Source organism: Globicephala melas, chromosome 14 (assembly GCF_963455315.2).
Source record: "Globicephala melas chromosome 14, mGloMel1.2, whole genome shotgun sequence".
NCBI classification, from domain to species: Eukaryota; Metazoa; Chordata; class Mammalia; order Artiodactyla; family Delphinidae; genus Globicephala; species Globicephala melas.
Genome location: NC_083327.1, coordinates 26,696,526 through 26,768,614, shown reverse-complemented (window position 1 = coordinate 26,768,614; position 72,089 = coordinate 26,696,526). Strand labels below are relative to the sequence as shown.

The 72,089-nt window shown below is 33.2% G+C and overlaps 1 pseudogene; it reads left to right on the top strand.

Moving 5' to 3' along the window:
• The first annotated feature begins 19,740 nt into the window (after positions 1–19,740).
• Positions 19,741–33,227, top strand: LOC115854741 (nuclear receptor coactivator 7 pseudogene; annotated as a pseudogene).
• The last annotated feature ends 38,862 nt before the right edge of the window (positions 33,228–72,089 follow it).

The window sequence follows — 72,089 nt, the reverse complement described above, 5'->3', positions numbered from 1 at the left end:
TCTCAGTATCTATGTACTTTAATGTATAATTTAGTATTTGTTTGCTTAGATGGAAGATATCTTCCTTCAATTATACCAGATTCTGTACTTCCCTAAGCATTACATGTCATGTTACTACTCGAGTTTATGAATATAGTTTAATCATGCCTGAGGTATTTCATAAGAAAGTAAATAATGACCATTTGTGATAATTTTATTACACGGTGGAAACTTCTCTCTTCCGTAGGTTAAATTTAGGCGTTTTAAAATAAAATACTCCAGATGAATAGCTCATCCTAGGTTATGAATTTTTCTTTTGCATTTATCTTTTGAACACAAAATTTGTTTCTCTGTAATCAGGAACAGATATTTAAATTACTTTTGTGGGACCAATTAGATATGAACAAATACAGGTATCTTTAAGCATAATTAAGTAATATTTTTCATTATATAGTTCTATAAAATTTAAGGTTTAGTTTGGGGAGTTTTCACAGCAGCAAGAAAGGAGGAGTACAGTTTTCCTGCATATCTTATTTTTCCATATCAAAATTATATCTCCTAATAGGTTGCTTTTCAAAGGACATAAATGAATCCCTTAGTGTCTGTTATATAATTAACCTTTATTTGCTCAACTTCTTGACTTTCCAAAGCTATGTTACTCCTCTATATCTCAGAAAAATCAAAAGTACAACTCTGACCAGAATTATCTACAAAGGGGAACAGTTTACAGTAATGAATAGACACAGTAGGGGGTATTAACAACCAGGTGCTATACTCAGAAACTTAAGACAATTTCTTAATAAAAACTTTTAAAACACTCTAAAATAAAGTTAGGGATAGAGAAAATTAACTGACATTGCATACTTGGTTGCTTTAATCTGCTCAACCTTATGTTTTACACACCCTTAAGTTGTTACTTCTTTTAAATTTTTGGTTCTTTTTTTGTTCTCTGTACCATAGATGTCTCATTCTACTATTTCCCTTACTTCCAACCGATGAGTTTATTTAAATTATTTGTTATTTTAACTGACCATTTGCAAGATATTGAACATACATACAAACATTAATATATATGTATACATAACACTTCTAATATTAAATCCTTATGTACATACATATAAAATTTTACTTTTGTCATAGGTATATACAAAGAATGAATTATGAGAAAGAATACTAGTAAAATGTTATTATATACCTTTAAAATGTGAAAAACACAGCTAATATTTTAAATGCATTTCTCTATGAGTATTTGAGATTAAAAGTAAATTACTTTTGGGCTTCCCTGGTGGCGCAGTGGTTGAGAGTCCGCCTGCCCATGCAGGGGACATGGGTTCGTGCCCCGTTCCGGGAAGTTCCCACATGCCGCAGAGCGGCTAGGCCCGTGAGCCATGGCCGCTGAGCCTGTGCATCCGGAGCCTGTGCTCCGCAATGGGAGAGGCCACAACAGTGAGAGGCCCACGTACCAGAAAAAAAAAAAAAAAAAGTAAATTACTTTTTTACAGTGTCACACTTGTTTGAACAAATCAAATGCACACAAAATTTAGAAGCAGGAAATGCTAAGCTTGTTGATTAAAGTCTTTAAGTGTTGTAAGAAACTCAAATTTAATTTCAGAGCAAGTGTTTGTATAGTTACTATATACTGACGATCATTAGGTTTGGGATGTTATTTTCTAATAATTCTGCATTAGGCACTTGATTACAAATTTGACTTTTTATATAAAAGCACAAGTAATTTTTGGTACTTAATTTCTAATATATGTAATAAAAACTATAAATACATTATTTTTTATATTTGCATAGCATAGCTATGAAGTATGCATTAAACTATTGAACCACATTATCTTGGATGTTTCGATTACCAATGATTTTTAGTTTATTTTTCTGTATTTTCCAAATGTTATATAATTAAGCATATGTGACTTTAATAATCAGAATAGAATTTTTTTCTCTAAAGAGAAAAAAAATTAAATATAAAAAGGTTTTGTTTTTTTTTGTAAAGACTGCCCTCTCATACAGTGTCTTGCTGGGAACCCCTGAATGGTAGTATGGGAGCTGCTTGCCCCTGCCTTCATGTTGATCACTCCAGCATATGTTCCACTGTCACTCTTGGCCCGAGTATAGATTATGTATTTGGAGTGATTTTGTGTCAGTGTGCACAACAACCCAATTTCTAATTAGATTAGTGAACAAGAAAATGACATATAAAGACATTCTAGACAAAATGAAGAGAACTACAAACATGCAGACTATGTAGGTTATCAAGGGTGTATTGTTCTCTAACTCAAAGTTCTATTACCTTATAAATAAGAATATCATTGACTACATTTGTTAATCTGAGGCTCAAGTTTCTTATTATTTTCTATCTGTAAACAAAATAATAAGCCCAATTTTGCATTGTGATAAAGTTTTGCTAACGTTACATATATTTGTGGAATTATTATTCTAAGTAATCTGTAACAGGAAACTTTGGGGTTGCACTTGGCCACTCATCATGCAAATTTAAATGTAAATCTTGTTAGAAACAACCCGAAACAAACTTCCTCATAATTCTCTTCTCCAAAATAGAATAAATTGCCTAGTTTGTGAATCACCTAATCTGACTAAAAATTATTTAAATATTCCTTTAGCTATTTTGAGTTTATACCATACAAAGAGTAAATTGTTTTCAATCCCTCTTACTTGTATTCTTATCCCTAGTGTTGAAGTGCATTTATTCACAGCCTTTGGATTATACTTTCTGTTTTAAGTAAAACATCTGTGTGTTACTGCCTGCCTACTACCACCTCTGCAAAACCATGGATTCTGGCAAGCTAGCAACAACAAACCGACACACCAGATATACATAGCTGTAGATAGCCAAGTTCTTCCATCTGTGGTGCATGCCACTTATGGTCATTCGACAAAGGTTATATAGGTTGGAATAACATATGCAAGGCAAAATTCAATAAAATTAAAAATCTAACTTTATGATATTGAAATCTTTTCCTCCTTTTATCTTTTGATTATATTGTTAAATAAAGATAAAATAAATCTTGATAATGTGCTACAAAATCATTTTTCATACAACTTCACCAAATATCATTGTTGCAACTTCAGTAACAGAATTATGATTATTTCATTTATTTAAAATAATATGGCATTCTTTAGAGGGGTTAAGATATTCCCTTCTATTTTTTGAAACTTTCCTATCAATATGATAAAATTTAACGTGTTAACTTCTAACTATGAGCTTTAAAATTTTTACCTTAGCATATTTTAACCATACAGGAATCTCTCCATATAGAGCACTGGTTCAGGCATCCCAGATTGCTATCAGGATGGTTTCTTTTTGACGGGGATGACCTAAAGCCTGTCAATTAATTATAATGTTATTCCAATTATAAGAAGTCTTATTTTAAAGAGGCTTTCAGTGCATAATAGGAAATTAATCACTTTCATCTGTATAAATGACAAAGCCCTCCTAAGCGATATTATATAATTTCAAATATTTATTTCTGTCATTCATTTTCAAGAAATGTTTTCAATTAAATGATATTTATTTTTCTAATTTTATGTATAAGTGATTAAAATGTGTAAATTAAATTCATTGCCTTGTTTTCTTACATTTATAAGGTAGAACTATTCCTCATTTTTGAAAAAAATTTTATAATACAAAAGTAATTTAAAATATAAGAAGCTAAGCCTAATGTCTGTATATACATTTTCAACAAATCATGAGAGAATTTTCTTTTCTCTGGCAATCTGCAGCAACATGAACATCTCAGTCAGATCCCATTAGAATCAAATTCAATTTGATTGAGGTATAATTTGCACTAAAAAAATTCATATATTTTAACTGAACAATGTGATGATTTTAACAAATGTATATCTCCATGTAATTACCACCACAACAGTCAAGATATAGAATATTTCTATCACCACAAACCATTGCCTCATGTAACTTTGATGTCAATTACTTCCTCACTTCTCCGTATCTCTGGCCCAACTAACAGTGAACTGCCCAACTATTTTCTGGCAACGTACGTTACTTGTACCTCATCTAGAATTTCATATAAATATGTATGTGGTTTTGTTGTTTGGTTTGTTTTGTTATGCTTTTTGCCATAGCATTTTAGAAATATATTTTGTATTTATATGTTTATATTTTCATGTATATTGTACATATTATGGATGTACTTTCAATGGGTATTTTTATAGGTATCAACCATTTGTTTCTAAAAATGTGCTGAATAATATTCCATTGTATGGCTATAAAGCAATTTATTCAGTTTTTGTTGAACATTTTTTCCAGTTTTATTATGAATAAGATTATTGTGAATATGACTTGTGTACACTTCTTCTTGTAGATCCATGTTTTCGTTTCTTTTGGGTAACTACCTAGGAGTAAAATTGTTAGGTTATATAATGTATGTGTTTAACTTATTTTTTTTTTTAAGTGATAAATGGTTTTCAAAAGTGTGTGCAACATTTTCTCCTACTACCAGCAATAGATGAGTGTTCCAGTTGCTCCCAGTCCTCACCGACACCTTGTGGTGTTCATCCTTTTACTTGTAGCCATTAGAGGGTCTTAAGTGGATCTTTTGTGGTTCTGATTTCCATTTTGTTGATAACTAGAATTTTAAGTATGTTTTCATGTGATTATAAGGTATGTACATTGATATGTCATTTGTAAAGTGTCCATTCATATCTATTGCCCATTTTAATACATTTGTATCATATTAGCTAATTATAAAAGTTTTTTTTTAATATCTTCAAGATTGCAAATCTTTGTCTTTATACATTCTGGATTGTAGTCCTTTGTACTCTGGATATTTGTTTTCATTTTTTCAAGTTCAATTTACTGTTTATTCTATAGTTAGCATTCTTTTATGGCTTGTCAAAGAAATATTTGCCTATACCAAGCTCACAAAGATCTTTCTTTTGCTTTCATCTATATATTTTATATTTGGGGCTTTTACCTTTGCAGTAATTTTTGTTTATGCTGAGAAGTAAAGGTTGAAGTGTTTACTTCCAGCTTTCAAGTGTAGATTTGGTTGGACTAGTACCATTTGTCGAAAAAAAGCAATCTTTTCCTTTTAATTTAATCTTGAATTTCATTGAAAATTAATTAACCTTGTACAGGTCTTTTTAAAGGATCTCTATTCTCTTTCATTGATATATATGTCTACCTTAACATCTTTTTTCACATTATCTTGATTCCAGTGATTTTATAGTGACACTGAAAAAAGTAAATCCTCCAAATTTTTTCATCATTTTCAAAAAAATTTTGGTTACTATAAGTTCTTTGGATTTCCATGTGTATTTTAGAGTCGTCTCTATTTCTGGGGAAAACTTCTGAGAATGCGATTGGAATTATATTGAATCTACAAGTAAATTTGGAAACAATCAACATGTAAACAATACTGATTCTTCAAACTCATGAATATTTTGTTTTCAGAATATATATCTTGCTCATATTTAAATTGGTTCTTACAATTCATACTGTTGATGCTTTTGTAAATGGTACTTTTTAAAAATTAATTTTCAATTGTTTATTGCTAAGGTATAGACATATAACTGTATTTTATAGTGACATGATGTCTGTGTCCTTGCTACACAGGGTCATTCCCACAATAAAAACAGCCCTTTAAGACCATGGTAGATAACTGTTTCTCCTAAATTCATACAGTAAGAGAAATAAGAAAAAGTGAAAAATAGAACTATTCCCAATTAAAGGAACAAGAGAAATCTCCTGAAAGAACAATAATATGGACCTCTCCAGTATACGAGACCCTGAGTTCAAAAAGGAGGTAATAAACATGCTGAAGGAATTAAGAAAGAATATAGAAATATGGATCATTGACACAAGGAACTAGAAATAATAAACAGGAGCCAGTCAAAATTAGACAACTCAACTGCCAAGATGAAAACTGAGCTAAGGGCAATAAATAGCAAACTAAATAATGCAGAAGAATGAATAAGTGACCTGGAAGTCAGAATAACAAAAATCACCCAATCAGAACATCAGACAGAAAAACAAATGAAAAAATGATGGCAAAAGATGAGATCTATGGGAAGACAAAGGAGGACACTATATCATGATAAAAGGATTAATAAGAGAATATCACACCCATTAACATATATGCACCCAATTTAGTAGCACCTAAATACATAAAACAAATATGATAAACATAAAGGGAGAAATTAAGGGGAATACAGTAATACTAGGAGACTTTAACACCTCACTGACATCAGTGGACAGATGTTCCAGACAGAAAATGAATAAGGCAGCAGAGATCCTGAATGATACAATAGACTTAACTGATATCTACAGGACCCTACATCCAAAAAAAAAAAAAAAAAAATGAATACACGTTTTTTTCAAGTGCACATGAAACATTCTCTAAGATATACTGTATATAGGACACAAAACAAGCCTCAACAAATTTAAGAGGATAGAAATTATTTTAAGCATCTTTTCTGAACACAATGCATGAAACTAGAAATTAAGCACAGAAAGAGAAACGAGAAAAAGATCATATGGAGACTACACAACATGCTACTGAAAAACAGTGAGTCAATAATGAAATCTAAGAGGAAATTTAAGATAACCTTGAGGCAAATGACAATGAAAACACAACCATACAAAATCCATGGGATGCAGCAAAAGCAGTCCTTAGAGAGAAGTTCATAGCAATACAGGCCTTTCTCAAAATATAAGAAAAATCCTAACTAAACAACCTAAACTACCACATAAAAAAACTAGAAAAAAAGAACAAACAAAACCTAAAGTCAGCAGAAGCAAGGAAATAATAAATATCAGTGAGAAAATAAATAAAATAGGGATTAAAAAAAGAAAATAAAATCAATAAATACAAGAGCTGGATTTTTGAAAAGATAAACAAAATTGACAAACATCTGGCTAGGCTCACCAAGAAGTAAAGATAGAGGACCAAAATAAACAAAATAAGCAATGAAAGAGGAGAAATAACAACTGATAACACAGAAATAAATAATACCTTAAGAAAATATTATGAACAGTTATATGTTAACAAAATGGACAACCTAGAAGAAATGAACAAGTTCCTAGAACCATACAGTCTGCCAAAACTGAATCAAGAAGAAACAGATAATTTGAACATACTGATAACTAGAAGTGAAATAAAATTCGTAAAAAAAAAAAAAAAAAAATCTCCCTGCAAACAAAAGTCTAGGACCAGATTGCTTCACTGGGGAATTCTGTCAAATGTGCAAAGAAGAATTTATACCTATCCTTCTCAAACTCCAAAATATTGAAGAGGAGGGAATATTCCAAAGTCATTCTGTGAAGCCCCATCTCCCTGATACAAAAACCAAAGACTCTACCAGAAAAGGAAATTACATGCTGTTATTCTTGATGAATATATATGAAAATATCCTCAAAAAATATTAGCAAACCAAATCCAATAACACATAAAAAAGATCATACACCATGATCAAGTTGGATTCATTCCAGGGTCACAAAGATGTTTCAACATATACAAATCAAACAATGTGATATACCACAGCATCAAAAGAAAAGACAAAAACCACATGATCATCACAGTAGATGCAGAAAAAGCATTTGATAAAATTCAACATTCATTCATGATAAAACTCTTGCCAAAGTGTGTATAGAGTGAACATATCTCAACATAATAAAAGCCATTTATGGGCTTCCCTGGTGGCGCAGTGGTTGAGAGTCTGCCTGCCGATGCAAGGGACACGGGTTTGTGCCCCAGTCCGGGAAGATCCCACATGCTGCGGAGCGGCTGGGCCCGTGAGCCATGGCCGCTGAGCCTGCGCATCCGGAGCCTGTGCTCTGCAACGGGAGAGGCCACAAGCCACAACAGTGAGAGGCCCGCGTACAGCAAAAAAAAAAAAAAGCCATTTATGACAAACCCACAACCAAAACAATACTAAATGGTAAAAAGCTGAAAGCCTTCCTGCTAAAATCTGGAACAAGACAAGGATGCCCACTCCTGCTATTCTAATTCTATTTGACATAGCTTTGGAAGTCTTAGGCACAGCAAGAAGACAAGAAAGAGAAATAAAAGTTATCCAAATCAGAAGGGAAGAAATAAAATTGTCATTATATGCAGATGACAAGATATTCTATATAGAAAACCCTGAAGACTCCACACAAAAACTATCAGAACTGATAAATTCAGCAAGGTAGCAGGATACAAGATTAATATACAGAAATCTGTTGCATTTCTTTACATGAATTAAATATCAGAAAGAGAAAGTAAAACAAAACAAAAAAATCCTGTTTAACGTTGCATCAAAAAAAAAAAAAAAAAAAAACAAACCTGGGAATAAACCTAAAGAAGGAGGTGAAAGACAACTCTGAGAATTATAAAATATTGATAAAGGAAATAGAAGATGATTCAAGGAAGTGGAATGATACCGCATGCTCCTGAATTGGAAGAATTAATATAGTTAAAATGGCTATACATACCAAAGCAATCTACAGATTGAATATGATCCCTATCAAATTACCCCTAACATGTTTCATAGAACTAGAACAAATAATCTTAAAATTTATATGGAACCACAAAAGACCCAGAATTGCCAAAGAAATCCTGAGGAAAAATAACAAAGCTGGAGATATAACCCTCCTAGACTTCAGACATTACGGCAAAACTACAGTAATAAAAACAGCATGGTGTTGGCACAAAAACAAGTATGTTCAAGATCACTTGAACAGAATAGAGCCTAGAAATAAATCCACACACCTCTGGTCAATTAATCTTTTTATTTAATTAAAAAAAATTTTTTTAATTTTATTTATTTTTGGCTGTGTTAGGTCTTCATCACTGCACACGGGCTTTCTTTAGTTGTGGCAAGTGGGGGCTACTCTTCATTGCAGTGAGTTGGCTTCCCATTTGGTGGCCTCTCTTGTTGTGGAGCACAGGCTCTAGGCACATGGGCTCAGTAGTTGAGGCATGTGCATGGGCTTCAATAGTTGCGGTGTGTGGGCTCAGTGGTTGTGGCACGTGGGCTCTAGGGTGCACGGGCTTCAGTAGTTGTGGTTCATGGGCTCAGTAGTTGTGGCTAGCAGGCTCTAGAGCCAGGCTCAGTAGTTGTGGCACACAGGCTTAGTTGCTCTGTTGCATGTGGGATCTTCCTAGAACAGGGATCGAACCCAGGTACCCTTCATTGGCAGGCACATTCTTAACCACTGTGCCACCAGGGAAGTCCCCTGGTCAATTAATCTTAAATGAAGGAGCCAAGAATATACATTAGAGAAAAGACAGTTTCTTCAGCAACTGGTACTGGGAGAGCAGGACAGCAGCATGTAAATCAGTGAAGTTAGAACATTCCCTCACACCATTCACAAAAATAAACTCAAAATAGCTTAAAGACTTAAACATAAGACAAGATACCATAAAACTCCTAGAAGAGAACATAGGCAAAACATTCTCTGACATAAATCTTAGCAATATTTCTTAGGTCAGTCTCCCAAGGCAAAAGAAATAAAAGCAAAAATAAACAAATGGGACCTAATCAAACTAATAAGGTTTTACACAGCAAAGGAAAGTATAAACAAAACAAAAAGACAACCTAAAGACTGGGAGAAAATATTTGCAAACAATGCAACCATCAAGGGCTTAATTTCCAAAATATACAAGCAGGTCATAAAACTCAAAAACAAACAACCCAATCAAAAAATGGGCAGAACACCTAAATAGACATTTCTCCAAAGAAGACATACAGATGGTCCACAGGCACATGAAAAGATGCTCCACATTGCTAATTATTAGAGAACTGCAAATCAAAACTACAATGAGGTATCACCTCACACCGGGCAGAATGGACATCATCAAGAAGTCTACAGGGCTTCCCTAGTGGCACAGTGGTTGAGAGTCCACCTGCCGATGCAGGGGACACGGGTTTGTGCCCCAGTCCGGGAATATCCCACATGCCGTGGAGCGGCTGGGAGCGTGAGCCATGGACACTCAGCCTGCACATCCAGAGCCTTTGCTCCGCAATGGGAGAGGCCACAATAGTGAGAGGCCCGCATACTGCAAAAAAAAGAAAAAAAGAAGTCTACAGATAAGAAATGCTGGAGAAGGTGTGGAAAAAAGGAAACCCCCCCCTACACTGTTGGTGAGAGTGTATATTGGTTCAGCCACTACAGAGAACAGTATCAAAGTTCCCTAAAAAGAATAACAGCAACAACAAAAAAATTAGAATTACCATATGATCCAGCAAATATCTGGAAAGGAAACAATCTCTAATTTTAAAAGTTACATGCATCCCAATGTTCATGGCAGCACTATTTACAATAGCCAAGACATGGAAGTAACATAAATGCCCATCAACAGATGAGTGGATAAAGAAAATGTGGAATATATGTGTGTAATATTACTCAGCCATAAAAAAGAATGAAATAATGCCATTTGCAGCAACATGGATGGACCTAGATATTATCATACTGAGTGAAATAAGTCAGAGAAAGACAAATATCATATGATATCACTTATATGTGGAATCTAAAAAAATAGTACAACTGAACTAATTTACAAAACAGAAAGACTCACAGACATGGAAAATAGACTTATGGTTACCAAAGCTAAGGGAGCTGGAGGCATAAATTAGGAGTATGGGATTAACAGATGGTCACCACTGTATACACAATGGATAAAACACGATTTACTGTATAGTACAGGGATCACTATGCTGTACGCTTGAAACTCATACAATATTGTAAATCAATCACACTTCAATAAAAATTTAGATCTATTTTTAATCTCCAGTTTTTCTTAACATTTTCTTTTTTTCCTACTTATTACATTCATATTTTCTTTAATTCTTTCAACATATTTAAAATCAGCGTTTTGAAATCTTTCTCACTTTCAAGTTTGTTTCTATTGACTGGTTGTCCTCCTTATTATGGGTCATATTTATTTATTCTCTCTTTTTCTCTTCCTCTCTCACATGCCTCATACTTTTGATTAGATGCCAGAAACTGTGATTGTTACATTGTTGAGTGTCCTTCAGACTTTGCCTACTCACTATGTTGGGTTTGGCGTGGACTCAAGATTACCTCCATCTTCTTCCCACCACAAATAACACTGATGAGACTCTTAAACATATTCCCTCATGAACCACTGTGAAGATTTATCTGGAAAATATTCCCAGGAATGTTATTTCTGGGTTATAAGTAGTTTTATCCTCAGTTCCTCTAAGTAGAACCAAATTGCTCTCTGGAAAGACTTCCTCAACAACCATCCCCTAGCAATGCTAGGGATTCATTCTCCCCCCCAAATTATACTTTTATCATCTAACTCTGTAATTTTTGTCATTCTTATAGGCATGTAATGATATCTTATCCATGTAATTTGCATTTCTGTGATTGCTAATGATTTTGACATCTGTTTCTTTCTGAGCATCGTCACTTATTGGATGATATCTCCTGTAAATATCCTTTTTATATTATTTGTCCATTTCTCTCTTTGATTTATAGGTGTACACAGATCATTCTGCAGGTGTTAGGCCATATTTAGAAGAGAAATTTAAGCACCCACAAACAGGCTGAAATTTCTTATTAGTATACTCATGTTTCTGCAAGCTTGGATATGTATTCAGTTTGGGAAAAATGACTTGAGGATAGGAAGAACAGATCAAAATACATAAGGTAGCAATGATAGAATTGAGAATAATTTTAAAGAAGAAAAAACCCATGTAAATAAGAACAGAGCATGATTCTTCTTGTCCAGAATTAGTCTGATGTCCACAACCCCCCATGACATGACATTTAAATTTAAATGAGATTGAATTCTATAGAGTTAAAAATGATTAGTCAAAGACAACAGGGGATAAAAATTAAAGGAGTATATAGTCTGAAAAAAAACACAACACAGAATTAATTTGTAGGAAACTGATTTTTTATAGTGGTTGATATATGTGGTCTGTACTTGTTTATATTGTAAAAATTTTGAAGTCTAAGCTCTTTGATAACAAGCTCTGTTTGTCTCATTTAACACTCTCCAGATGCTGCAGCTTTTATTTTTTCCATTCCTTATTCTTTTAAAAAAAATAAGAATGATCAAATCAGTTGTGCTTAATATATTCAAAAGTACTGCTTACAAGAACTAACTTTTTCTAAGATTTAGGAAAACAAGGAATAAGAAAACAGATCATAATTTTAGTTAATCTTCCTTATTACATTTAAATTTGAGGATTTGACTCATACATGACAGAATGGGAAATTATAAGGAATTTCAGTATATTTACAGTAAAATATATTCTATATTCTACTGATCCATCAAACTTCCTTGAATCCTCTTAAAGTCACAATAAAACAACCAGTTATTCCATTATCTCTCCTAAGCTCAGTATCTAAACCCTGAAAAATTCTTCCTATCCATTTTTGTTCTTTTAAAATAAACAGTCATGTCTGGGACTTCCCTGGCAGTCCAGTGGTTAAGACTCCACGCTACCATTGCAGGGGGCGCGGGTTCAATCCCTGGTTGGGAAACTAAGATCCCACATACCATGTGGCATGGTCAAAATAAATAAATAAAAATAAATAGACAGTCATACCTTATTGTCTAATAAGGGAACTCTTTCAAGAGCTATCGCATTATATTACTGCTGCCTTTCTTTACCAAAATCTATAATTTTCAAACTGCTAGATTATTCCATATCAAAAAATTCACTAGGATATTTATTTTTTCAAACATGTTCAAAATCCAATATTTTCCACCAACACTATTGCATTTGATGAGAAAAAAATAACCTTTCAAAGTTTTAGGTAGGGATTTGTATAGACGAAGATAGTGAGGCTTTAGAAAATATATTTTCTTGAATTTGTTTGCCCTGTACTTATTGGAAAAAAACTTAAAACTTGAATTTAAATTTCAAGATAAATTTCACTGTCTTAATAACAATATACTCTACATATTTCATTTTTTTTTATCTTTCCCTTTTGTGACACCCTACAACAGAACTCTGACTTAATGACAGTGATGTTCTCAATTGTTTATTCTTCACCATTATGCTTTGGTTCATGAAAAATTTCTTATTCTCCCTTTTTTTTCTCTTCCAGCACCAATTTCCTTCCTTTTCTTCCAGATGTGCAAAAATCCCTTCTGGAATTCAAGACCAAAATCAATACCACTATTCTATGAAGCTTTATTATAATTGTATAAATAACACTCACAAGTATAATTGCATTTTATTTATGTAATTGATTTATTTATATTTTATTTTATATACACAGATTTTTTTTAAAAGGTACGTTCTTCTTCACAAGCCCCATCCCACCATATTGGACTGAGTTTCTAGAAAAAAGAACCAATTTTAATTTTTGGCTTTATGTAATCTGGTAATAAATACCTTATGCATATCTTATTAATTAATACAATACATAACCTATTTGTCAATGTTCACCCTTTCTGGGATTATAGCATCATTTCAGCTATTTCTTTCATAAAGACTAGTTTTTGATTATCTAATCTACTGGTAATCTAGTGTTTTGGTTTCTTCCGAGGAAACCATATCACTAGGGATATGAACTGATACAAATTTATTTGGCTAATACTAGATGAGATGAGTTAATCTACCTATATTTTATGCTAGTTTGCATTTTTCAGCATCCAACAAAGCATTTTACATTTATAATTTGTAGTTTTTTTCTTTTGTGTTGAAAAGTTCAAGCTTTGATAATCAAGTGATACTATCTAAGCAGAAAAGATGTAGATTCCAAACTTTCTTACTTCTGCTTTTGGCCAGAATGGAAGAAATGGCACTGAAATTAACCACTCATAATAGATAACTGAGAAAAACATACTAAACAACTGTTCAGATATTGGATAACAAGCACTGCCAAAGAGACAGAGAGAAGCATTTAGGGAGTTTAGCACCTGGAATTTGTGAAGGAGATTATTGGAGAGGAGAAAGCTACCCCTCCCCCAAAAAAGAGCCCCATGTTTCTAAGTAGGAGTAATCTTGATTCTTTGAGTAAATACTTAGGGATATAAGTATATGATCCATAAGACATGTTAAAGAAGAAATTCAGGGGAAAAACAACCAGGAAAATTTACATTGAAAAGTTCTTCAATAGCAGAGGGAAGAACACTCCCAAACTCATTCTACGAGGCCACCATCACCCTGATACCAAAACCAGACAAAGATGTCACAAACACACACAAAAAAAACAACTACAGGCCAATATCACTGATGAACATAGATGCAAAAATTCTCAACAAAATACTAGCAAACAGAATCCAGCAGCACATTAAAAGGATCATACACCATGATCAAGTGGGGCTTATCCCAGGAATGCAAAGATTCTTCAATATATACAAATCAATGTGATATACCATATTAACAAACTGAAGGAGAAAAACCATATGATCATCTCAATAGATGCAGAAAAAGCTTTCGACAAAATTCAATACCAATTTACGTTAAAAACTTTCCAGAAAGTAGGCAAAGAGGGAACTTGCCCCAACATAATAAAGGCCATATATCACAAACCCACAGTCAACATCGTTCTCAATGGTGAAAAAATGAAACCATTTCCACTAAGATCAGGAACAAGACAAGGTTGCCCACTCTCACCACTATCATTAAACATAGTTTTGGAAGTTTTAGCCACAGCAATCAGAGAAGAAAAAGAAATAAAAGGAATCCAACTCAGAAAAGAAGAAGTAAAACTGTCACTGTTTGCTGACGACATGATACTATACATAGAGAATCCTAAAGGTGCTACCATAAAACTACTAGAGCTAATCAATGAATTTGGTAAAGTAGCAGGATACAAAATTAATGCACAGAAATCACTTGCATTCCTATAAACTAATGATGAAAAATCTGAAAGAGAAATTAAGGAAACACTCTCATTTACTAATGCAACAAAAAGAATAAAATATCTAGGAATAAATCTACCTAAGGAGACAAAAGACCTGTATGCAGAAAACTATAAGACACTGATGAAAGAAATTAAATGTGATACAGATAGAGAGATATACCATGTTCTTGGATTGGAAGATTCAATACTGTGAAAATGACTATACTACCCAAAGCAATCCACAGATTCAATGCAATCCCTATCAAACTATGAATGGCATTTTTCATAGAACTAGAACAAAGAATTTCACAATTTATATGGAAACACAAAAGACCCCAAATAGCCAAAGCAATCTTGAGAAAGAAAAATGGAGCTGGAGGAATCAGGCTCCCTGACTTCAGACTATACTACAAAGCTGCACTAATCAAGATAGTATGGTACTGGCACAAAAACAGAAATATATATCAGTGGAACAGGATAGAAAGCCCAGAGATAAACCCATGCACATATGGTCACCTTATCTTTGATAAAGGAAGCAAGACTATACATTGGAGAAAAGACAGCCTCTTCAATAATTGGTACTGGGAAAACTGGACAGCTACATATAAAAGAATGAAATTAGAACACTCCCTAACACCATACACAAAAGTAAACTCAAAATGGATTAAAGAACTAAATGTAAGGCCAGACACTATAAAACTCTTAGAGGAAAACATAGGCAGGACACTCTATGACATAAATCACAGCAAGATCCTTTTTGACCCACCTCCTAGAGAAATGGAAATAAAAACAAAAATAAGCAAATGGGACCTAATGAGACTTAAAAGCTTTTGCACAGCAAAGGAAACATAAACAAGACGAAAAGACATCCCTCAGAATGGGAAAAAATATTTGCAAACGAAGCAACTGACAAAGGGTTAATCTCCAAAATATACAAGCAGCTCATGCAGCTCAATATAAAAAAATCAAACAACCCCAAAATGGGCAGAAGACCTAAACAGACATTTCTCCAAAGACGATATACAGATTGCCAACAAACACATGAAAGGATACTCAACATCACTAATCATTAGAGAAAGGCAAATCAAAACTACAATGAGGTATCACCTCGCACCAGTCAGAATGGCCATCTTCAAAATACCTACAATTAATGCTGGAGAGGGTGTGGAGAAAAGGAAACACTCTTGCACTGTTGGTGGGAATGTAATCTGATATAGCCACTATGGAGAACAGTATGGAGGTTCCTTAAAAAAGTAAAAATAGAACTACCATATTACCCAGCAGTCCCACTACTGGGCATACACCTTGAGAAAACCATAATTCAAAAAGAGTCATGTACCACAGTGCTCACTGCAGCACTATTTACATAAGCCAGGACATGGAAGCAACCTAAGTGTCCATCAACAGATGAATGTATAAAGAAGATGTGGCCCATATATACAATGGAATATTACTCAACCATAAAAAGAAATGAAATTGAGTTATTTGTAGTGAGGTGAATGGACCTATATTGTCTGTTATACAGAGTGATGTAAGTCAGAAAGACAAAAACAAATACTGTATGGTAACACATATATATGGACTCTTAAAAAAAAAGTTCTGATGAACCTAGGGGCAGGACAGGAGTAAAGACGCAGATGTAGAGAATGGACTTGAGGACATGGGGAGGGGGAAGGGCAAGCTGGGAAGAAGTAGAGAGTGGCATGGACATATATACACCACCAGATGTAAAATAGATAGCTAGTGGGAAGCAGCCGCATAGCACAGGGAGATCAGCTCGGTGCTTTTTTTTTTTTTTTTTCAGCTCAGTGCTTTGAGACCACTTAGAGGGGTGGGATAGAGAGGGTGGGAGGGAGGGGATATGAGGATATATGTATACGTATAGCTGATTCACTTTGTTATACAGTAGAAACTACCACAACAATGTAAAGCAATTATACCCCATAAAGATGTTAAAAAAAAAAAGTTCTTCAGATTCAAACAGAGTAGAAGATATTCAAGATCCAACCAGCCAGATCAGAAAGAATTAACTGAACACCTATGATATTCAGTAGACAGCCTAGAAGGGCCTCAGCTTGTAGTAAGTCTTAACTAGTTAGGGTAAAGTCTAGGCTAGCCTACCCTAACAAAATTTTAAAGTCTCAAACTGATCCCAAAGTAGCTTAACTACCCCCCAAAGTAAAACTCATTCCACTTTAAAGGATGCCTCTCTTAGGAGCATTACAGTAAAATATCACCTACGTCCAAAAATGGATCTTAAAATCATAGTGCTCAGTGAACCAAGCAATAAGTTTTATAACATTATACAGTAGTACATTGTTATAAGAACATGTAGAAGCAAACAACAACAAAAAAAGATAGTATAGAAAGATTGTAGCAGAGTAGAGATGGGTAGGGAGGTGAGAGGAATATGTGAATGAAAAGGAATAAATGAAATAAGAGAAGAGAGTGACACTAATAAAAGTGTATTATTAACACAACCCTCTCCAAATGAGGTTAAAAATAAACAGCCTGATAATATCGTATTCACAAGGGTGTCTGTTATATAAGGCCCATAAAACCTAAGCAAAACATGTTGTGAACAATATTTAATTTGGTTAATGTAAAACATCTGTGTGTGTCACTTCCCTTTCAGATTGACTTGTTTTTAATTTACCTGAATAATCTGTACAGTCACTTTATTTTCTCATGGTTCCATTTCAGCTTACTAGCTGACACATTCTTTAGATGACTTTTTCCTATCAGTTAAATGGCCACAAGTAAAACTGCACAATCTAGAGAGTGAAGAGAGCAGAGAAGGAGAATAAAAGGGAAAATGAAAAACTAGAGTAAGGAAAAATGAGACATGAAAGAGGCAATTGAAAGCAGCAGCAAGAGAAAAGTGGAAAACAAGCTGGACATTGTAAATCCACCCCTCTTAGGGCTCTCTTTTTCTTTTTCTCTGTTTCTCCTTCTGTAAATAAGGACTGTTTTACTAATTATATCCTCCCTGAATATAAAACCTTATTTTGTTTCCACTAAAAGAAATTGTATAGAGGAGTTCTAATTCAGCTAGATGGTGAAGACCAAGAAGCAGGTAGCTAAGGAAGGGCTTTAGTGCCTTTTTCTCCCCCTCACATCAGGGTCTTATCTTCTGTCAACCCACGCCTCTCCATAAGCAGCAACACAACTGCTGATGGTATGAAGCTCAAAGAATCTACACACACCACCTTTTAAAGATTGACAATAAACGTTTGTGACTATAGGTAATTTGGGGTGTAGTAAATAATATAACACATGGACAGAGATCAGTAAAAGAAAAAATATGTAGGTGAAGAAAAACAAATACTTTTAATCTCTCTGCTGCCAAACTGAACAAATGCCATTGGGCTTGAAGGGATCAAAGAGGAGATGATGTAATTTTTACAAAGATCTGTATCTTTCATACTTGTCTAATTTTTTCCCCTTTCTATTTTATTATATTTTAATATGTCTATCTTTACTGAGAAACAAAAATGCAGTAATACACTGTACATAAAAGCAAATTCTGTGGAAGAGAAAGGAATTGATGGGCCTAGGGGAAGATGGTAAAGGCAAGAGACTGACAGTAACAAAACAAAACAAAAAGCCCCACAGTCTTTTCCTTCTTTGGTGATAGATAATATATATGTGTGTGTGTGTGTGTGTGTGTGTGTGTGTGTGTGTGTATGTATATGTATATTATATATACACAAATATAAGGTTTTTTGTTTAAAAGACTGGAAAAGTTTTAATTCGGTATCAATTTTCATGAACATATATGCCATCTGGTTTGGACATTTTGATGTTACCTGCTGGGACATTTTCCCACCATCCTTCTCCAAGTTAATATGGCAATGTTAAGTGAAAATATAGAAAATACAATTAGGTTTGTTGATCTACTTAAGCTTTAAAACCATAAATCTATCTATTCATTATTATATTTTAAAGCATTATTTTTATTGAAAATAGTACAAAGTCATAAAATTAGAATAATCTGATATTTAACTTATATATATATTTTTTTTCACCACTAACTTTTAAATATCTACAGTTTTTCTTTTCTTTAGCACTCTTCTCTTAATAAATGGCCACTCCAGCAGCTGCATTCCCTGTGAGTTCTACAACAAACATCACTGAAAATTACTTGTGTTAAGCATAATGTTTTCACAGCTGCAAGCAGGATTTTTAAATAGCAAAGGTGCACTGAAGCTATCCTCAGCAATTAATAAATACAATACTAACAATATTTGTACTTGTGACATTTTTACTCTGAGCATACCAAAGCACTTTACAAATAAACATGTGTTATTAACCTAATTTTTCACAGATGGGGGAAAACCCACTAGATTAGGTTAAGGTGACATAAGTGACTTTGCCAAAGATTGCCCAGCAAATCAGATGCATGACCTTGAACAGAACCCAGGACTCCAATAGGGTCTCTGCTTTGCTTTGTGAAACTCCAGCACCTATTAGAATTTGAAGTTTAAATGAGAACCACTTAATGAATTTTGCACATCACCATATTTGTAATAACATTTGCCATAAAAACCACTGTGCCGGGCTTCCCTGGTGGCTCAGTGGTTGAGAATCTGCCTGCTAATGCAGGGGACATGGGTTCGAGCCCTGGTCTGGGAGGATCCCACATGCTGCAGAGCAACTAGGCCCGTGAGCCACACTACTGAGCCTGCGCATCTGGAGCCTGTGCTCCGCAACAAGAGACGCCGTGATAGTGAGAGGCCCGTGCACCGCGATGAAGAGTGGCCCCCGCTTGCCACAACTAGAGAAAGCCCTCGCACAGAAACGAAGACCCAACACAGAAAAAACAAATTAATTAATTAATAAAAAACCACTGTGCCAGTTATGTTTCCATTATCTTTTCCATAAAAAAAACAAACGTTAAATTTTAGAGAGATTTTTTACAGAGAAAAAAACCTGCAATCAAACCACTCGGGCACTCAGTGATGCGTCTCCTCAGGAGTCCTGTCAGTGAAACGCACAGGAGCAATGGAGGGACAGTTGGTGGATATAAAGGAAATAATAGTCAGGCTTTGGATGACGTTCAGAGGATGAAAGGCAGGAAGAGGCTAACGGAAAGCCCAGGATGTTTGTTCAAAAGGTGTGTTCCTAGCCAGCTATCAAAGCTCATAAGCCTTTTGTCAACGTAGATTAGATATTTTTAATAGTATACTGTAAGTTCTCAACTAATTCTTAAAGATTAAATTGTCCACTGGTTAATAAGAGATGGCCTACTTTCAACCAGTCTATGAACTCTGCATATTCATCAATTTTGTGCTACATACGTATATCCATAGTTCCTTATTGTTTAAAAGACTGTAAAAGTCATTCTTAATTCAGTATCTTACCTTTATGAACATATATGCCTTCTGGTTTGGACATGTTGATGCTAACACAGATGGTTGCTACCTGCCAGGGCATTCTGCCACAATTCTTTTCAATCAATATGGCAATGTTAAATGAAAATATAAAAAATAAAGTCAGATTTGTTATTTTCAAAACGGTAAATCTATCTACTCATCATTATGATATTTTAAAGCATTATTTTTATTTATTTATTTTTGGCTGTGCTGGGTCTTCGTTGCTGCACACGGGCTTTTGCTAGTTGCTGCGAGCGGGGGCTACTCTTCGTTGCAGTGCACGGGCTTCTCATTGTGGTGGCTTCTCTTGTTGAGCATGGGCTCTAGGCGCATGAGCTTTGGTAGTTATGGCATGTGGGCTCAGTAGTTGTGGCTTGTGGGCTCTAGAGGGCAGGGTCCATAGTTGTGGCTCACGGGCTTAGTTGCTCCATGGCATGTGGGATCATCCTGGAACAGGGATCGAACCCATGTCCCCTGCATTTGCAGGTGTATTCTTAACCACAGCGCTACTAGGGATGTCCCTAAAGCATTATTTTTTATTAAAAACAGTACATGAAAAGGCATAAAAATTAGAATAGTCTGATAATTAACTGAAATATAGCTGTTTCCTATTAAGACTATGCAAAGGACATTCTTCCATATGTTGTTTCAAAAGCTAATATATTATTGTTTTTAAGAGTAAAAGAGTAACTGAAACACAAGTAAAATGATATGCTTCAAGCAGAATTTCTCTGGCTGTAAATAATTTTTCAAAATAAGTAAGAGTTAAATGATTATAAAAAAAGAATCATGTTTACCTCATAAATATGTATATTACAAAAGCACACTATCTGATATGTAAAAAATCCTGTGCTTAAGTGTTGTCCTGTGGGATTCACAAACAAAATATAATTATAACTTTTTTATAGTATGCTATAGATTACAAATCTCTAATCATGCACATCATATTTGTTTTATATTTTGAAATAGGATTACTTAAAAAATCTCCTTTTGCTTTTTTCCTTAACTATTTTATAATTTATGAAAATAAATCTGCTTAAAAAATAAAACAAAATAATATATATACATAAGAGTATAACATTCTCCTTGCTTCTTCACAATCCTCCAGTTATACATCTGAGTTAAACAAATTAACACAGAAACACACATATTTTATAAAGACTATAAAATATTAATATGTGCATAATCTTATAGCCTTTATGTATATAAATGGAAAATATTATTCATATCCTCCAAAAACTTGCTTTAAAATAGAATTTTGAGGAATTTATAAACCAATACAATTAGATGCACCTCATTCTATTCAAGGTATGCTTAATATTTAAACAACCCTCAGCTGATAAACATTTCAACTTTTTCCAGGTTTATTTCAATTTCAAGTAATGCTACAAAGACTAATGAACATATAATTACTGCACACTTTTTTGAACATATCTCTATAAATTTTCTTAGGTTAAATTATTTGGACAGCAAATATGTAACATTTAGAACATAATAGATATCATCAAATTGCCCTCTAAAAGTTTCAACTAATTTATGATTACTCTAACAGATTATAAGAAGACTGGGGCAAATGTATTTTTCTCTGATTAAATAAGTAATACATCTAATTCAAAATAATATGGCTAAAAGCTGAAAATATTGTCTATACAAAATTTTCAGTAAGATAACCATAAACACATTGGTGTACTCTCCAAACTAGACTCAGACAATTGAATGCCTGAATTGTGGATGTACCAACACTTATTAAAGACAGATGGAGCCAGATTTTTTTCAAGTATATTTAAGCTTCAACTCTTTGCCTAAAACACCCATTTAAAAATATAATATAGAATATACCTAAAAAAATGTTACAAGAATTATGCAGTTCCCTACACCATCTGTTTTCTGTGTTAGAGAATCAGAGCATGTAACAATCAGAAAACTGGACAACTTTCAACCCGCCTCTTAGGATTTTGTTCTGGGGCCTCTGTGAGCCATCAGTACTTCTTGGATATCATCTTTTAATGGCTTTTTAGAGTGAGAAATAACAGGATATATTTATGCATAAAGAAAGGAATAGGGAGGAAGTGCTAAAAATGAATTGAGGGAAACCATTGATTCTATTGTTGGAGGAATAGTTTATCAAATACACCACTGGAGAAAGAGTTGAAGACAAAAGCATACTATTAATTATGCATTCTGGAGAACTTTAGTTTACACATTATTTAAAATTATGAAGAGAACCAAGTAGAGGAGTACAAGGAAGTTTCTGGAGAAAGTCAATAAATATCTAAAGCATGATATGGTAAACATATCAACTTGAACTGTAGCTTCACATATAAGAAAAGGATTTCTTTTTTTTTTTTGCGGTATGCGGGCCTCTCACTGTTGTGGCCTATCACGTTGCAGAGCACAGGCTCTGGACGCGCAGGCCCAGCAGCCATGGCTCAAGGGGCCAGCCGCTCCGCGGCATGTGGGATCTTCCCGGACCGGGGCACGAACCCGCGTCCCCTGCATCGGCAGGCAGACTCTCAACCACTGCGCCACCAGGGAAGCCCCAGGATTTCTTTTTAATTGTCAAAAATAATACTTTCAAGAGGACATAAGTACATAACCATAAATTATAAGCCAAAACCACCTTATTAAGTAAAAAAATCTGAAAATATATCCACTAAAAATATAGCAGAAGGGAAAGTGAATACCACAAGTGGCTACATCTGAAATAAAGACATAATTTAGGGTCCTCACTTTTCAAATTTCAGAAAAAAAGTTTGTCACTGTCTTGAGCATAAAAAAGACACATTCTTCATGAAATAAGAACACAAGAAAATATCATCAGTAAAAAACAGTCCAAAAGTGAAAAAGGGTGAGATGAGATGGCAGTAGAATGAAATATGAATAAGAAAAAAAAACATAAGAGTGCATCTACTAAATCACAATAGTGTAATCAAATAGTTAAACCCTTAACTAAGAAGCCAATTTGACATTAAAGAAAATCAAATCAATGAGGTAGAAACAGATTTGAAAACATCCAAAAATGCAAATAAATTCAAGAGAGTTGAAAAAAAAAACTTTGAGGAAAGTTTATATGCGTAATTCAGGAAATGGATATACAGTAAATTGTTAATTGATATTCCTGAAGAATAAACGAAGGCAAGTAAAAGAAATGTAACAAAGTAAAAGTAGAATGATAAACCAGAAAAACTCCAAATGATATTCTAAAAAAATGTACACTTCCATGCATACTATGATTCTACTATAAAGATAAAGAAAGAGCGTACTGAACGCAAATATATATGTAAAGAAACAAAACTCAGAAATGACCAAAACATGTTTTACAAATTTAAATAAAAATTGTTAGCAAGACAACATATATACTGCAATGAACAAATGTGTATCACAGACTATTTTTATACCCAGCTATTTTCATTACAAATGTCACAGAAAGAACATCAGATAAGTAAGATTTCAAAAAACATTTGATGTATTTATTCTTCTAAAAATTATTTGAGGGTGGTTTCCAAGTAACATAGAAAACTTGAATATTAATAACCAAAAAAGGGTATCATTTTATGATGAGACCCATTGTAAGGATTACAAATTAAATACACAAAAAGTGGTCTCTTTAGCAAGTAGTGTTAGGAATGCTGGATAACCACATGTAATTCAATGAAGTTAGAACATTCCCTCACACCATTCACAAAAATAACTCAAAATGGCTTAAAGACTTAAGACATGACAACCATAAAACTCCTAGAAGAGAACATAGGCAAAACATTCTCTGATATAAATCTTAGCAACATTTTTTAGGTCAGTCCCCTAAAGCAATATAAATAAAAGCAAAAATAAACAAATGGGACCTAATCAAACTTATAAGGTTTTGCACAACAAAGGAAACCATAAATAAAATGAAAAGACAATCTAAGGACTGGGAGGAAATATTTGCAAACGATGGGACTAATAAGGGCTTAATCTCCAAAATATACAAACAGCTCATACAACTCAATAACAACAAAAAAACCAAACAACCCAATCAAAAAATAGGCAGAACACCTAAATAGACATTTCTCCAAAGAAGACATACAGATGACCAACAGGTACGTGAAAAGATGCACCACATCACTAATTATTAGAGAAATGCAAACCAAAACTACAATGAGGTATTACCACACACAGGTCAGAATGGCCATCATCAAAAAATCTACAAATAAATGCTGGAGAGGGTGTGGAGAAAAGGGAACCTTCCTACACTACTGGTGGGAATGTAAATTGGTGAAACCACTATGGAGAACAGTACGGATGTTCCTTAAAAAACTAAAAATAGAGTTACCCTATGATCCAGCGATCCCATTCCTGAGCATATACCCAGAAAAGATAAAAGCTCTGATTTGAAAAGATACATGCACAACAAAGTTCGAGGCGGCACTATTTATAATCGCCAAAATATGGAAGCAACCTAAGTGACCATCAAATAGATGAATGGATAAAGATGCAGTATTATGTATATTACTCAACTATAAAAAGAATGAAATAATGCCATTTGCAGCAACATGGATGGAGCTAGAGTTTATCATACTAAGTGAAGTCAGACAGAGAAAGACAAATTTCATATAATATCACTTACATGTGGAATCTAAAAAATAATGCAAGTGAAGTTATTTATAAAACAGAAACAGACTCAGACATAGAAAACAAACTTATGGTTACCAAAGGGGAAGGGAGAGGGAGGGATAACTGGGACTATGGGATTAACAGATAAACACTATTAAATTAAAAAAAAAGTAGAATAATTTCTGACCATATTATTAGCAAATGCAATATAAGTTTTTTTGAAAGGAGAAAGTACGTATAAATGTGAAGTCTAGCTTTTAAAGGCCAGATAATATCAACAATTACTGAAAACTGAAGGAAATTGGGGGAGAGCTAAGAAAGAGCTTATTTAAGCTTTGCTTTAAATGGAGGGCTTCAGTCTTTAAAGATACTGTTAAATCTTTACTTTGACAACTAGAAAAAGCACACTAAATATATAATAATACAACCAAAAATAAAAGCAAGAAATCTAAGAGGGTAAGAAATATAAAAATTTTAACAAGATGACATTATAAACAAATATAGCTCATAAAAACAAATTAAATGCATTAAAATTTCTTGCTAAAAATGTATTTCCTAAGTTTTCAAACATGCAATATAGCCTATGCTGTAGATATAGGGTATACCTCAAGAAAAATATACAAAAAATATTAAAAACAAAAGGTTGATCAAAGGCATGTCTAACTAATGTAAATAAAAAGAGCCCTCCAAATCCATAGTAATACTGCATAAAATAGAACTCAAGATAATGAACATTAAATTATACCTTGGATGAAAGGGTGAAATTCATGATCAAAATATAATTGTAATGAAAATTTTTGCAAAGTCATAAAAATACTTTGTGTAAAACTGTTAGGAAATGCAAATATAAGTAGACAGAAGTAAAAAAGCAATTATTACATTTTGATGTTCTTTCCCATCTTTAGCAGATCAAGTGGGCAAAACCTATACAAAGATAGTGTTTATTTAATGATATAATATGGTTAATTTATTGAAGGGATAATACACTTTCTATTATCTTTTTCACCTTCTTTATAACTACATTTTTTACACCAATGAAATATTTACCAATAAAAGTTTGTTCAAAGACAATCTCAATCAATTTTATGGGCCACAATCTCTATACATATTGTGACTCCACACACACTCAGACTAAACTATAACAAAAGCCACCTTTATATCCAGGCATTTGATTTGTTTTTAAATGCTGTGCTATAGAGTTGTTAACTGAACTGTATTTATTGATTTTGTCTAAATTATTTCCAGCATGTTCATTTTCTCTGTTGTAATAGAGTACATTTATGCTTTATAACTTCTAAAAAAATTACCTTCCAATGCTTCCTATGTCAATACTTTATAAAAACATCCATTACAATTATTTTAAAACAATTATACTTTTTAATTGATATTATACATTTTAGTATTAATTTCTCTTATTCCTTTCTTTTTTGTTTGCTAGTATTTTCACTTTCTTGGTTGATTATTCAATTCAGTTAAAATAGCTTAACATCAGAAAGCCTTACAATCAATTCAAAATATACCAAAATGGCATTTCATAAATTTTAACATTCATTTGTCAAAAAATTCATAAATGCTGAATATGAAGCTATTTTATTATATCAAAAGGTAAAATTATATGAAAATGTAAATGGATAGTATCTGAAACTGAGTTATAAAAATTGTAACAAGTTTTGCCTAATTCTTCTGCGTAAACTCTTGGGCATTCACACCCATGCCAGAAAAAAATACACACACACTTAAACACACATGTAACCAGGCAAAGTTAATCAGTGTTCTTTATAGTCGAATGTACCACAGCCTTTAATATGGTAAGATGCATTTAGAGATTGTTTTTGTGTCATTTCTTCAATTAAGACATATTTATTTAAGTGAAAATCATTAACATTGTCCTTATCTCTAATAGTTTGATCATGCATGCTTATCCTCTTCCTCTGGTCTATCTATAGTTTCTAATTGCTCTACAATGAATAGGTATTGATGAAAAGTAACATTTTTTAAAAAAGTATTTAACTAGAATAAATCATGGGAGACATTTGAAATCTTATAGTGGAGAAAATTTTCCTATGATATCAAAACTAAAAAAAACCACATAGAAACATGCTTTTATTAGGCAAATTTCAAATGTACCCCAAAGAGAAAGTATTACAAATGAACCCACGTGTAGCACTTCAAAAGGTATCACTTTGCTTATCTTGTTTTCTTTATTTCATCCACCAACACCATTTTTCTTTTCTTTCAAATTCAAGACATATACCTATAAAAACTTCTGTATATATCTCTAGAGATAAGTTTTATTAGCATAAATTCAGTATTGATTTTAAGCAAACAAATTTACCAAAAATCTTAATTTACCCTAAAATGTCCATAATTTGAGATTTGTCACTTTTTTTTTACAAAAAATATTTTTGGTTGATTTGTCAAATAAGACAGTTTAACTTCAATTTAATAGTAGTACATTATTGAACAATACTGTAGTAAACTATAAGTAATATAGTAAAACAAGGTCTATACATATATTTCTATTCATTTACTTAGGTATAATTTTATATATCTACATATATATACACAGTTTCTCTCCCTATCTGTTTTTAAAAATCTTTTTCTATTTAAGTATAATAAATATACAGGAAGATACACATCTTAAGTATATAGTTTAATGAGTTCAGACAAATGAATGTACCCATATAACTCATATCCATATTAAGACGTAAAAAATTCTTCACCAGAAAGTTCCCTCTTGCCACTTTGCAGTACATCTACTACTCAGCAGGAAGACACTATTCCAATTTTGGTTACGTAAATTTTGCCTATTCTGAAAATTCACACTAATCAAATCAGAGGGTAAAAACTATGTAAGAACAGCATGATTTTTGTGAGAGTCAAATTTTCCCTGCATATAATGGTTGTTCACTTCTTTTAATTGCTGAAAGTATTCCATTGTATGGTTATTTTACAATATATTTATCTATTCAACCCTTTTAATATGGAATATTTCCTTTTTTTGTCCACTATGAAGAAAACTTCTATGCATATGATTTTAGAAGTAATTTGTGAATATATTTTTATTTCACTTGGATAAACATGAGTGGAACTCCTAGCTCATAGATGTATGTTTACAAAAACTATCAAATAATTTTTACAAAGTGGTTAATTTTATACTTTTGCCAGTAATGTAAGAGAGTTTGGTGTACATTTGAGGTTTTAGTATTTTTAATAATAGTCATTCTAGTAACATAGAGTAGTACTTCATTATGGCAAAATTTGCATTTTTTCTGATGAGTATTATTGTTGAGTACTTTTCCATATGCTTCTTGGCCATGTGCATATTTTCCTTTTAGAAGTGTCTGTTTAAGTGTGTCGATCATTTTTATGTTCTTTGTATTTTTATTTAAAATGTAATTTAAATATATATTATAGATAATATTCATTGTATATTTATACTACAATTTATTTATAATATAATACATCTTTATTTTATTACATAATTTACTACAATATTCAACAGGAATAATGGATAGTAAAATAAGGGAAGAAGCACAAATAAATAACAAAGATTAGAATGGAAATAAACCTGTCTTTATTATAGGTATTTTATTGTATTAATATTATAGGTACAAACCCTAAAAGATATAGAAAACTCTATTAGAACAGTTACTTTATCAAGTAATTTTAGCAAGGTCACAGGACACAAGATCAATTATAAATGCCATTTGTAATTCAGAATACTCAAAAAAAAAAAAAAAACCCAACCAAGTAGCATCAAAATTAAAATACTAAAGAATACATTTAGTCACATATGCTTAGAGCAGGGAACTACAAAGCACTGCAAAGAGAAATTAAAGAAAATGTGATAAACGGAGACCTGGTGTTAATGGATTGAAGGATTTGATATTGTTAAACTGCAACTCTGCCCAACTTGATCTGTGATTGCATATCAACATCCTAGGTTTTATAAGTCAACAGGTTGACTTTAAAATTTTTATGCAGAGTCAAATAACCTAATATAGCCAAAACAACCCTGAGGAAAAAAAACAAGGTTGGACAAATGTAGACAGGTAATTCAGTATGAAATAAGACTCTTCACCAAGTGTTGTTAACTAACCATATGCATATCTGTATAGAAAACTAGTTGGGGCAGGGGTTTTACCTGTTTACAGTTTTATTCCCTTCTGACAATCTTTGCCTTTTAGTTGAAGTAGTTTGTCCATTAACATTTAATCTAATTAATATTGTTGGATTGAATATATCACTTCTTAATTTGTTGTGTACTTGTCTATTATTTTATCTAGTTCTCTTTTCTTGCTTTTTCCTTTATTTGAATTTCAAAAAAGGCATTTTAGTATATGTTTAATGTGTTCTCAAAGTATTTTATTTAGAAATTAACATCTTTTTTCATAAGTGAGAATTATAAACCTCATGTATCATATCTTCTTTCTAGAAAAGTTATGGCAGTTAACATATCAACCCATTGTGCATTACAGAAATGTATAATCCCTGTTCTTTTTACCAGGAATTTGTTCTTTTAAGATATAAACATAACTAGATATAAATATAACTAGAGCAATGACTACTTCACTCACAGTTTATTATGTTTTAGCTTGTAATTTTTGTTTGTTTTGTGTTATTTTGGCAGGTTTTAGCAGGATTATATGTGCTTCATAATTAGGTGCCTTTCAATCATTTTCTAAATTCTATGTGTATTTATATTTTATGGATATTATCCTCACTTATAAAATTAGAAAGCTAAGACTCAGAAAGATTAAGTCATTTCCTAAAGTCATGTAAATGATGAAGTCAGAATTAGAATCCAGGCCATATTATTTCTAAAATACATATTTCTAAAACAATATACAGCATTATATCCTCACAGAACTTGCTGTCAGAGAGCTCACACTCTCATTAGCAAATTGTCTATAAAATAATTTTATAATATAAATTGGATCTTAAGTAATTTAAAGTAGATATAAATGTAGAAGTAATTAATATTTATATTAATATTCCTAATTTTATTTCAAATGATTAAAATTCAGAATGAAACTTCTGACTCATTCTGAGTTTATACAGGTACAGATGCTTACAACAAAGGACTGATTCATTAATTGACAATAAGATCAAATGTTGACTTTTAAAATTTGGTATCAAATTGATGAATGGATAGATGAATAGATAAAGAAGATGTGGTATGTATATACAATGGAATATTACTCAGCCACAGAAAAATGAAAACGTGCCATTTGTGACAACATGAATGGACCTAGAGGGTATTATGCTTAGTAAAATAAGTCACAGAAAGACAAATACCATATGATTTCACTTACATGTGTATCTAAAACACAAACAAAACAGAAACAGTCTCAAACTTGTAGTTGCCAGAGGGGAGGGGATGAGGGATGCGTAAAATAGATGAAGGATTAAGAGGTACAAACTCCCAGTTATAAAAAAAAAATTTCATGAGAATGCAATATACAGCGGAAGATATATAATCAGTAATACTGTAATAACTTTGTATTGTAACACATGGTTACTAGACTTATTGTGGTGATCATTTTATGATGTATTTAAATGTCAAATCACTATGTTGCACACCTGAAACTAACATATTATTGTATGTCTACTATACTCAAATTTAAAAAAAGTTTTTATCTAATTCTGTAGTATAAATTTATTTTTGAGATTATTAATTGAATTGATATTATAATCATGTAAAATTTGTCATACAAAATCTTCCCCAGAACTGTTTCATTGTGCTTGTTACATAACTTAAGTAGACTTGCTCTTTCTAAAAAGATTAATTTGGGACTTCCCTGGTGGCACAGTGGTTAAGAATCTGCCTGCCAATGCAGGGGATACGGTTTCAAGCCCTGGTCTGGGAAGATCCCACATGCCGCCGAACAACTAAGCCTGTGCGCCACAACTACTGAGCCTGCGCTCTAGAGCCCGTGAGCCACAACTACTGAGCCCACGTACCACAACTACTGAAGTCCACTTGCCTAGAGCCCGTGCTCCACAACGAGAAGCTACCACAATGAGAAGCCCACGCACTGCAGCGAAGAGTAGCCCCCACTCGCCACAACTAGAGAAAGCCCGCACGCAGCAAAGAAGACCAACGCAGCCAAAAGTAAATTAATTAATTAATTTAAAAAAGATATTACTTTATATTTTCTTTTTTATGTAAATTTCTCTAGTAGCTCTTAACAACCATTCACTTGTTCCAGGGTTTATTATCCTAATTGAGAAAATGTGAAATGAAGTACCACAGCCACTTGAGTTGTAAAACTACTACATCTGTTTAGTTTGGGAAATGGAATATCTGTTCCAGGAATTTACATTCTCATGTTCAGAGAAAGCCAATATAACTGGGGTTAATTTGTGGGAAGACATTTGAAATGAACAAGTAGGTGAGACTTTTCTCTCCTCTAAACCACTGAACATTTATTTCTTATTGAGAAAGGTAAATTATCATCATTCTGTGAATTATATTTGAGGCAAGGGCATTCAGCAGTGAGTAGGAAATGCAGTTCTCTGGCAGAAGTAGATATAAGTACCACTTTTAACTTATTGGGAGAAGAGGAAATAGATAATGTGATTTTCTTGCTGTGAATACTAGTCTGTATTATGAGTTAACAGGTGAATTTTATGAAGCAGACAATTTTACTAGTGCTACCTTGAATCAGGAAACATTTGAATTCTGTTAAGTAATTCATTTAAATATTGATTGATTTGTTTGGTTAATGGAAGGAACGTTATCTATTTGCCAAGCATTGGGCTACAATTCTGAATGTATATTTCAGTAAAGAAAATATCTTCTTTGCTTTCTGGGGATTTTTTTCTCATAAAAATGATCTATATTTATTCAGACCTGGAGGAGAAGTGAAATGATTTTTCAACTTGAATATAAGTAAAAGGGAATTTTTAAACTACTTCCTAGATTTAGTGCATACAGTGGCAGTCATGAAAATACTGGGAGATTTTGAATTAGAATCAAAGTCTCTAAAAGGCTCCCATTATCATTCTAGAGTAAAAATACAAGTATGTGAATGGTTATAAATCTTGTTAATTGATTCTCTACAAAGCATTACCATTCATGTGCTTAATATTAGGTATGTATTTATTCTATAGTATGCATTATTAATTAATCCTTTAAACATAATTGTGAGGCAAAATTCTTTATAATTACTATAATCCAGCAATATTTATCTTTTATTATTTAGGTAATATACATAGCAAGGCATTGTACTAAGTGCCTAAAAATATTAACACATTTAAAACTCATTACAACTCTATAAAATAGGTACAAATAAATATTATTTCTACTTTCAGCTGAGGAAAATTTGAAGAAACAATATTAAGGTCACACAACTATAGATCCCAGTGGACCTGGGATTCATCATAAATGCTATACCCTAAGTTCCATATTTGTTTTGTTGGGAGAGATAATAGCATAATGAATTCTCATATACTCATCACCCAGTTTCAACAACTAGAAATATCTGCCCAATTTTGTTTTAACTGTTTCCTCCCCAACATATCCACATTTTAGTGTTAGATGGAACTGAGTAAGGTCAGCAAGAACCTCTGACACTCATGCTGCATTTGAATCTATAGGCAAAGAAAATTCCTTTTTTTAGGGGAAGATGATGACTTTGCTTACTTAGAAGAACTTTCTTCTCAAACTGATAGTGGAAAGACCAAAAAAGACACCTCAAAGCAGTACCTTTCTCTTGACTGCGAGGAGCTAAGTCACAAAAAATTGGTTCTGCTACAGGAATTCAAATACACTCAACTCTGAATTTTTTAGCAACAGGGTGTGATGCTGAACTGAGGGGGCCCTAGATTTAGAAGCCCATGAGAATCATGATATAATGCTGGAAGTGGACAAGCAATTCAGTTCCCCAGAAAGCCAGGTGGAGAACACATTGAACATACATGGAGATATAAAGTTAAACTTATCGAATATTACCTTAATAAGAACAAAGAAGGGTCACAGATACGTGAAAACTTGCAGAAGACAGAATTAAATGATGGAAAAATTATTGAAACAGTGGGAAAATACATCACCCTTAGTAGTTCTTTTCTCCAGGCATGTGATCCCTCAACTGAGGGCAATTAAGAGCCGGATAAAACCTGAAGGAGAAAGTCTCTTTCACTGCAACTAGGTTCTTTAACAGAAGAAAATCTGAGTAAAAAGTTACTAGATTCCTCTTTGGTATCTACTTCAGATATCAGCTGCTAAGGTGCACATTGATAATAAATCTGAAATTCAGTTATGACTGTTAAAGATAATTCAGGTACCCATTGGAAATATATGTCCTTCCAAAAGAAGAGTATTAAGATTCCACCCATATTTCTATAAAGCGGGAAAACCAATGAGAAAAGGCTTTACTACTCACACTGCAGCTGTGATCCAGCAGTACAACAAAGGAAGAAAGCAACCAGAGTACTGGTTTGTTGTTCCTTGGAGAGAAGTTGTCAGAAGATAAAAGATCACCATGGATCCAGGAAAGCTGCCAGGAAAGCTGGCAGTTTCTTCTTACATACTGAGAGATGCTCACATTCACTGAAGATAAGTGCACATCAACTTTAAACCCTCCTTGTCTACATTGCAGCTTGCAGAATCACATCCTTCCCTGAATCAGCTGAGGATGACAGTGGTGTGCTTGGGCTATTTGCAAGTGTCCAGAACTTGACTTCTAAAACTGGCTTCTGGGCTGCACCTCGCAGGCCTGCAAGCCTTGTAGTTGCCCAGCCTCAAGACTGAAGGAAGAGCCTTAAGACAGCACCAGAGACATCACTGGTTTAATAGACAGGAGATCTTACACATATGTTCAGCAGACGGCAGAAAGGACATGGCAGCCATCTTTGCTACTCAGGGGAGAAGGAAGCTACCATTTATAAGGGGAATTGACATCAGGCTGGCTCATCAACTACCAGGGAAACCAGCAGCTGAGGTACATCCCTCACAGCCCGTCAGTTTAACGATCATAATGAGGGCAAATGTTTCCTTTTAATAAACTAGCAGGTGGAGCCATCTGGCCTAAGGGGCTGGGTCAAGCATGTTTGCATGAGTAGGGTGTAGGTGAAGCAGGACTGGTCGAGCAGGGGACATACAAACAGCAAGAGAACAGCCATCATGAGTGGCCTGACCATATACTGGCACATCCAGATTTTTCCTACTCTCAGTCTTGGTGCTAATTTAAACATGATAACAGTGGATAATTCCACCTTATTTTAATTATCTAGTACAGGATTTCTCAAATTTGGCACTATTAACATTTTGAACTGCATAATTCTTTGTTTGAGGGGATGTCCTATGCATTTTAGGATATTTATCAACATCCCTGGCTTCTACCCACAAGATGCCAGTAGCACCTCCCCAGTTGTGACAACCAAAAATGTCTCCAGACATTGCCAAATATCGTCTGAGGAATAAAATTGCTTCACATTGAGAACCACTGGTCAGGTATTGGACGATTAGACCACGGACTGTAGGCTATTCTGAAAGTAATTATGTGCCATTATAGCTGAATAATTTAGGGATTTGACTACTCAAATTTTTTTACTTGATTATATTCACAGTATTTATTTATCTGCATGTACCTTGTTTTCTTTGCTAAACCTCAATTTTTTTGCAAAGAATTTAATTAAATTTTCTTTAACTTGAAACAAAATTCCCAAAAATGTCCTTTCATGTGTTAATACTTAGTATGTATTTCTAACAGATAAAACTTTCTTTTTATACACAACCTTAATTTAGTAACCACAATAAACACAATTAATAATAATTCTTTGATCTTATCCAATACAGAGCTGATAGCTAGTGTCACCAATTGTTTCAAAAATGTGTTTTTATTGTTGATTCCTGTGAAATGAGATCAAACAAGATCTACATATTGCGGTTGGTTGACTTTTTTTTTTTTACTCTAGGGCATCATCTATCTTTATTCATTGTTTTTTCAGGCTATTTATTATTTGAATAAATGGGCTAATTTGTCCTGTAGAATTTCCCACTGTCACATTGGTTAAAGTGTGCCACATGAAGTGGGTTGTGTTTCAGGAAATTAAACCTAAGTTTAGGAAAGCTATTTTTTAAATAGTCGTCAATAATTACACTTATTGCTCTGTAGGGAGTCATTTTCTTTATTGTACTGGACACTAAGAATGTGTGCACTTTGATCTTGAGGGTGATAACTGTGTCTTCCAAGGAAATCCTCTGCAAATGTCATTGAAAAGGTCCATCAGTGCCTCACTCACAAAGCATGCAGAAACATGAGAGATTTATGGATTATTGACTCCCCAAAATATTTGCCCCTCATTTCTACATTTACTTGAATTCTGATGAATTTTCCAGTAAATATGATGCCACTTTATCGGCCACTCTGATTAATCTGATCTAGAGAGCCTAGTAACAAAATCCATTCAATTGTTCCATACAATATTTAATTAAGGCTCTTCTCAATAAAATTCCAAGCAGCCTGATGAAAACAACCTAAACTTTTGACTAAAATATGCCATCCAAGGTACCAGACACTGCTGAACAAACAAGTCAGGCTTTAACTCAGAAAGCCTGGTGTCTTACTCTGTAAGTTTCAGCACTGACATTTCCACTTGGCTAGAGGTATTAGTCCAGGCACAGCAGATGCGTTAGTGATTGCACAGATTCTGCCTTTGCCTGTAAGGAACAAGTTTCAAGCAATCATCCATAACTACTATGACCAGTGAGTCCAGGCTGAATGCCTTCCAGGACCATTGCAATGTAACTGATCAATTCAGTTAAAGTCAGGGATAAATGTTGTACCATGATTTCTAATTTGTTGACACATGGTAGAGATAACTGCCTCCAAGGAGCATATAAATAATGAATCAGTTAGTCCTCTGGGAAGATCCCCAAGCAACCAAGAGCTGCCTCATTTTGAAACGATATCCACAGTTATATGTGAGCTGCATGATCTACTATTAGTGTTTCATAAAATACCTGAAGGTCTCTTACATCTTCCCCTAAGTTTTAAGGTACTGTGATTTGGGGAGCAGGGTAAATTCACTGTTACCAGAGAAGAAGCACAAAGCCTCAGACATACAAAGTTCCAAAAAAGAAATTCATTTTCAAAAATTTGGGGTCCTGTAAGTGGAACTAATATCCATTGGAAAGGGCAGAGATTGAGAATGCCTGCAATGTAGTCTCCCTAAAAACTAATAAATTTTGGATTTTCAAGTTCAGTTTGAATAATTGATCTAATTCTTGTTTCAAAGGGATTGTCTAGGGTACCAACAGAATGGCATCTGTCTGCCCCACAGAATGACTGGGAGATGGTCCTGGAATGCAGGTGGGCAAGACGTCCAAAGACCTTGACAGGTGTTTTGTGTTGGAGATGGGGTTGCTGGGGGCCTCTCCTCTGTTCCAATATATGTATGAGTAAAAATTAAGAGAATGGCAGTAAAATCATGGATGGTGTTGTCTGTGACTGGTAGATCTAGTTGTAATTTTTTTTACTAAGCATATTAATAAATATTATTTATTTAAAATTTTGCACATTGCACTTTAACGTTAAAAGTACTTGCAATAGTTCAGGAAAGTCACATGGGAAGGAGTGTCCTTTATGAAGAAGGTTCTAGGGATGATTCTAAAAGACACACTTAGTGTAACTCCCTCCCAGTGTCTGAAGTCTTACCTTCAGGTGATTGATAAGATTATTATTGTTCTCTTGCTACCACCATAAAACAAGTGTGTCTTATTGTAGTCGTTGTAACTTCACCTATTTTCCAATTATACCCAGTACAAAAAAACAGAACTTTTTCCCAGAAGGATTGAGTCTGAAAATAAATAAATAAAACTTATTCAAACTGAAACGCAAGGAGAAAATCATTTTAAATGCATAACAGAGCATCCAAAAGCTTTGGGGCAATATCAAACTATCTAACATTTGCAAGATTGACATCATAGAAAAAGGAGAGAGAAAAAGGACAGAATAAATACTGAAGAGATAATGGCCAAGACATTCTTAAATTGAATTCACTCAGAATGAATTTATTCAGAATTCACTCAGAATTCATTCAGCACAGCCCTTTCCCAGAGTGGTTGTGAGAATTAGCAGAAACTGCTTAACATTTCAGCTGCCTAAGGCTGTGATAACATTTGTGGCAAACAAGAGGTTAACCAAAAAACTCAAAAGGAAAAGCTGGTGAATGTGTGTTCACAGGGAACCTTGAAGAGCTCTGATATGCCCCTGAGAATTTAGAAGACCACACACATGCACAGAATGGTATGCATACTCAGGGTTTGTGCATGCCCAGGAAAGACCTGATCAAGCCCCCATCTCTCAAGTGTGGCTTAACTTGAGGTTCTGCACAAACAGAAAGTGAAGAATAATAGAGTGTTGTAAACTGCTTGCTTGAATATTGAAGACATACACCAGAATCCATACAGAACACCTCAGCAAAGGCTGAAAGACTTCTTAGTCCAAGGCACTTAAGGAAATCTCTATCCAATCATTAGTTGGCCACTAAACTAGCCAAGCAGACGGTAAGTACATGTGACAGTGAAAATAGACTTTACAGAATTAGTTTGAAAAAGTTACTAAGCAAACAAAGAAAAACTATACTAAATAGTAACAACAAACTACATTGAGGGAAAAGAATCTGATTTACACAGTTGCCACATTATTTGATTTAAAACATACATTATTAACAAAAAATTAGAAGATATATAAAAAGTAGAAAATATGGCCAATACATGAGAACATAAACAGTTGAAAGAAACAGCCCATGAGGAAACACAAACACTGGATTAAGAGACAAAAATTTTAGATCAGTTATTTAAAATATCTTCAAAGAACTAAAACAAACAAATCATGTCCAGATAACTACACAAAGTATGAGAACAAAATAGTGATTATCACCAAACAGAGACTATCAATAAAGAGATAGAAGGAATAAAATTTTGGAGTTGAATAGTACAGTAACTGAAATGAAAATTCACTAAAGGGGCTCAAGCCACAGAGAGAAAGAATCAGCATACTTGGAGGTAGAGCAATTGCTATTACCCATTTTGAGGAACAATAAGAAAAATGAATGAAAAAGCGAGCAAATCTTCAGGATGGACCATATGTCAGGCCATAAAATGAGTCTCAAAAATTTTAAAAGGACTCATCATCAAAATTTTTTCTTCAATCTCAAAGGAAGGAAATTCCACAATAACAGAAGGAAATTTGGGGAATTCAAAGGAATAAATAACAGGAGGAAATACATACAGATTAAACAACACACTCCTAAAGTAACCCTGGGATCAAAACAAGAAATCATAAGAGAAATTTTAAAAATAGTTTGAGATGAATTAATATAAAGACACAGCATGTCCAAACTTTTGTAGTCTAGCTAAAGCAGTGCTTAAAGGGAAATTCATGAATTTAATGCATATATTAAAAACAAATATCTCAAATTAATAAATAAACTACAGCAGAAGAGTAAACTAAGATCAAAGCAAGCAGGAAGAAGACGAAATTAGAGTAGATAAATAAAGAATAGAAAAATAGAGAAAATCACTGAAACCTAAGTTTGTTGCTTTACCAATTTCCACAAAATTAAAAAAAAATCTTTAGCTAAACTGTATAAGAAAACCAAATTACTAAAATAAAAATGGAATATTAATTCTAATCTTACAGAAATTAAAAAAATAATTATAAGGAAATGTTATGTACGCCAATAAATTAGATAACCTAGATGAAATGGACAAATGCCTAGAAAGACACACACTACTAAAAATGACTCAAGGAGAAATGGAAATTGGAATAAACCTGTAACAAGTAAAATAACTGAATTATTGATCAAAAAACTCCCCTGAAATAGAAGTCCAGCCCTGAAGACTTCATTTTTGAATTGTAAGAAACGTTTAAATATTTAACACCAATACTTCACAAACTCTCCCAAAAAGTAGAAAAGGGAGAAATATTTCCAAATTCATTCCAGGATTAAACTGAAATTAAAACCAGGTTTAGAATCACAAGAAGTGAAAAATACAAAACAATATCCCTTTTGAATATAGACACAAAATTTCCCAACAAAATACGAACAGATTTTATCCAGCAATATGATCTATGTAGATTTAGCTCAAGCTGACAAAGTTGGTTTAATATATCAAAATTAATCAATGTAATACCCTACAGTGATAGAAAAAATAACAAAAACTTATGATTATGTCAATAGTAAAGAAAATTTTGAGAAAATCAACACCCTTTTATAATGAAAACACTCAACAAGCTAGAAATAGAAGAGAAATTCCTCAAGCAGATAAAAGACGTATATTTGAAAAACCCACAGCTAACCTCAAACTGAAGGGAAAAAGAAGAAAGATTTCATCATAAGAGCAAAAACAAGCCAAGGATGTCCACCATACCATTTTATTGAACATTAAGATGGAGGTTATAGCCAATGTATTCAGGCAATAAAAATATTTTTAAAAAGCATCCAGATTGAAAAGAAAGAAATTAAACTATCTCTGCACACATATTACATGACCTTTTATTTAGAAAAACTTAAGGAATAAACAAAAATGTATTAGATCTGATCAACAAGTTCATCAAGTTGGTAGGCCACAAGATCTATTTAAAAACGTCAATTGCATTTCAACAATTTAGCAATGAAAAGTTCCAAAATTAACAATTTCTTTTCCAATAGCATCAAAAAGAATAGATATTTAGGAATAAACGTAACAAAAAATGCAAGATTTGTTCACTGAAAACTACAAAGCATTGTTAAAAGAAGTTAAACAAGACAAAAATAAATGAAAAAAACTCAACTGGAAGATTAATACTGTTATGATGCCTACACTCTCCAAATTGTTCTACAGATTGAAGACAATCCTAATCAAAAGCCCAGCTGCCTTTTCTGCAGAAATTGACAAGCTTATTTTAACTTCATGGAATTTTAAGGGATGCAGATCAGCCAAAAAAAATCCTAGGGGAAAAATAATAAATTTGGAGGATATTGGAGGACACAAGCTTCCTGATTTCAAAACTTACTACAAAGCTACAAGTAATCAAGACAGTATGGCACTGGCATAGCTACAGCTACATATGTCAACAAAATAGAAATGAGTGAAGAAATAGACACTTAAATTATGGTTAATTAATTAAGAACAAAGTTTTAAAGACAAATCAATGGAGAAAGGATACTCTTTTCAACAAATGATGATGACCAAACAACTGTATATACATAAGCAAAAGAATGAGCTGAACTCTTTCCTCATTCATACACAAAAATACACAAATGGATCATAGACTTAAATGTAACAGCTAAAACTATAAAAGTCATGGAAGAAACCGTAGGTGTGAATCCTCGTAATTCTGAATTAGCCAATGTCTCTTACATATTTCTCCAAAAGCAAAGCAACAAAACAAAAATAATAGATAAATTGTACTTTACAAAAATTTAAAATCTTTGGGCTCCAAAGCACCATCAGTAATTTGTAAAGGACAACCCACAGAATCAAGAAAATATTTGAAAATCATAAAGAACTAGTGTCCACATATGAGTTGAAGAACCCTTACAACTCAACAATAAAGAGAAAACCCAACTTTAAGAATGGGCTGTTTAAATATATTTCTCTACAGAACCTATGAAAACGGACAGTAAGCACAGTAAAAGGTGATCAACATCAATAGTCATTAGTGAAATGCAAATCAAAGCCACAGTGAGATACTATTTTATATCAACTAGTATTTCTCTAATCAAAATGAGGGACCATAACAATTATTTGTGAATACACTACTAAATTATAGCACTCATACATTGCTGATGAGAATGTAATATAGTCCAGCCACTTTGAAAAACATTTGACAAAATGTTTAAACATAATTTGACGTAAGTTTGATAAAAATTTAAACATAGACTTACCACATGACTCAGCAGTTCCTTTCCAGATAAGTACCAAAGAAAATTTTAAAATTACGTTTACACAACAACTTGTACACAAATGTTCATAGATGAATTATTAATAATAGTTAAAAAGTGGAAACAACACACATTCCTATCAACTGATAAATAGATATTTAAGGTTTATCCATACAATGGATTATTGTAAATTATTGATATTTAGCCATAAAAAGGAAAGAAGCATTAATACATGTTACAAAATGACTAAACCTTGAAAACATTATGCTAGGTGGAAGAAGCCAGACATAAAAGGCTACATTAGGTATGATGCCACTTATATGCAATTTCCAGAATAGACATATTCATAGAGACAGAACGTAGATTAGTTGTGGCTGAGTGCTAAGGAAAGGGGAAACAGGAGAGTGATTCCTAAGAGATAGTTTATTTTAAGGCGATAAGATTTGTGGTGATGTTTGCACTAATTATAAATACACTAAAAACTACTGAACTGTACACTTAAAAAGGGAAAATTTTATGGCGTGTGAATTATATCTTCAAGATCATGAGTATAGACAATGATATTTAGACACAAAAAGCATCAATTATAAAATTTAAAAAGTGATACTTAGGCTAATTTTTAATATTTTTAATTATAAAGCATTCATAATGATATTAATAGCAATTAATAGTGATATGTTTTAAATTATAAAGCATTATTAAGTAAGTGAAATATCATTGTAAAATGAGAGAAGTTATCTTTAATATATTTGATTGACAAAGGAGTCTTAACTGGATTAAAGATTGCTTACAAGTCAATTAGAAAAAACAAATAACTTAATAAAATAGGTCATTGTCTAAACATTATATTCAAAAAATCAGTAAATGTGTGATTATGAAATATAAAATTAAAACTGTAATAAGATGACATTTCACATCCATCAAGAACATTAAAACAAAACAAAACATTGACACTATTAAGAATTGCCAAAGATGCGGCGCAGTTGGAACACTCATACGCTGCTGAACAGAGCATATACTGATAGAATACATTTGGAAAATGGCAGCATTTACTAATGCTGAACATCAGATACCATATGACTTAGTAATTCCATTCTACATACATGCATATATTGACCCAATTACAGGTACATATGTGCAACAGGTGACATGCATAAGAATGATCACAGCAGTATTATTCAAAATTCCCTAATTTAGAAACAACCTAATGTTCATTAATAATAGGTGGATAAATAAATTATAGTATATGTATACAATGGAAGACAACACAGAAATGAAGACGAAATAATACTGTAACACGTATTGACATGGATAGATCTCACAATCAAAACATTTTGAGAGATAGACTTTTGACACAAAAAGATGCATTCTACATGATTCTATTATATAAACTTTTAAACCAGGTGACTAAATCTATGGAAGTAAGAAAATTACTTACCTTTGTGTTCATTATAACTAGAAGGAGCCCCCGCTCCCTGCCATAGTAGAGGTTTCTAGAATACAGATATAATTCTATTTCTTGCTCTGTTTAATGGTTAAATGTGGGTACTTCTTTTGACATACCAAACACAAACAAAACCTTGCCAGCTGTCTTCCTCTGATAGGTTCACTTACCTTTATGCATGTTATACACGTTTAAATATAAAGTTGAAGTTAAATATTAGGGAAATTACATTGATTTGTATTTGAGTAATTTACCATAGTTATATTAATTTCACACTATTTTTTACAAAGTAGGAAGTAAAGTAGAAAATGAAACTACTTTTCAAGCCACTAATTGTAGCTTACAAGCCATCTTCTTTTATACTGCCTCTATGACATCAATCATGGGCAAGAAAAATATTTATACGAAATTCATGAAATTACTAAATAAGCTTGAAAATAAACGTTCTTGCTTGGATCTCATTCTACATTTACAGTCTAATGGATAATATAGTTAAAGGAAGTTAGCAATGTGTATATCTCCCCAATAAATCAAATAGTGGACACATTAATGTTTGTGAGTTCATAAACTGTATTGGCAAATACACTTTTCTTATATTGAGACTCTATGAGAAAAGTTTTGTTCAATTGAATTACAAAGGAAAAGTCTACAAGCCAAAATGAATATCATATTCCTTTAATAAGCAGAAGTATGAAAGTATGAATCATTCTCTGGATGAAATATGTAAGCACTTCGTACCTGCTGAATAACTGAAGGTTATTCTCTTTCATTGTTTCCCTTCTAATTCATTAATGTACAAAAATGCAGCAACTATGATGATATCATCAGGGGTTACTTTAAATATTTTATAGAATTAATTTTTAAAACATTGTTCAATAAATTTGGGTTTGATAAGAAGTCTGGTTAATAATTAAAATCTATGTGTCAGTTTTGAATATTTCAAACAATTTAGAAGTGATGCTGTTGAGATGAAGACTCGAAACAAATTTTTATGTTACATCCAAGGTTTACAATTACACAAAATTAGAGCCCTTTTCCCTAATTTCATAGAAGGAAAAAAAAATGTTAACCGTTCTTACTTAGGCAGCACAAATAGGACTCTGTGAAGTTGGCAAACCTTTAAAGCATGAGAATAAAAAAACTACTGCATTCAAAATGTATTTTGATTAAGCTGTTTCAAAATAGAAGGAATAACACCAGTGGTAGCTTCAGAATGTATATTTAAGTGGGGCTTAGAAGAGCCAGTCTGGCTGGAAGGAGACTGTTGGGGACTAGTGTTGAATCTTCCTTTGAAGATTCAACACTAGGTGATTTGATTCCAGAGCATTGTGCTATGTAAAGAGTTTGCATATAATTCATGATCAATTGAACACTGCTTCCTTTGAATACCAAGCACGGTGTATTTCGATTTGGTATTTACGTGGGATGACCTAGAGGAATGAATGGAGACGGAAAATACGTACCACAAACACCTTATTGCTGCCAGTTAATAGTATTCTGTAGAAACAGTCCTGTGGAAATAGAACTTCTCTTTAGAGACTCATGAATGTTCTTCAGTAGCTGGTTTGCAATGCAGAGAATAGATTGTTTTCAGGAAGAACTCATCTGCTCTGCTGGGATGTACCAAGCTAACCAGTCTCAGTTTTATTCAGACACTAAAAGTTTTATTTCTATGTCAGAATTTGTACCCTGACTCTCTAGTATTAATGGAGGAAATATTCACGAAGGTAAAAATATTCCTATATTGAGGAAAATAAATACAGACTCTCCTAGAACTGAGTCACTCAAACCAGTGTTTTTCCTATGTCATAGCAGCTATAAGTGAGAAAATAATGGAAAACACTTTTTTTGAAAGCTATAAATATTGGGGAGAAAAATTGGAGGGCAGTTTTTAGAAGAACTTTACCTGTCTAGCGTAGCTTACCTACAGGGAACTCAACAAAGTAAATGCGTGTAGTATTATGGATAAACTGTGAAGTGAATTTTCTTTAAATATTACTTTTAATTGTAACTGGCCCTTGTAAACTTAATACTGGAGGCAGCTGAAAAGTGGTATAATTGTTAGTTAGGTATGGCAATGTGAGTCTCAAGAATAAGTGATTGGTTATGGTTTAATAATCCTAAAAAGTCCACATATATAAACCAAACATTTAATTTCAAATACTGAACATCAAAGTACTTCCTTTTTCTTCTGACACTTAAACTGCTTTTAACATAGTCTGGAAATTGGTTTACAGACTTTTCTTATAGCCAAAGACATGAGAACAGAGATTCTGGCCATGTGGCTGCCTCAAGCTATAGCCCTTGGCCTGCCATAGATGATTAAAAAGGTTCTATGCAGAAAGAGTCAAGACTTTTTTGGTCTATGATTTTAAGTGAGTGTGGGTTGGAACAATTTAAGTGGGGAGAGACCCACATTCTTGAAAACCTTGACTCTTTTTTTACTTTTTCCTTCTTTCCAGCTGGCTAGAGCCTCTGCTTTTCTCTAAATCAGGTGCCTGTCTAGATGGAAACCAAATTCTTTTAGAATTAAGTGGAAATAACACTTGTTATTTCATATTTTCAAATGTCGAATCTCCACAGAAAGGCAAGGGCAATTTAAGCCAGAAACATGTATAAGTTGGCTTGAAATTGCTAGGAGGAGTTAAAGGAACAGATATGTTGTAAATTATATGGCAGAAGTGCCACATCCTACCCGAGTCACACATGATTTTCTTTAAAAGAAAGGACACTCCTATTATGCAGAGAGTACCTCCCTGCAGCTATTCACATCCATTTAGTGTTCAATCACTTGCAGAAGTGAGAGTCTTTGAAGGCTTAAGTATACTCATACGTTCATAAAAATGACACACTCATTAGCAATTATTGAACCAAAGGAAACTCTGCATTTAAAAAAATAAGAAAGGAAACTCATGAATAGCAACTGAAGTATTTTTCTTTTGTCTTTTTAAATCTAATCTTTATTGATCGTGTATTATATACAAACCTTTTACATAGCACAAGGCTCTGGAATCAAATTACCTGGGTTCCTAGTTCACTTTCTGTTTGACCTTGAGCAAATTATTTAAACTCCGTTTGTCTCATTTTCTCAATCTGTAAAATTGGGAAGTAATAATACATAATTTATGGAGTTGTGGAAGTCTAAATAAAATCATTTATCTAAAATTTTTAGGAGAGAATTGGGCACATCACATCGAGGACCACACTTGTTACATAGTAGGCACTCAAAAAAGTTACTCAGTAAAGATTACCTATTACTACTATCATCACAATTGATACTCACGACAACCCTGTGAGTAGATGACCTTATTGACAATTTGAATACGACACAATTGAGAATCTGTAATGCCAAGTTACTTTCTCAAGTTCACTCAGAGACCCTAAGTGGTAGAGCAGGTGAGCTGGTACACAAGCCAGGTCTCTGCCAGCACCAAGTCAGCAACTCTTCTCCATCTTCTTAAATTACATTCAACACAAATATATTAAGAATCAGTGCTGGAGAGGGTGTGGAGAAAAGGGAACCCACTTGCACTGTTTGTGGGAATGTAAATTGATACAGCCACTATGGAGAACAGTATGGAGGTTCCTTAAAAAACTAAAAATAGAACTACCATATGACCCAGCAATCCCACTACTGGGCATATACCCTAGAAAACCATAATTCAAAAAGAGACATGTACCACAATGTTCATTGCAGCACTCTTTACAATAGCCAGGACATGGAAGCAACCTAAGTGTCCATAGACAGATGAATAGATAAAGAAGATGTGGCACATATATACAATGGAATATTATTCAGCCATAAAAAGAAACGAAACTGAGTTACTTGTAGTGAGGTGGATGGACCTAGAGTCTGTCATACAGAGTGAAGTAAGTCAGAAAGAGAAAAACAAATACTGTATGCTAACACATATATATGGAATCTTAAAAAAAAAAAGATTCTGATGAACCTAGGGGAAGGACAGGAATAAAGACACAGACATAGATAATGGACCTGAGAACACGGGGAGGGAGAAGGGTAAGCTGGGACGAAGTGAGAGAGTAACACTGACACACATACACTACCAAATGTAAAATAGATAGCTAGTGGGAGGCAGATGCATAGCACAGGGAGATCAGCTCTGTGTTTTGTGACCACCTAGAGGAATGGGATAGGGAGGGTGGGAGGGAAACGCAGGAGTGAGGGGATATTGGGATATATGTATACATTCAGCTGATTCACTTTGTTATACAGCAGAAACTAACACAACATTGTAAAGCAATTATACTCCAATAAAGATGTAAAAAAAAAAAAAGGAATCAGGTATGTGCTTGGTCCTGTGCTTGGTCCAGTCAGTCAAAGATAAATCAGACATGATCCATCACCTAAAGAGATTATATTATTCACAGATAGTCATATGTGAAAATCAATCATTTAAATAAAATACATTAAGGGCCTTACAGAAAGCATAGAGTAAGGTGCTGCCTCACTGTAGCAGTGTAGACTGTTGTCTGTGAGGACTGGCAAGACATCACAAAATACTCAGCCTTCTCAACCAGGCTTAAATAAGCAGAATTTATTTCTCCAATTAGATACACTTTTAAAAAAATTGAAATCACTAAAAGCAAAATCCAGTAAAACTCACTTATAATAAGTGATTTTTTTTAATTGGAAATATTTGATACTCAAACCTATAGTTTTGGATATATATCCATGGCAACTGTGCTCACTATTTCCTTCTAAATAACTGATTAAACATTAAATTGGTATTACTGACAACTTTCATCTACATTTCAGAAATTTGACTCAACAATAGCTTAAATCCAATTATTTACAAGAGGAATAGTTAAGGTGCCATACAGAGTTTGGTTTTCTAATTTTAATTGCTTCAAGATTTGCAAGGAAAAATCAAAATACAGAAAAAAAGTGAGAATACTTAAAATATTTTTGGGCTGCTTTTTCCAGATAAAATTAGAAATTTGCAATAAATTATTAGTAGACACCAATATAAGTTTTGTTACATTTCTCTACATTTTACTCTTACTGTGTTATACTTTCATTAATCGCATTTTAAAACATCTCTAGGTGACTCAAAAACTGGAGAAAACTTAAATCGCAGAAGTCCACTCACTGGAGTGAAGGCTCTGAGCCACACATCAGGCTTGCCAACCTGAGGGCCTGGCAACGGGAGGAGGAATTCCTAGAGAATCAGACTTTGAAGGCTAGTGGGATTTGATTGCAGGACTTTGGCAGGATTGGAAGAAACAGAAACTCCACTCTTGGAGGGCACACACAAAGTAGTGTACGAACTGGGACCCAGGGGAAGGAGCGGTGACCCCACAGGAGACTGAGCCAGACCTACATGCTAGTGTTGGAGGGTCTCCTGCAGGGAAGGGGGGCAGCGTGGCTCACCAAGTGACAAGGACACTGGCAGCAGAAGTTTTGGGAAGTGCTCCTTGGCGTGGGCCCTCCCAGAGTCCACCATTAGGCCCAACAAAGAGCCCAGGTAGCCTACAGTGTTGGGTCGCCTCAGGCCAAACAACCAACAGGGAGGGAACCCAGCCCCACCCATCAACAGACAAGCAGATTAAAGTTTTACTGAGCTCTGCTCACCAGAGCAAAAGCCAGCTCTACCATCCACCACTCCCACCCATCAGGAAACTTCCACAAGCCTCTTAGATAGCCTCATCCACCAGAGGTCAGACAGCAGAAGTAAGAAGAACTACAATCCTGCAGTCTGTGGAACAAAAAATACACTCACAGAAAGATAGACAAGATGAAAAGGCAGAGGGCTATGTACCAGATAAAGGAACAAGATAAAACCCCCAAAAAACAACTAAATGAAATGGAGATAGGCAATCTTCCAGAAAAACAATTCAGAATAATGATAGTGAAGATGATCCAGGACCTCAGAAAAAGAATGGAGATTCAGAAGATGCAAGAAATGTTGAATAAAGATCTAGAAGAATTAAAGAACAAACAAACAGAGATGAACAATACAATAACTGAAATGAAAAATGCACTAGAAGGAATCAATAGCAGAATAACTGAGGCAAAGAATGGATAAGTGACCTGGAAGACAGAATGGTGGAATTCACTGCTGCAGAACAGAATAAAGAAAAAAGAATGAAAAGAAATGAAGACAGGGTAAGAGACCTCTGGGACAACATTAAACACAACAACATTCACATTATAGGGGTCCTAGAAGGAGAAGAGAGAGACAAAGGACCCAAGAAAATCTTTGAAGAGATTATAGTCAAAAATTTCCCTAACATGGGAAAGGAAATAGCCAACGAATTCCAGGAAGCACAGAGAGTCCCATACAGAATAAACCCAAGGAGAAACACACTGAGACACATAGTAATCAAATTGGCAAAAATTAAAGACAAAGAAAGATTATTGAAAGGAGCAAGAGAAAAATGACAAATAACATACAAGGGAACTCCAATAAGGTTAACAGCTGATTTCTCAGCAGAAACTCTACAAGCCAGAAGGGAGTGGCATGATATACTTAAAGTGATGAAAGGAAAGAACCTACAACCAACATTACTCTACCCAGCCTGGATCTCATTAAGTTTCAATGGAGAAATCAAAAGCTTTACAGACAAGCAAAAGCTAAGAGAATTCAGCACCACGAAACAAGCTCTACAACAAATGCTAAAGGAACTTCTCTAAGTGGGAAACACAAGAGAAGAAAAGAACCTACAAAAACAAACCCCCCAAAATTAAGAAAATGGTAATAGGAACATATATATCAATAATTACCTTAAACGTGAATGGATTAAATGCTCCAACTCAAAAGACACACACTTGCTGAATGGATACAAAAACAAGACCTATATATATACTGTCTGCAAGAGACCCACCTCAGACCTAGGGACACAACAGGCTGAAAGTGAGGGGTTGGAAAAAGATATTCCATGCAAATGGAAATCAAAAGAAAGCTGGAGTAGCAATACTCATATCAGATAAAATAGACTTTAAAATAAAGAATGTTACAAGAGACAAGGAAGAACACTATGTGATGATCAAGGGATCAGTCCAAGAAGAAGATATAACAATTATAAATATATATGCACACAACATAGGAGCACCTCAATACATAAGGCAACTGCTAACAGCTCTAAAAGAGGAAATCAACAGTAACACAATAATAGTGCAGGACTTTAACACCTCACTTACAACAATGGACAGATCATCCAAACAGAAAATTAATAAGGAAATACAAGCTTTAAATGACACAATAGACCAGATAGATTTAACTGATATTTATAGGACATTCCATCCAAAAACAGCAGATTACACTTTCTTCTCAAGTGCACATGGAACATTCTCCAGGATAGATCACATCCTGGGCCACAAACCAAGGCTCAGTAAATTTAAGAAAATTGAAATCATACCAAGCATCTTTTCTGATCACAACGCTATGAGATTAGAAATCAATTACAGGGAAAAAAACGTAGAAAACACAAACACATGGAGGCTAAACAATATGTTACTTAATAACCAAGAAATCACTAAAGAAATCAAAGAGGAAATCAAAAACTACCTAGAGACAATGACAATGAAAACACGATGATCCAAAACCTATGGGATGCAACAAAAGCAGTTCTAAGAGGGAAATTTATAGCTATACAAGCCTACCTTAGGAAACAAGAAAAATCTCAAATAAACAATCTAACATTACAACTAAAGGAACTCAAGAAGGAAGAAAAACAAAACCCAAAGTTAGCAGAAGGAAAGAAATCATAAAGATCAGAGCAGAAATAAATGAAATAGAAAGAAAGAAAACAATAGCAGAGATCAATAAAGCTAAAAGCTGGTTCTTTGAGAAGATAAACAAAATTGATAAACCATTAGCCAGACTCATCAAGAAAAAAAGGGAGAGGACTCAAATCAAGAAAGTTAGAAATGAAAAAGGAGTTACAATAGACACCACAGAAAAACAAAGCATCCTAAGAGACTACTATAAGCAATTCTATGCCAATAAAATGGACAACCTGGAAGAAATGAACAAATTCTTAGAAAGGTATAACCTTCCAAGACTGAACCAGGAAGAGATAGAAAATATGAACAGACCAATCACAAGCACTGAAATTGAAACTGTGATTAAAAATCTTCCTAGAAACAAAAGTCCAGGACCAGATGGCTCCACAGGTGAATTCTATCAAACATTTAGAGAAGAGCTAACACTCATCCTTCTCAAACTCTTCCAAAAAATTGCAGAGGAAGGAAAACTCCCAAACTCATTCTATGAGGCCATCATCACCCTAATACCAAAACCAGACAAAGATACCACAAAAAAATAAAATTACAGACCAATATCACTGATGAATATAGACGCAAAAATCCTCAACAAAATACTAGCAAACAGACTTCAACAACATATTAGAAGGATCATACACCATGATCAAGTGGGATTTATCCCAGAGATGCAAAGATTCTTCAATATACGCAAATCAATCAATGTTATACACCATATTAACAAATTGAAGCAAAAAAAACATATGATCATCTCAATAGATGCAGAAAAAGCTTTTGACAAAATTCAACACCCATTTATGATAAAAACTCTACAGAAAGTGGGCATAGAGGGAACCTTCCTCAACATAATAAAGGCCATATATGACAAACCCACAGCAAACATCATTCTCAAAGGTGAAAACCTGAAAGCATTTCCTCTAACATCAGGAACAAGACAAGGATGTCCACTCTCACCATTGTTATTCAACATAGTTTTGTAAGTCCCAACCACAGCAATCAGAGAAGAAAAAGAAATAAAAGGAATACAAATTGGAAAAGAAGAAGTAAAAGTGTTACTGTTTGCAGATGACATGATACTATACATAGAGAATCCTAAAGATGCCACCACAAAACTACTAGAGCTAATCAATGAATTTCGTAAAGCAGCAGGATACAAAATTAATGCACAGAAATCTCTTTCATTCCTATACACTAATGATGAAAAATATGAAAGAGAAATTAAGGAAACACTCCCATTTATCATTGAAACAAAAAGAACAAAATACGTAGGAATAAACCTACCTAGGGAGACAAAAGATCTGTATGCAGAAAACTATAAGACACTGATGAAAGAAATTAAAGATGATACAAACACATGGAGAGATATACCATGTTCTTGGATTGGAAGAATCAATATTGTGAAAATGACTATACTACCCAAAGCAATCTACAGATTCAATGCAATCCCTATCAAATTACCAATAGCATTTTTTACAGAACTAGAACAAAGAATCTTAAAATTTGTATGGAGACACAAAAGACCTTGAAGAGCCAAAAGTATCTTGAGGGAAAAAAACAGTGCTGGAGGAATCAGACTGCCTGACTTCAGACTATATTACAAAGCTACAGTTGTCAAGACAATATGGTGCTTGAACAAAAACAGAAATATAGATCAATGGAACATGATAGAAAGCCCAGAGATAAATCCACGCACCTATGGTCAACTAATGTATGCCAAAGGAGGCAAGGATATACAGTGGAGAACAGACAGTCTCTTCAGACAGTCTCTTCAGACAGTCTCTTCAGTAAGACTGGTGCTGGAAAAACTGGACAGCTACATGTAAAAGAATGAAATTAAAACACTCCCTAACACCATATGCAAAAATAAACTCAAAATGGATTAGAGACCTAAATGTAATGCCAGACACTATAAAACTCTTAGAGGAAAACATAGGAAAAACAGTCTTTGACATAAATCACAGCAAGATATTTTTTGATCCACCTCCTAGAGTAATGGAAATAAAAACAAAAATAAACAAATGGGACTTAATGAGACTTAAAAGCTTTTGCATAGTAAAGGAAACCATAAAGAAGATGAAAAGACAACCCTCAGAATGGGAGAAAATATTTGCAAATGAATCATCGGACAAAGGATTAACCTCCAAATATAAAAACAGCTCATGCAGCTCACTATTAAAAAACCAAACAATCCAAAAGTGGGCAGAGGACCTAAATAGACATTTCTCCATATTAGACATACAGATGGCCAAGAAGCACATGAAAAGCTGCTGAACATCACTAATTATTAGGGAAATACAAATCAAAACTACAGTGAGGTATCACCTCACACCAGTTAGCATAGGCATCATCAGAAAATCTACAAACAACAAATGGTGGAGAGGTTGTGGAGAAAAGGGAACCCTCTTGCACTGTTGGTGGGAATGTAAATTGATACAGCCACTATGGAGAACAGTATGGAGGTTCCTTAAAGAACTAAGAATAGAATTACCATATGACCCAGCAATCCCACTGCTGGGCATATACCCAGAGAAAACTGTCATTCAAAAAGACACATGCACCCCAATGTTCATTGCAGCACTATTTACAATAGCCAGGTCATGGAAGCAACCTAAATGCCCGTCGACAGACGAATTGATAAAGAAGATGTGGTACATATATACAATGGAATATTACTCAGCCATAAAAAGGAATGAAACTGGGTCATTTGTAGAGACGTGGATGCATCTAGAGACTGTCATACAGAGTGAAGTAAGTTAGAAAGAGAAAAATAAATATCGTATATTAACGTATATATGTAGAATCTAGAAAATGGTACAGATGAACTGGTTTGCAGAGCAGAAATTGATACTCAGTAGTAGAGAACAAAGGTATGGACACCAAGGAGGGAAAGCGGCAGGGGGTGAGGGTTGTGGTGTGATGAATTGGGAGATTGGGACTGACATGTATACACTGATGTGTATAAAATGGATGACTAATAAGAAAATAATGAAATTAAAAAAGAATAAAATTTAAAAAAAGATTAAAACATCTCTAGCAGTCTTCATTTAAACTTCTTCCAAACAACAAGGATTTATCCCACCTGAATCTGAGCCATTGTTTGATCAGGTATTTGAGGCTATTTGGGATCCTGGCACTTGGCATATTTCTGCCTATATCCATCTTATATACATTGCACTATCTTCTCCTAATGTAGTAACAAATAATTAGAAATCACAAGAAACATTTATCCATTCATTTTTCAAAAGCAGTTATCACCTCACACTAATAGAATGGCCATCGTCAAAACCTCTACAAACCATAAATGCTGGAGAGGGTGTGGAGAAAAGGGAACCCGTTTACACTGTTGGTGGGAATGTAAATTGATACAGCCACTATGGAGAACAGTATGGACGTTCCTTAAAGAACTGAAAATAGAACTACTATATGACCCAGCAATCCCACTACTGGGCATATAGACTGAGGAAACCATAATTCAAAACGACACATGCACCCCAGTGTTCATTGCAGCACTATTTATAATAGCGAGGACATGGAACCAACCTAAATGTCCATCGACAGATGAATGGATAAAGAAGATGTGGTACATATATACAATGGAATATTATTCAGCCGTAAAAAGGAATGAAATTGGGTCATTTGTAGAGACGTGGATGGACCTAGAGTTGTGTATATTAACGCATATATGTGGAATCCAAAAAAATGGTACTGATGAACCTATTTGCGGGGCAGGAATAGAGGCACAGACATAGAGAACCGACATGTGGACATGGTGGGGAAGGGGGAATGGGATGAATTGGGAGATTGAGATTGACATATATACACTACCATCGGTAAAACAGAGAGCTATTGGGAACCTGCTGTATACCACAGGGAGCTCAGCTTGGTGCTCTGTGGGGACTTACATGTGTGGGATGGGGGGCGGGTGTGGGAGGGAGGTCCAAGAGGGAGGGGATATATGTATACATATAGCTGATTCACTTCTTCGTTGTGCAGCAGAAACTAACACAACATTGTAAATAAACTATACCCCAGTAAAAAAAAATAGCTGCAAATACTCTTAGGACACCCTATTGATTTTTAGTGAAAGATATTTTGTTTTCAACAAAATTGATACTACAATATACCACATATAAATGGAATGTGACTACTGCACAGAGTTAGACTTGGTTTCATAAAAGCAAAGTTGATTACTGTGGTTCACAAAAGTACTATCTATAATTCATGATTTGCTTTTGTTTAAGTTTTTAAATCTTTTACTTATTTATTATTTAACAAAGTTTGTATCAACAGCGCACAGGATGATTTTCAATGAGATTTATTAGGCAAGACTGAACTAAATGCAAAACAGAAGTAGCTCTCATTAAGACGCAGAAAAAAAACCTTTGCTTCAACTTGATGAAGCAAAGTTTATGTGTAAAATCTCAAGATTATAATGGTCTTGACAGTTTTATAAATTAGAGAAGAGTATTACAAATTTAGAAGTGTTCAAAGGAGAATGGAGACCAATCTAGTAAATATGTAATTAATATTCTTTTCATAATCTTAGACCTTCTTTGAGATTTAGATTTTTTGTGTTTCAAGCTCAAGGCATCATTTAAACAATGTTGTAAATTCTGATTTACTACACCAAGGAAAATATGCATATTAAGGTAGAAAATTGCTCAGCATCATAATCCTACTTTGCTTATTCTGAAAATGTTCTGGTACATTTCCATTTCATCTTATTATTATGAAAAATGTGAAATATGTAGAAAAATGAAAGAATCTTATACCAAACACCAGTGTATCATATTCATTACTTAGATTAAAAATTCTTTCACATTTTGTCTTTTTGCTTTATCTATTTATTAATATTTATATATACATATTTTTCTGAACTTGATTATTACACTCTATAAATATATGTAAATATAAATAATATATATAAATTAGCATGCATTTCCTAAACAGGACATACTCTTCAACCACAATACCTGTATCCTACCTAAAAATAATAATATTTTTCTAATACCTTAACATACAGTCCATATTCAAAATTCCCCATGTGTCTGCCAGTATATCATTTACAGCTATTTTATTTTCAATCATGATCCAAAATATTTCACACATTGCATTTGTGGTTATGTCTTTTTATTTTTAAAAAAATCTGTTTTAAACCCTCACCTTTTTACTACTCTCTTATGATATACATCTTTTTGCCTTTCTTTTGAAGTTTTGAATTTTATTTTTTATATAGCAGTTATTAGTTATCTATTTTATACATATTAGTGTATATATGTCAATCTCAACCTGTAAGGTACTTTTGACCCTAAAAATATCTGATCCCCAATAATACTTCACTCACTTTTTATTGAATGCATTAATGATCATTTACTAAATCATCTATTCAATAAGAAATAATTTTCTAATTATATCGTTCTTTTTATATTTTTAGCTGGCCCTCTTTAAAAAAGATCTTTTGATTATCAATAGGAAGTGAATTATAGTTGCATTAAAGGGCAACATTTATGTTTAATTCTGCCTCTTTAATCAGAGAACAGAGTTGGGTAATATTGGTGGCAAATGAGCTTTTCTTTATGCTTATCTCCCGTTTTCAATGTCATCATGGACTAATAAATTTTTACTAATTGAATATTTTAGAATCTTTTCCAGTCATTGTTCATTCTGATGCTCAAATTATGGGAACTTATTTTATATAGAAGAGGAATATTCTACGGAAATAGAGAAAACATCTGTAAAAAATAAATGAATACTTTTGGTTTATGCCTCAGAATATGTAATTAATTTAACATATATCTTGGCCCCTAAAAATATTTAAATAATTACCTCATGTGCTTTTTTGTTATACATAAATTCAACAGAACTGAATAAGTTATCGAAACATTCAGGAGATACAAAAATTCAGCTAGAAGTTAAATAATCAGACATTGTTTGACTTACCCTACACCATTGCAAAGGCTATCATTATCATCTTCATCTAATAATTAGCATACCACCACTTAGGAACTGGTTTTCTCTGATACCTATATAGTTCCCTTTATGTTACTAAATATTTTTTAATCTTTCTTATGCCATACCAGTTAAAAACAGAATAATATCAGTTTTGTATTCAACTGCTATGTGTTTTATTCAACTGCTATATGTTTTATTTTCATGTCCTATTTTAAAATAAACCTGTACTAAAGCTGCAGTATTTATTAGAAAAAACTAAGAATCAAACACTTGTCAACACAAATCTTGTTGAATTAAAAAGGACTTAAAATGTTCTACAATTTGTTTTTCTAACATATGGAACTCAAGAAAGGTACTGCTTCTATTAACAATTAAGTATAAAAACACACAATGATATCAATTTATAAAGATAAAATCTCTGCAAAAATTATAACTGCAAAGCAGATTCTGAAATAACATAGTAATATCATAACATCCAAAAAAAGCATCCATTCAGTCATTATAGAAGTGGCCATCTTACACAGTTCTGTCATATCTCGGCACATAGCTAAATCTACCTTGGTAAATTTTATGGAACAAAAAGAGAGTTGAGGAAGGAATCTGTAAGTAGGCATTCTTGCTAGAAGGTAGGAGACACTAGGAATATCCTGTAATGGGGGGAATTTAAGCTCAGCATTTAGAACATGACAATCAGCACTTCAGATATTGGAACTTCAGTAAGTATCATGGAATTTAACAACAACAAGCAAGGGATAAGTAGGCTGCATCGACAGGGATTATAAAAACTGGATCCATTTAGAAATTGAATTTGACAGCTAGGCAGAATGCAACTGATGTTATAGAAATCTGTCTTATGGTGGCCAAAGCCACCAGAATAAATTCAGTATGACTTCAAGAGAATGTCACAAGCTTGACAGATTCCTAGGCTTACATGGACAAAGATACTAGCAAGCTACTAATAGAGGGGATCACAAGAACAGCAAACAAATGGAATCTAATTAAGCAAATTAGATTATAAGACAGGTCTTAGGTTTGGAGAACAGGATGAACATACTTTCTTTTTTAAATAGAGAATAAAACACATCAAAGCTAGTCTAGTTTCCATAAATGACTTGATATGCAGTCTTAATATTGAACTGAAATTCTTTAATTCTGTACAGACCAAGATTAAGTCTGATGGGTCCTGAAGTATGATGATCGAATCATGAATTGAGGGAAAGCATGTTGAAGCCATGAAGAATAGGATTTGATGGCCTGCAGAACAAATAGATTTCGGATGCTTTCAATTTACAACTAAAATTGGTTCTAATTTAAAAACTAAACAAATACAATAGAAGAGTGCAATTTAAATGATTGGAGAAGTTCCTATATTTTAAATTGAGCATCAAACCATGCACTTATATTTAGGTTACTGCAATGTTTAACAAGCAGAGTATCATATGGAATAATTCTTAAAGTAATGTTTTAGATACACATATCACATTTTGATAAATCGTTCTAGTCCCACGTCACTGAGATATTTAATGTTTTAATATTTGCATGGTTTCTTGATGAAATTTCATCTTAAGATTTCCTTTTGTCCATGCATTTACTCTGAGTGTACCACTCTTGTACCATATAAATACTTGCTTTGCCTTTTTTTCTTATAAAAATATACTATTTCCCCTGAGATGAATTCCAAAATGGGTATCAATTGAAGTTTTATTTTTTGGTTATTATATTAGTTTCATGTCTTTTTAAAGGGAAATGATAGTGCAGCTAATCACTGTGGAGCAACTTCATATTTGAGTCCAGAAAATGGAACACTTTTTTTCCTGTTCAAACTTTCAATATATGAAAGCATTTCTATGAAACCTTAAAAAAACTCAGAAATTCTTCACAAACTTGAATAAAGCATGCATTATTATGTAGTGTGGTACATTAAACACATGATGATGTATAAAAGCTTTACACCATCATTTTAATAGCACATTGTTTTAATTAGTTTAACTAAATCCTGTTCATTGAAAAATGTTGTGGCAGATTGTCTGGTGGCAGTTCATTTTTCCTGATTATACTTTTAATAATATTTTATCGATTACATGGAACACAGTTTTATCTCTGTGATAACAGACCTCACAGAAATAAATCTTTCATAAATACACTGAAAATATTACTTTTGCTAGCTTTTTAAGACAAATATTCTGAGTTCATTTTAAAGATTTTAAAACTTTTACCTGTCGTTGAAAATAAATAATTTTATCCACACTCAGTGGTCAAAATTGTTGTTAAAATTAGGGGGAGTGGCACGTCTGTCAAGATCTAGAGTAATCAAATTTATCTTCTTTTGTAGTTTACTTTAATGCCTTGTACCATGTTTTAATTCAGAACTTAGAAATGTGTTCAAGCCTATGAATTGAATATGCCCTATAAAACAGAGCCAGTTTTCCCTTGGCCAAATTTAGTTCTCTCAGTGATGACTCAACTTGTAATATTTCTGATCTGAGCACTGCATCTCAAAGACCTAGTTTTGGATTGATAAAATGATTGTCTTTGAAAATGCAAAATCTTATAAGAATTATATTAATTATATAATTATATTATATTTTACTATGAATTATATGAACTATAATTATATTAATTATATGAATTCCTTTTTTAAGATTATGGAATTGGATATTACTTATTGATGTTTGGTGATTTCTCTCTCTCTCTCGTTAGCATACCTCTTCTATATTATGTTTTCTGTCCTCTCAATACTGGACAATTCTATCTTAAACATTTATTGCATTTACATTTAAAACTGAGTAGCCAAATTGTGCCCCAGAACATAATTTTCACTCTGGGTTCACATGGCATAGGTCCTATGGATAATTTCTAATATTTATGAAGGTTATTTATTTTTTTAGTTATCATTTTATGCCAGACAAGAATAATTATATCTTTGAAAATATGGTCTTTCAGCTCTCTATGTTCAGGCTCAACAATCTATATAGACCATAGTCAAACCATAGTCAGGTTCTTAAAATATCAAATCAATTTATTCCAAGTTATTTTAATAACTGAGAGTAAATTGCCTGCTTTCAATTTCCAGTAGACAATTACATCACATAGAATATCTTATGTTTACCATCTGCTCTTCTATCTTAAAAAAGTCATTCCTTGACCTACAACTACATACAGTTATTTTAGTTCTTTTAACAGGAAAAACTCTATATGCACAATCTCCAAATTAAAAAAAAATTATCCTTCAATTTTTAAAAAGTTTTCCTTCCCTGAGTTTTATCCCCAAATTAGAAAGAAGTTTCAGTTCTTAAAGTCTTATTAATACATGATCCATGTAGCCTGATCAACTACCAATTCTTAATTCTCATCAGTCACCAACATTTAACCCAGATAATTATTCTCTTCTTCCAAAAACCATTCCCCTAATCACCACACCTCCAGCTACCCCAGCTCCTCAGCCAGTTTTGCTGGTTTCTCCTCATCTTCCCAATCACTGTGATCAGCACAACCCAGGTTTCAATCTCTGACATTTTTTCTTCTCCTTAAAGGATCTCAAGTCCCTTGTCTTTAAATACCATCTCCTCACTGATAACCACATAATTTAATCTCTAATCTGATGGCTTGTTTAAGCATCCGATTTATATAGCCAACTGCCTAACTCATTTATCCTGTTACATATCTAAAAAGCATTTCAAATTTAATATGTCCAAGATCAAACATGTATTCACCCTCATCATACCTAATCCTCATGATTTTTTCCCATATTAGTAAATCACAAGAGTATTCTACTACTTTGCTCAGGACAAAAACCCAAAGACGCATCATTATCTACCATCATTCTTTCCTAAACCACATTTAATCCATCTGCAAAAGCTATCATGCCTTTATTCATTACACACCTCAAATCAACCACTATTTACTGCTCCATCATTATCATCCAAATATAAACTGTTGCCGTTATCTTACTTGAATAGCAAAAGCCTTACAACTGGTGTTTCTGCTTCCATCTTTAACCTACAAGCCTTTATTTGACATTGAAAACAATAATATACAAATATGGCAGATTAAGTCACTCCTCCATTGCATACCCTATGATTGCATTCCATCTTATTCAAAGTAATACCTAAAATCCACCACCTTTAATGGGGACTAAAATGAGTTATATGATCTGGCCTATATTTCCCTTCTGCAGTACCCTATTCTTCTGCTTCAGCCACACTGGACCTCATGACAATCTATGCTTGAAATGATTTTCTCCCAGATAATTAACTGGTCCACACTCTTGTTTAATTCATTTCTCTCAAAAATCATGAGAGGCATTCCCTATCCACTTTGTGTAAAAGCGCAAATGCCTCCAAGGTGTGACTATTTCACGTTCCCTGCCTTTTTCCTGTTTCTTCCCCTACAGACCTATTAACATAGCTAAAAATGTTACCTAGAGTTATTTCAATTTGGAAGATTTTCTTTTTTCTAACCAAAGTTTTCTTTTGAGGAGCAGTAGATCTACAGAGTGAGAACAGAATTTATTTTATCATGGAAGAGCATTAACTGCTCAGGGTTCTTGCACTGAATAGTCCAGGAAACTTCTCATGATGTCGTGTGAAGAGAAGCAGAGCTCCCAGGGGTGAAGGCCAATTTAAATTCCTTCTTTTCTCTGAGACAATTGACATAGGGCACATTCTGAGAGAAGGCACTGAGAAAATATTGTATTGCTCTCTAGGGTAGCCCAAACCTATGGTCCTGCTAAAGTCATAGTTTGTGCTGCAAAATGACTTTTCACGTTACCAGAGCTCTTTATAAAATTCAAAATATAACTGCATTGCATCATTGACATTCTTTGTGGTTCAATGTTTATCTTTATTAGGTTAGTTTAAAATAGTAATGTTCCATGTTACGTCTTACATGGATGGAATGGAAGTTAATTCCTGAATTTAAAAAATCAAGGCCTACAGAGAATAAGTACATGGAGGAGAGAAAGAAGGGTCATATTAGGCTCATTTAACAGTATTCCATTCAAGCATGTTCCACTTCCCCTCAGGGCATTGTTATAAATATGGTCCCTGCTGAGTTTAGGTCTATACATCACTTGTAATATCTATAGGGAGAGACAGTTAATGGTTTTACATACCCCTTGCTGTGCTCAGAATCATATGTCTTCTCAATCAAATGATACAGATAATTACTAATTCTAATAAAGACTCAAGCTTGACAAATTTTACAGAATTGACTTTGTTTGCAGCATGTTTAAAATTCCCAAAGTTTTAAGGCAAACCTTATCAATACGTAGTCCAATGGAGAGCAGACCTGATTTTGCTGTTGCATATCGATCTTAACAAAGTTATCCAAGTTTAACTCTCTCATCTTTGAAATCAGGTTCTAAACCATTAACAGAGTTTAATGTTCATTTTCTAGTTTTCTCAACAACGAAATGGAAGAATTTTATTAATAAAGGTTAGTAATAAATAGAGCAAAACTACCAAAAAAAGGATATGAGTTTTGTAGCTGCTGTGTTACACCTCCCAAAATTCATTGTTTTACATTGTAGAGTTAGATAAATGACAATTATGTAACACTGAGTTCAATTAGTTTTTATTAATGTATGACTTGGGAAAAACAGTAAGGATACTTTATCTAATTCTTAAGTCACTTAGAATGTAAGATATCTTTTTAAGAAGAGTTAGCACGCAAATTAAAATTTGTTAGGCTAGCATTCTGGTATTTCATGAAATATAAGAGAAATTTTTTCAATGTTTGATGGAAAAATTTCTGATCAAGTAAAGTACATAAACATAAGGCATTACCATGGATAATTCTTACCAATAGAAATTTGAAGCATCCAAAAATCTCTATAGTAAGTAAGTGGGTTAACTTTTGTTTAAATCAGAATTTCTAAAAATTATTTCATAATTGCTTATATTCAAAGAACATCTATTTGTATAATGTACAATACCTCTTTATCAGGACATAGTTGGCAGACAAAGGTAAACAATGATTGCTTCTTTGATTTCTTCTAAATATAATACTATGATAATAATAACTGAAAACTTTTACTTCCTTTTATTGTAGGGAAGGGAATGGAAATATAATTGTTAAGGATATTTTATCATTTTTTAACCCAAGACAAAAAGGTTTTTTCATTATCTTTCATGGATACTATAGATTATTTTAAATTCTTATTTCTATTGAGTTTTTTCTTTTTTAACTATGATTTTTGCAATATAATACAACATAATAAAAATTAGAAGAAAATAATAAAACAATTATACCATCCCAACCACTAAATTTGTATTAATAATTTAAAGTCACTTTTAATAACTGTAAAAAGGTTTATACGTGGGCTAATTTTTAACGATTTTGGATTTATAAAAATAAATCAGAATGAATAGTTGGAGCAAGCTATGTATGAATATATGATCTGTTTCAGCTTATGCTATTTTTATATTATCCTTAGAATTCTGGTTATTCAGCATCTCTTATTATTTTGCATTTCCTAATTAATTATAGCATCATATTTTGAGTTTTCAAATTGTGGGTTTTATTTGATTGTTCTTTCATTTTTTTCATTGTTTGATTGTTGATATGATGTGAAGGAGCTTTCCAAACAAATCTAGAGGAAGAAAAAGGGATCATGAAGGAATAAAAGCACTTATCATTTCTTTTAAGGAAGTGGATATTGGATATTTTTAAGTGCATACTAAATATATTTGTGATGCTGAACCTCGGAGTTCCGTTCTAAGATCACTAGCTCTTTTGGCTATAAAACAAGGAATGTTGCTCACCTTTCAGTTCTACAAGGATTAAGTCATTAGCCACTATAGTTATTGACCAACAGTGCACCCTAAAAGGAATTCATGACAAAAACCAGAATGAGGCACTCTGTCCTTTGGAAAAACTGGCTCTTTAGTTAGACAGGAGTATCTCTAGGCAAAAAAATTATGAATGCAGATTCTTGCATCTTCCCATGCATAGAAAAGCGCTCAAATCACTAACTGAGATACCTGTTCCTCATAACTAGCAGTAACCTTCTACCAAGATGAATGTGGATTGCACATATTCCTTAGCCAAAATTATATATTATACTGGCCTCTCCTCCTACCTCTTCAGATCAGTGCCCTCAGAGCTACAGGGAGACTGTTTCCCAGGCTATAATCCTCAGTAAGGTCCCCAAATAAAACTTAAACTTACAACTCTTACTGCGATTTTTTAAAACAATTCAGTTGACATGGCCATATGGTCATCATATATGATTTTTAAAAGAGCAGATTTAGAACTTTTGATTATAAGGGATAGTGAAAATGTGAACAGTAATCAAATGTAAAAGTGGTTGGAAGTAGAGGATGACACTAGATCTAGGATTTTGCATTTTGGGTGAGGCCTCTTAGCAGTTCAGTGCTTTAGAGAAGGTCAATGTATCTTAAGAAACAACCCATGACATGACATTCTGTAAAGTGAATGTAGACATAGTAAGTCCCAATATAATAACTTTCTCTATAGAGAAAGTTTTTAAAATAATGGAACCATTACTCAGCTTGTAGATATTGCACTCAGACCTCCAGAGAACTCCAGGATATTTGTATCATTGAATACCTAGTGAAATGGGGAGAAACCTGTATCTGTAATTTGATGCCATACTGTGACATGTTTATGCATCCTGGGCTAGACAGATAAAACACTGAACTCTACCATCATTTGATATTTGAAAATTTTAAAACTCAGCTCTACACAGTTTCAGATTGATGTAATTTTATTACCATGTGCCAAGAAATTAAAATTCATACATGCTTCATTTCTTTTTGATATTTTAATTTTGGACATCTTTTTAAAATTACTTTGTTATGAACTTTTCTGAATGGCAAGGTCAAAAAGACAGAGAATCTTTTTTGCTCTAATGAGAAGTAGATAGCACAAATACAACTATTTCATACTGTTGATCTTCCAATAATTCAGTTCTGAATTTTAAGTTCAATATAAACACAGAGTTGTCAGAATTCACACCAGTTATATTGGTGAAAATAGACCCATGGTAGCATCCACCTACAAACACATACTCTTGAGTTCTAACAAAATGAATGCACATTTAGACATTTTTCTAAATTTCCTGGCTAAATAAAACTGGTTTTGAATTAAAGTGAGAGAAAAGAATGAGAAATAAAGAAAGGAAAATTTACTTAATGTCTTTAACAGAAAAGAAATGACAAGAGGGTGGTCTTAGTAACAACTTGAAATGCAAATTAGTGTGGAGTGGCAAACAGGAATTGATAGGAAATGCTGAGAAACAGCATACTGAACTGAGAAGAAAAAAAAAGAGAACAGTATATGGTGGTGGCAATCACAAAAAGACAAAGCAATTATGCACCAAGATATACTAAAAAGGAGAAAATAACATAAAAAAAAATAGTCCAGTGAAGTGAAGAATCTTATTTTTAATTTAAACATTTTGATGATTTAAAAACTCTAATCTGATGATTATTGCTTCAGAACTTTCTCCTTTCCTTGCTTTTCCCCAAATTAGTCACAGCCTCTGTCATAATATTTTTATCATCAAAATAAACGTTTTAGCAATTGTTTTGCTATTAAAGTAAATCTTTATAATATATTAAAAATCTCCAAAATATATAAAGATAAAAGTAAAAAATTGATTTTAGCATTCAAAGTATATCTACTAATTTTTCTAATTATTATATTATTATTATTGTTCTAATTATTTTTAGTCTGCCTAGATATGTATTTTTGTACAGAAATATATTTTAAATCTATACATTTAAAATAGAAGTAATATATATGTGATAATAACTTTTTCATGTGAAATTTGCCTTATCTATTTTTACTTGTCAAATCAAATTGATCTGTGGCAATTTTCCATTTTATGGATATAAATATATTTAATCCATTTTGGTTATATTAAAATTTTCTGTTTCTATAAACAATGTTGCAATTAATATATATATGAGCATGTCATATAATTATTAAATTCTTCCTTTGAAATGAATTCCCAGAAGTAGAATTTCTGGGTCAATGGTTATGTATATTTTGCATAACTTTATTCATATTTATCAAGTGCCTTCCAGAAATTTTATAAGAGATCTTTTCTTACAATCTGTTAGATTACCTATTTCTTAATAACCTCCTGGACAATGGAAGTTTTCATATGTATATTTAAAATCTTTTATCTTTCATAATTTTTTCTCAAAATTTTGTAAAAGAATTTTGTATATGATGGACATGAACCCTCTACCACGTGTATTGTGAATATTTTTTCCATTTTTTAACTTGTCCTTTATCTTATTTGAATTCTTTATCCTGTTGAGAAGCTCTTTAATTTTTACATTATTAAATTATCAAGCAACTCTTTTTTGATAATTGCTTTGGTATTATGCTTAGGCTGTCTTTCCTGCATTCCTAAATTAGACACGCAATCAGAAGCCATAAAGATTGACAGTAAACAAAACAATCTTTTATATAAAAGAAGATATCATGAAAAAGAAGACGTGAAAGAGGCAGATATTTTTAGCAGTATGTATAACAAATTATTAACTCTAATATAAGATCTTTAAAATTTTTGAAAAAAGTAATACAAAATTTTTCTAAAAATTCTAATGTTATTGCCAGATAAATAGCACATCAAAACCACAAATGGTTGGGCTTCCCTGGTGGGGGAGTGGTTGAGAGTCCGCCCGCCGATGCAGGGGACATGGGTTCGTGCCCCGGTCTGGGAAGATCCCACATGCCACACAGCGGCTGGGACCGTGAGCCATGGCTGCTGAGCCTGCGTGTCCAGAACCTGTGCTCCGCAATGGGAGAGGCCACAACAGTGAGAGGCCCGCGAACCGCAAAAAAAACCCCCACAAATGGTTGATATATATACATATGTACAGTATAGACTGTGCTAATGTTTACTAATATGTCACTATTAAACCATCAGATTATGCAAAATATAAAATATTGGTAACATTCAGTGTTGGCAAAGAAGTACCTGATAATAAATTTGTATCTTATTTCATTAAAGTTTAAATTAAAAGAAAAAATAGAGTGAAATATTTAATTGTATTTTTCCAAATAGAAACTGTATATAAATTTGACTTAAATGAGCAACTTCTAGCTATTTTTCCACATACACAAAAAACACCTGCGCATATGCACAACTCTATAGATGAATGTACAGTCAGCTCTCCTTATTCCTGGGATCCACATCTATGGAATCAACCAACGGCAGGTAAAATATATACAAAAAGAAAATTCAAGCAACTGCCAAAAAGCATAACTTGAATTTGTCATGCACAGGTAACTATTTACATGACATTTACATTGTATTTACAATTGTTTGCATAGTATTTGCATTGTGTTAGGTATTATAAGTAATCTAGACATGATTTAATGTGTACAGGAGAATGTACATAGGTTATATGTAAATACTAGAGCATCTTATATAAGGGACTTGAGTATCCAAGGATTTTGGTATCTGTGGGGGTCCTGGAACTAATCCCCGCTCAGATACAGAGGGACATCTGTATTTGTTTTAGCATTGGTGTGATAATTAAAAATAGACACAGAAAAGGAGAAAGAGAAAGAAAGAAAGAAAGAAAGAAAGAAAGAAAGAAAGAGAAAGAGGGAGAGAGCCCTACATATTTATTAATTTTGGTTGCAAATGACAGAACCTAACTCAAACAAAATTAAGGAAAAAGGAATATACTCTACATGCAATGGAAATATTCAGAGATAGTTCTGGATTTAGTCAAAGGGAGATTCAGGGGTTCCAGCAATATCCTCAAGTAATACTAACACTTTCTCTCTATCTTTTTATTTGTGTTGGCTCCAGGGTGATTCTCACTGGTTAGTGGCAACATTGCTGCCACTTATTTGAGGCTCAGTTTTTGAATGCAGCAGAAATATAAATGTTTTCATTTTTCACTGTACTTTTGTACAGTGTTACACTATACAAATCATATCATTTGCTCATCCCTAAACAAGATACTGTTTCCAGGAATATTCCATAACTTATTTAGCTAGGCTGAAGTCATGTGACCACACCTGGGGCTAGGGATGGAGCTGGCATACACAATCCACTTAGATAGAGGTGATGGCTCAGAAATATGATTGTGTTAAAAGAATAGGAGGAATGGATGCTAGAAGTCCAATGATATACCAAAATGAGCTAAATTGTTAGGTAAATACAATATGATTCACAGAATGATATAAATTATCTTTTTATAAAAAGTTAACATTAAGTAAAGATTTTCTTAAAATATTCATGTATGAAAGTAGATGTAAAAAGTATTTAATTGTATACACAACTGTCAATATTGGTTACCTATGGGGAAGGGCTGGAATTTGAATGAGATCCTTTTTATTACTTAATATATTTCAGAACGTGTAATCTTTTACACTACTAATTAATAGGTAACATTTATTAAAGTTTAACTACATCTCAAACACTGTTAACTTATTTTACATGTATAATTTCATTTAATAGTGATAAACATTTCAAGAGGTAAATGCTATTTTTATAATGATTTTCAGATGAGATAAATGGATAACAGATACTTAGTAATTGGTCAAAATGTCAGTCCAGAGACTGTTTTTAACTACAAGGATATATATATATATATATATATACACATACACATATATACGATCATATACTAATATATTTCATATATAAAATCAGTGCATTATTTTGAATCACTTCATACTATATTATTGACATATACATATATAAAATTATAAACTACATTTTGTGTTCATAATTTCATTTAATATTAAAAATATTGTATTTTCCATGTTCACACTATAAAATAATGACCTGTCATTTCTAAAGTACTTCTAAAATTTGTACTGTTTTATTTAAACTTTAATTCATATAGCAATGAGGTATAAGACATTAATACACCCTTATTATTTTCCAAATTGTTAGTAAGTTATCCCAAAAGAGTGTATTCAATAATTCTATTTTTCCACTAAATATAATGGCTACTTTATTATTGTAATAAATAATTTTAAAATGATAATATTTGCTAAATATATATTCTGTCTCACTGGTCTATCTATTCTGATGCCAGAACTATTTTAATTCTTTTTTTTTTTTTTTTTGAGGTACGCGGGCCTCTCACTGCTGTGGCCTCTCCCGTCGCGGAGCACAGGCTCCGGACGCGCAGGCTCAGCGGCCATGGCTCACAGGCCTAGTCGCTCCGTGGCATGTGGGATCTTCCTGGACCGGGGCACGAACCTGTGTCCCCTGCATCGGCAGGCGGACTCTCAACCACTGCGCCAGCAGGGAAGCCCAAAACTATTTTAATTTTTAAAAAGCTCTTTCTAGTCTCAAAATTATATACATCTATGGGATATTTAGAAGAAATGTAAAGCCCAAACCTTCTCAAACCCATCAGTATTATATTTTGATAGAATTAGATTTATACATTATTTTAAGAAAATAATGTATAAATTATACATTAGCTTATATATTAATGTATAATGTATACAATTATACATTAATGTATACATTTTATTTGTAATATTGACTGCTTACCCTTTTCTTTGTAATATTGACTACTATGACTATGACAATGGACTTTCTCTTTTTAAAATAACTCCTTTTATGACTCTTAATTAGCTTCATAATTTTCTTCACACAGTATTTCTCATTATGGCATTAATATCCCAGGGCATTTTATATTATTTAAAGTTATTGTAAATGCAGCAATATTTTCACTACCATTTCTGTTTGGTTATTACTGAAATATAGGATAGCTACTGATGTTTTTATTTTTCTTGCAATATTAATTTACTGTTTGTATGTTACATTTTAAAAACATTATTGAAATATACGTCACTTACCATAATTTCATCAACCTAAGGTTGTTTTTAGTATATTTACATGTTGTACAAATATTGCCATATCTAACTATATGTGCCTGGTTTCTTTCACTTAACAAAATATTTTCAAGGTTTCTCTATGTTGTAGGATCATTACTTCATTATTTTTATTGCTGAATAATGTTTCATTGTATGATGCATGACATTTTGTTTATCCACTCTTCAGGTGATGGCCATTTAGGTTGTTTTCACCTTTGGGCTATTAAGTTAGAGGGGGCTGCAGTTAGGTGTTGTATTAACTGTGTCTTATTTTCTGTACCCTGATGTTCCTCAGTTTCTTCATCTGTACAAGTACTACATAATAGTGCTTCCTTCATATGATTGTCATGAGAATTAGTGATGTCAAAATGTACTGGGCCTTGAGTATTGCCTGACACATAGTAAGCAATCTGAAATATACCAGCTATTAAATTTAATATATTCCTGTACATAGAGAATCCAACAGATTAAATCTTTATATCTTGTAGCTATATATCCAGTATATAACCCAAGGTGTCTCTGAGCATTTGCTTTAGGTAATTTTTACTTCCACAGTGGTATGCTATCATAAATCTAGTATTTATTATTGAGCACAAATCCAAGACAGCATCATTAAGGAATAAATAAAATTCATCAGGTCATGTGACTGTGAAACTTATTTGTAGAACTGTTTTCATACAAGCTGTATGTAAATACTCAAAAATGTCATCTGAGTTCTTGATTTTCTTTCTCCATCTCTTAGTCTAGTCTCTCCCTTCTCTTTGCATCCTGGTTTCATATCCTTTTTCCTGCAGGTAGGCTCTTCCAAAGTGATATGAGACATGACTCTTCCTAGTCCCATATTACATTGTCTACTTTAAAATTAACCAAGAGAATAGAGAATATATATTTTTCAATTCTAGGGGATATATCAGGATGTTTCTTCCTTCCCTTCCTTATACAAATCACCACCATCAAGAGATAGTGTCTTATTGATCAAACTGGCTCACTTGCCTCTCTCTGTGTAGGCTGCGAGCATACAGTGGACTGTCAGTCCTCTCACAGCAATATGGACATGCAGAGATAGTTCCTAAATGAGACAATGCTGTATAGGCCACAGCCATATATAACCTCTAAAAGGAATATGGAAAATTGTGAAATTATTTTCACTAAATTATCCTCAATATACCATTGCTATTTTTTAAGGTTAGATTTGTTACCTGAGAAGATAATGTAGTATTTAAAAAAATATATTACTGTCAATATTTATAATAAGCAGATAAACTACATGGAAAAGAAAAAGACATGCATATTTCCTTACGTACATCCTCAAACCTCAAGACTAACATTATAAATGATAGACATTATCAAAAATAAATTATTTTTATGCCTTCCATGTATTGCTTTTCAGCCTTTTTAATATACAAACTAGGAATAATAACAACATATATAAAAATAATCTTAAATATACAAATTTTTATCAATCCTAGTATGCATCTACAAAGTGATAGTAATATGTTAATATATTTAACACTAATGCACCACTTTTGATTTTCTAGGATGGTGTTTATTGAGATTTGAAATTATCTGATACAAAATGATTTTAAACCAAGAGAAGTATACTTTTACCCATTTTTATATAAAAAGAATAATTAAAATACATTCTAAAGATTGTCTTATTCCTCCATTACAGTCACTAATTAAAAACTACTTATTGAGTATCTTTTGTCATGGGCTCTGAGGTTTGCAGAAGTATAGAGAAAAAGGAGTAAGGGTCTAAAACCCTATGTTACAAATCTTTAGTCATTTTATTACAGCATCAAAAAAAATTCAACAAATACACATTTTATGTTTGAAAATTTAATAATAGTTACCATGGAAGAAATTTTTAGATTATTTAAGCCAATTTATCCCTTGACCTGAGTTTTAGATGAAAAAAAAAAAATCAAGTTAGAGTTTCAGTGATTTGCTTTTGTTCAAATAATGTTTATAAATTTGGGGACAAAGAGGTGAATTTTAAAATTTTTCTAAATAACATTTGGATGGCTAAATTTTAGGGTTAGACAGGGCATAAATATAATTGAGTTTCTCTTCTTCCTAAAATGATTCAATGAATAATAAGATTGGTATTTGCGGTTCCCTCATGGTCAAAGGGTTATAAAAGTGGGCCACAGCGAATCAGATTGACTTAATCTTCTGACCATGATCAATTAGACCACACACATATGACTATGTCCAATGTTAGAAATTACTTACATTCTTATGAATTAGTGTGGTGTCTACCTATTAACATGATAGCTATAATAATATATTCTAAAACACACATTGAACTTTCATTTAGTCTGACTGAAATTGAGATTATAGTTAAGATCTGTTGACTTGTTTTTAGTACAGTACTTATTTCAATGATTCCCCTTAAAATATTAAAGCAAAATCTTTTTTTTTTTTTTTTTGCGGTACGCAGGCCTCTCACTGTTGTGGTCTCTCCCGCTGCGGAGCACAGGCTCCGGACGCGCAGGCTCAACGGCCATGGCTCACGGGCCCAGCCGCTCCGCGGCATCTGGGATCTTCCCGGAACGGGGCACGAACCCGTGTCTCCTGCATCGCCAGGCGGACCCTCAACCACTGCGCCACCAGGGAAGCCTTTTAGTGTGCTTCTTATGTAATAAAGACTTTGGCTTGTCTTTGTACCCAGTTCCTGGGATGAAGCCTCCAAATTCTGGGTATTTCCCCATTTGTGGGGAGTGTCTTTTTATTTATGGTGAGCCTCTCGGACCTCGCCTGCGTTTATGCTAATGAGGTGACTCCTGTGGGTCCGTAGATTATTTGAGGATGGGCCTGCAATACCAGAAAGGCCAGCCATGTGGGATTAGATGGTTAGAGTTTTGAGTCGCATGATATCAGTTCAATCTCCTAGGAAGAAATGAGGGCTGGAGATTCCATTTAAACACATGACCAATGATTCGATCAATCATGCCTACATAATAAAACCTAAAAGAACTGAGAACATCCAAAGCTCAGGTATGCTTCCTGGTAGGTGATACACATTGATATGCCAGAGCGTGACTCATCCTGACTCCATGGGGAAATTACAAGAAAGCTCTCATTTGGAACCCTCTCAGACCTTGCACTATGTGTCTCTTATTTTGGCGTGTTCTGATTTTTGTGCTTTATAACAAAACTATAATCATAAGTATAGTGTTTTCCTGATTTCTGTGAGTTATTCTACTGAATTATAAAACCTGAGGAGGTAGTTAGAACCCCAAATTTAGTAGCAAGTTGGTCAGAATTGTGTGTAGCCTGGAAACTTCCAAATTTGTAGTTGTCCAATATGAGAGAAGTGTTGTAGAAGACTGTGCCCATAACCTATGAAATTTGACCTAACTTCTGGTAGTCAACAATCAGAATTGCATTGCAGTAATATAAAAATTATTTTAGTTAAAATATGAAGTACTTAATGAGAGCAAATTATTTAAATATTCTGTAGCCATAAGCATAAAATACTGA